Genomic DNA, 72089 nt, shown 5'->3' on the forward strand with positions numbered 1-72089 from the left:
AGTAAATATGAATAACATTAAACATTCAAAATAAGAACCATTAAAACATATGCAATATTTAGGAGAAATGAAACATTTTTGAAAGTATAATTATAGGGAATGCTTTCTTCCTTTTATAGCTTGCCTTTCTTCTACTTGTTTTGCCTTGAGTTAAACAAAAATGCTTTTGATCATGTTTCTTTTGTCGTGTTTTGGAAGCCTTTGGAGAGAGAGGAATGGTGTGCTTGTGAAATTATTTATAGGGAAACTAGTATGTGAATTGAAATAGTACTGCACCAGTTCCCATTTTATTTTTCTGGCTAGTGTTCCTGAATTCAGTAATATGCAATTATAGTAACTGCCAAAATGAACCCTAACTCAATAGAAAAAAAGGAAAACAGGCCTGATGCTTTTGCTTCTGAAAAGTAATTATATTGCTACATAAAGAAAATAGAAATCATCATGTAAAGAATACTAAGGGTTAGCTAAAGAGACCTACAGTAAAATTCTATGGCAGAACATAAAAGCTATTTGGACTGGCATGTATAAAGCGGGTCAACAGAAATCTATTCATTGTAATGTGTCTGAGAATACCTCTGAATTGCTTTTCTCTCACTGCTGTGTGTAGACTTTCTTAGAAGGCTAATTTGAGTCAGACATAGAATGATAGAACAAACATTTTGAAAAGTGATTTTAGTTTAAGAATCCTGTTTTGACTTCATTACCTTATAACCTAAGTCTAGGATTATGGCTACCAACTACAGAAAATTACTTCTTTTCCATTGTGTTAGCAGCCTGTATCATTTTGCAGTTTCCAAAACATTTCTGGATCTTTCTAGCATGGAGGCAAAAAAAAAAAAAAAAAAAAAAAACATCCCAAGCTCCCTAGGAAGAATGTCAGCATTCATAGGGAAGGACCTGCTCTATAAGTTCAAAGGTGAAGACCAGAATATTTCATGCTGTCCCACCACAAAGTGTCAGACATTCTTGCCATTGTCTCTTTCTGTCTTTCAAGTTTTGTAAACTATTTTAAACACCACACTAGCAGCAACATCTTTTTGGGAATTAGAACCAGATTCTAATCAAAATCATGTCCAGAATTTGAGTCCATGAAAGGATAGCGTAGAGTTGGATCAAGAAACCATAGAGGGACTGGGACTGTGGCTCAGTGGTAGCACACTTGCCTGGCACGTGTGAGGCAACTGGGTTTGATTCTCAGCACCACATAAAAATAAATAAATAAAATAAAGGTCTATCCACAAGTAAAAAATAATAATAATTAAAAAGAAACCATAGAGTAAATTTGATTTTATTAGTATTCAAGTTGGACAATGATTGAGACATTCAGAATTTCTTTGAAAGCATACAAAATTATCGACTTGGGTGCCCTCCATAAATCTGAAGTGTCTGGTCTAAAGGGACCTGTCCTCAAATGTATTATGATGGCTATCCAAAATATTATTCCAACAGATTAGCACTGGCTTTTATTAAATATCACTAAAGTTTTCTATTCTGTTTAAATTTTCTTGTTTTTGAAAATATCAACTCATTTGAATTAATTTTACATAATAGATTTGCAGAAAATGAACCTTGCTTCAGCACTAAATGCCAGTGTGAAACATTTTTCTAAAAAAATACACATTTTCATGAGTTATGTTAATCATATCCCTTTTGTAATGTTCCCATTATAAAATGCTAATTTAAAATTTTATTTTCCTTTTGTCCAAGAGTTATTTAGAATATTGTGAGGGTATTTAATGATGCAATATAATTTTGATTAATATTTTGTGTTTAAAATATCCAGTAAAAGCATATATTTAAAATTATTTGAAATTTCTTTTTAAGACCTAATTTGTGAAATTTATTATTGTTTGGATAACTGCTTAAACAATGGAAATGATATGCTTTGTGGGTATACAGTTCTATATATATATTATTATATCAGAATATTTTTCCTATATCTAGTCATATAAAATTCAAGGAAAGTTATGTCTCATAGGATCTTAGGATGATAAATTGCATGAAGTTGCAAGTCAAAAATGTACTTAGGTTGGCTACTCTGTAAACTGCAGTTTTGCTGAATACAGAATTCTTGTATTAGAAAATAATTTCCGATCGGAGAGGGAAGATGGCGGCGAGGGGAGTGCATTACCCCCGTGCGCTGCTTCACTGTGTGGGAGTATGACAAGTCAGGACGGCTAAAGGATATCTTGTTAGGAATTTCCAGCAATAGTGGGGTGCGCCGGAACCTGGAGGAAGGATTTCCATCGCATGAGGATCAGCTACGGGGACTCAAACGCGAGAGGTTTGTCGCACGGAGGGTAACTGCTTATTAAGCAAATCGCCCCGCGGCTAGAGTCTGCAAGGCGCGCTGGGATAGAGACGCAGGGTTACAGCGCTGCAGTTTCTGCCAGACGCGCAAGCACCGTACTCAGGGCTGAATTCTGGGTTCGAGACGGGGGAAGGAAGCGGTCCATCTCGGTTCTCCACACCGGTCAGACCACAGAGGAGGCCAGCAGCCACCATGTTGGTAAACTGACGTCACCATACCTGTTTTTGACTGACCGCAGCTCATTCAGCCATAGAACAGGTAATTTCAGGCTGCAATTCGCCTGCGGCTTGCAGACAGATTGCTAGGGTTCAGCGCCTGGGGGCTTCTTAAAATCTGATCTTATCGGAGTGAACACGGAGCGCGGGGCGGCCGAGTTCCGGCTCCCGGAACCGTCCCGGAACCGCCCTGGCTCAGGGCTGCGGAGCCCGCGGAGGCTGCTTCTTGGACCCTGCTACTATCAGAGCATACACCAAGCACCAAGCGGCCGAATTCCGGCTCCCGGAACTGAGCCCGCGGGGGCTGCTTCTTGGAGCTTACACTTATAGGAGCTTACACCGAGCACGGAGCGGCCGAGTTCCGGCTCCCGGAACTTCCCTGGACCGGGGCTAGGAGCCCGCGGAAACTGTGTCTCGGTCCGGGTCCTGCTGAGGGCAGGTCAGGACTCACCCATTGCTTGGGTTGCCAGGCAAGGGGAACGAAATGCTGCCATTCGCATAGGATACCAACATGGCAGAGATCTGATGTCAGCAGAAAGCGGTGGAGGAGAGATCTTCATCAATACCAGCGGTGACATAAGCAGTTGGTCTCCTGGTAAGGGGGGTGAGGCTCAGTCACCCGAGTCTCCTCAATTTGTCCTCGAGCCAGAGGGAAGGAGCCGGGCCGCCGCCAGCCCCCGGAGCAGGCCCAGCGGCTCGCCAGCGTGGTGACCGCGTGACCCCAATTGGAGAGGGGGCGGAGCGGAGCCGCCACCCACACCCGCCAGGTGGGCAGACCCACGACCCAGTAGTACATGGGCGTGGTAGGAGGGGCAGGGCAGAGCCGCCCTTCGCGCTTGCAAGGTAAACAGACCTGTGACAGCCTGGCGGGTCAGGCCCAGTGGCCTGCCAGTGTGGTACACACGTCACCCCAACTCGAGTAGGGGCAGAGCAGATCCTTATCCCACGCCCGGATCAGGCCCTGCCGGTGTGGTGGTCACGTGACCCCAATTGGAGTGGGGGTGGAGCGGAACCGCCACCCGTGCCCCCAGGGTGAGCAGACCAGTGATCAACCTGCAGATCAGGCCCAGGGGTCCGCAGGCGTGGTAGGAGGGGCAGGGCAGATCCGCCGCCCGCGCCTTCAAGGTAGGCAGACCTACAACAGACCGGCGGATCAGGCCCAGGAGCCTGCCGGCGTGGTACAAACACCACCCTAATTGGAGTAGTGACAGAGCAGAGTCGCCTCCCTTGCCAGGAACAGACCCAGCATCCTGCAGGCGGGGTAGTCACGACACCCCAATTGGAGTAGGGGCAAAGCAGAGCCTCCACCCGTGCCCGAAAGGTGGGCAGATCTGCGACAGACCAGCGGGACAGGCCCAGTGGCCTGCTGGTACGACAGACACGTCACCCCAATTGGAGTAGGGGCAGAACAGAGCCGCCACCAGCTCCCAGAACAGGCCCAGTGACCTGCCGGCGTGGTAGCCACGACACCCCAATTGGAATAAGGAGAGAGCAGAGCCGCCGCCCGCACCTGCAGGAAAGATACGCAAGCAGTATGAAAAGACAAGGAAAGAAAGGACCACAAGCAATGCAGGTCAACGCAACTTTAGAAGAGGTAACAGCTGCAGCAGATGGAATGTCAGATAAAGAATTCAGGATATACATGCTTCAGATGATCTGGAGTATCAAGGAAGACATTAAACAGCAAAATCAGACAATGAAAGATCACTTCGACAACGAATTACGCAAACAAATCCAGGAAGCAAAGGATCAACTATACAGGGAGATAGAGGTTATAAAAAACAAGCAATCAGAAATCCTAGAAATGCAGGAAGCAATAAACCAACTTAAAAACTCAATGGAGAATACTACCAACAGAGTAGAACACTTAGAAGATAGAACATCAGACAATGAAGACAAAGTATTTCAACTGGAAAAGAACATAGACAGCTCAGCAAGACTGTTAAGAAACCATGAGCAGAACATCCAAGAAATATGGGATAACATTAAGAGACCAAACTTAAGAGTCATTGGGATACAGGAAGGTACAGAGCTCCAAACCAAAGGAATGAGCTGTCTATTCAATGAAATAATACAAGAAAACTTCCCAGACTTGAAGAATGAGACAGAATCCCAAATCCTAGAAGCCTACAGGACGCCGAATGTGCAAAATCATAAGAGATCCACACCTAGACACATTATAATGAAGATGCCCAACATACAGAATAAGGAGAGAATTTTAAAAGCTACAAGAGAAAGGAAGCAGATTACATTTAGGGGCAAGCCAATCAGGATAACAGCTGATCTTTCAACACAGACTCTGAAAGCTAGAAGATCCTGGAATAACATATTTCAAACACTGAAAGATAATGGGTTCCAACCAAGAATTGTGTATCCAGCGAAATTAAGCTTCAGGATGGAGAATGAAATTAAAACCTTCCACGATAAACAAAAGTTTAAAGAATTCGCAGCTAGAAAACCATCTCTTCAAAACATCCTAGCCAAAGTATTACAGGAAGAGGAAATGGAAAATAACAATGAAAACCAACAGTGGGAGGTAGGACAGTAAAGGGGGGGGGAAACAATCAAAGAGGAAAACAAACAATGTTTAGTAACAGAAATAAACAAATATGGCTGGAAGAACAACCCATATCTCAATAATAACCCTAAATGTTAATGGCTTAAACTCACCAATTAAGAGACACAGGCTAGTAGAATGGATCACAAAACAAGACCCAACAATATGCTGCCTACAGGAGACGCATTTGATAGGAAAAGACATACATAGGCTGAAGGTGAAAGGTTGGGAAAAATCATATCACTCATATGGACTTCGGAAACAAGCAGGCGTGTCCATACTCATATCAAATAAAATAGATTTCAAGCCAAAGTTAATCAAAAGAGATAAAGAGGGACACTACATACTGCTTAAGGGAACCATACACCAACAAGACATAACAATCATAAATATTTATGCCCCAAACAATGGTGCAGCTATGTTCGTCAAACAAACTCTTCTCAAGTTCAAGAGTCTAATAGACCACCATACAATAATCATGGGAGACTTCAACACACCTCTCTCGCCACTGGACAGATCTTCCAAACAAAAGTTGAATAAGGAAACTATAGAACTCAATAACACTATTAATAACCTAGACCTAATTGACATATATAGAGTATACCACCCAACATCAAGCAGTTACACTTTTTTCTCAGCAGCACATGGATCCTTCTCAAAAATAGATCATATATTATGTCACAGGGCAACTCTTAGACAATATAAAGGAGTAGAGATATTACCATGCATCTTATCTGATCATAATGGAATGAAACTGAAAATCAACGATAAAAGAAGGAAGGAAAAAGCATACATCAATTGGAGAATGAACAATAGGTTACTGAATGATCAATGGGTTATAGAAGACATCAAGGAGGAAATTAAAAAATTCTTAGAGATAAATGAAAACACAGACACAACATATCGGAATCTATGGGACACATTGAAAGCAGTTCTAAGAGGAAAATTCATTGCTTGGAGTTCATTCCTTAAAAAAAGAAAAAACCAACAAATAAATGATCTCATACTTCATCTCAAAATCCTTGAAAAAGAAGAGCAAAACAACAGCAAAAGAAGTAGAAGGCAAGAAATAATTAAAATCAGAGCTGAAATTAATGAAATCGAAACAAAAGAAACAATTGAAAAAATTGACAAAACTAAAAGTTGGTTCTTTGAAAAAATAAACAAAATCGACAGACCCTTAGCGATGCTAGTGAAGAGAAGAAGAGAGAGAACTCAAATTACTAGCATACGGGATGAAAAAGGCAATATCACAACAGACACTTCAGAAATACAGAAGATAATCAAAAACTATTTTGAATCCTTATACTCCAATAAATTAGAAGATAGTGAAGGCATAGATAAATTTCTTAAGTCATATGATCTGCCCAGATTGAGTCAGGAGGATATAGAAAACCTAAACAGACCAATATCAATTGAGGAGATAGAAGAAACCATAAAAAGACTACCAACTAAGAAAAGCCCAGGTCCCGATGGGTATACAGCAGAATTTTACAAAACCTTTAAAGAAGAACTAATACCAATACTTTTCAAGCTACTTCAGGAAATAGAAAAGGAGGGAGAACTTCCAAATTCATTCTATGAGGCCAACATCACCCTGATACCTAAACCAGACAAAGACACTTCAAAGAAAGAAAACTACAGACCAATATCTCTAATGAACCTAGATGCAAAAATCCTCAATAAAATTCTGGCGAATCGGATACAAAAACATATCAAAAAAATTGTACACCATGATCAAGTAGGATTCATCCCTGGGATGCAAGGCTGGTTCAATATACGGAAATCAATAAATGTTATTCACCACATCAATAGACTTAAAAATAAGAACCATATGATCATCTCGATAGATGCGGAAAAAGCATTTGACAAAGTACAGCATCCCTTTATGTTCAAAACTCTAGAAAAACTAGGGATAACAGGAACATACCTCAATATTGTAAAAGCAATCTATGCTAAGCCTCAGGCTAGCATTATTCTGAATGGAGAAAAACTGAAGGCATTCCCTCTAAAATCTGGAACAAGACAGGGATGCCCTCTCTCTCCACTTCTCTTCAACATAGTTCTCGAAACACTGGCCAGAGCAATTAGACAGACGAAAGAAATTAAAGGCATAAAAATAGGAAAAGAAGAAATTAAATTATCACTATTTGCAGATGATATGATTCTATATCTAGCAGACCCAAAAGGCTCTACAAAGAAACTATTAGAGCTAATAAATGAATTCAGCAAAGTGGCAGGATTTAAAATCAACACGCATAAATCAAAGGCATTCCTGTATATCAGCGACAAATCCTCTGAAATGGAAATGAGGACAACCACTCCATTCAAAATATCTTCAAAAAAAATAAAATACTTGGGAATCAACCTAACAAAAGAGGTGAAAGACTTATACAATGAAAACTACAGAACCCTAAAGAGAGAAATAGAAGAAGATCTTAGAAGATGGAAAAATATACCCTGTTCATGGATAGGCAGAACTAACATCATCAAAATGGCGATATTACCAAAAGTTCTCTATAGGTTTAATGCAATGCCAATCAAAATCCCAATGGCATTTCTTGTAGAAATAGAGAAAGCAATCATGAAATTCATATGGAAAAATAAAAGACCCAGAATAGCAAAAACAATGCTAAGCAAGAAGTGTGAATCAGGCGGTATAGCGATACCAGACTTCAAACTATACTACAGAGCAATAGTAACAAAAACAGCATGGTACTGGTACCAAAACAGGCGTGTGGACCAATGGTACAGAATAGAGGACACAGAAACCAATCCACAAAACTACAACTATCTTATATTTGATAAAGGGGCTAAAAGCATGCAATGGAGGAAGGATAGCATCTTCAACAAATGGTGCTGGGAAAACTGGAAATCCATATGCAACAAAATGAAACTGAATCCCTTTCTCTCGCCATGCACAAAAGTGAATTCAAAATGGATCAAGGAACTTGATATCAAATCAGAGACGCGCCGTCTGATAGAAGAAAAAGTTGGCTACGATCTACATACTGTGGGGTCGGGCTCCAAATTCCTCAATAGGACACCCATAGCACAAAAGTTAATAACTAGAATCAACAAATGGGACTTACTCAAACTAAGAAGTTTTTTCTCAGCAAAAGAAACAATAAGAGAGGTAAATAGGGAGCCTACATCCTGGGAACAAATCTTTACTCCTCACACTTCAGATAGAGCCCTAATATCCAGAGTATACAAAGAACTCAAAAAATTAGACAATAAGAGAACAAACAACCCAATCAACAAATGGGCCAAGGACCTGAACAGACACTTCACAGAGGAGGACATACAGTCAATCAACAAGTACATGAAAAAATGCTCAACATCTCTAGCTGTCAGAAAAATGCAAATCAAAACCACCCTAAGATACCATCTCACTCCAGTAAGATTGGCAGCCATTATGAAGTCAAACAACAACAAGTGCTGGCGAGGATGTGGGGAAAAGGGTACACTTGTACATTGCTGGTGGGACTGCAGATTGGTGCAGCCAATTTGGAAAGCAGTATGGAGATTTCTTGGAAAGCTGGGAATGGAGCCACCATTTGACCCAGCTATTCCCCTTCTTGGTCTATTCCCTAAAGACCTAAAAAGAGCATGCTACAGGGACACTGCTACATCGATGTTCATAGCAGCACAGTTCACAATAGCAAGACTGTGGAACCAACCTAGATGCCCTTCAATAGACGAATGGATAAAAAAAATGTGGCATTTATACACAATGGAGTATTACTCTGCATTAAAAAATGACAAAATCATAGAATTTACAGGGAAATGGATGGCATTAGAGCAGATTATGCTAAGTGAAGCTAGCCAATCCCTAAAAAACAAATGCCAAAAGTCTTCTTTGATATAAGGAAAGTAACTAAGAACAGAGTAGGGATGAAGAACAGGAGAAGAAGATTAACATTTAACAGGGATGAGAGGTGGGAGGGAAAGGGAGAGAGAAGGTAAATTGCACGGTAATGGAAGGAGACCCTCAGGGTTATACAGTCGAGGGGGTAGAGAGAGAGGAGGGGAGGGGAGGGGAGAGGTGGGGAGGGGGGAGGGTGGATGATGGGAAAGGCAGCGGAGCACAACAGACACTAGTATGGCAATTTGTAAATCAATGGATGTGTAACTGATGTGAATCTGCAATCTGTGTATGGGGTGAAGGTGGGAGTTCATAACCCACTAGAATCAAAGTGTGGAATATGATATGTCAAGAAATTTGTAATGTTTTGAACAACCCACAATAAAAAATTAAAAAAAAAAAAAAAAAAAGAAAATAATTTCCATCAGCATTTGAAAAATATGTTCCATAATATTCTAGAATCTGGCATTGGCTATGAGAAGTCTTCACACAAATAGAACTCTTACTTCATGGAATGGAATGTTTTTCTGTCTTCTCCAGTCCTTCACTGCAATGTAATTCAGAGCTTTCTTTCTGTGGATCCTATAAACTGTAATTTCAATTCTGACAATTGTGACTTTGTTATTATAATTAGGATATTCTTTAAATTCTGAATTGATTGCTCCCCTCTATCCACATTTTTTCTTAGGCCCTCCATTTGCTAGACACTTTGTGCTGCAGTACGCTAATCTAGAAGCGCCTCTAAACCAGATCTTCTACCTATGTAATTGGTCCATTGCCCCCTTCTAATATCCATGATCATTCTAATATCTATCCCATCTACTTAGAGGCTTACTTTTAGTTTAGGCTTATAGTTTTTGAGATCCTTACCTTTAAAGATTACATATTCTTTTGTATGTGTAAAATATCATTGAATGTTTCTTATCCCTGTGTTGCACTTCCATTAAAAACAACAACAAAAAAAATAGTTCTATATTTTAATCTCTTAGAGATGTGTGGTTCCCAGCCAGTTTTCAAGACTCATTTTCTATTGTTTGAGCTTCTATTTCATTTCTTCTCTTTTTGGTTGTGATGTCAAAATATGGTTAAAGGAAAAGTTTAGATTTGTAAGGGTCATACATCATAAGAAGCACAATGGTCACATGGTCACACTGCATAAGAAGCAGACAACAGAAGCCATAAGTGTGATTTAACAATATTTGACAACTTTCAGCTCAAAAAGAGTAGATAAAGAAAACAAGAATCAGTACAACTTAAATAAGTGTTTGACAATTTTTTTAAATTTAAAATTCCAAATTTGCTCAAATATCACCTTTTCAGCATGGTATTCAGTGACTTCTTGATTTTTTTTTTTTTAGTTGTAGATGAGCATAGTACCTTTATTTGTTTGTTTGTTTGTTTATTTTACGTGGTGCTGAGGATCGAACACAGTGCTGCACACCACTGAGCTACAACCACAGCCCTCAAGTACATTCTTTTAACAAGCACTCAGGTCAAGTTTGAAACAGAATATCATCAACACCCAGATTTCTCTCTTGTGTACCATTCCTGATATCATTCCCCAGAGGTGACAACTCTTCTGACTTCTAATATCCAAATTGCACTTTGTGTAAATAGAATCAACTTTCATGTACTCTTAGGTCTTGTGTCTGCCTTCTTTGGATGAATGCTGCGTTTGTAGGATTTGTCCAAGTTGATCTGTGCAGTATTTTATTTTCTGTGTAGCCCTATGGTTTTGGTTACTACTGTTGAGGACATTGACTTTTTTGTAATTTAATTTATTTTTTTTTATTAGCTACACATGACATTACAATGATCTTGGCAATTCATACATTTGAATCATTGGGGTATAATTTCTCATTTTTCTGATTGTACAGATTGCAGAATCACACTGGTCATAGAGTCACATATATACATACAGCAATCATAATGTCTATTCTATTCTGCTGCCCTTCCTATCCCCCCTACTCCTCCCCTCCCCTCCCATCCTTTCTCTCTATCCAATCTAATGTGACACATTTTTTTTCTTTTTCTCATCACAACATCATATATGTATTCTGTATAACGATGAGGTTCTCCTTCCATCTTCCATGCAACTCCCCTTCTCCCTATTTTTTCCCTCCCACCTCTCTTCTCTATTTAGTGGTAGTCTTCTTCTCATGCTCTCCCTCCCTATCCCATTTTGAGTCACCCCCCTTATATCAGAGAAGACATTCGGCATTTGTTTTTTAGGGATTGGCTAACTTCACTTAGCATAATCTGCTCTAATGCCATCAATTTCCCTGCAAATGCCATGATCTTGTTATTTTTTAGTGCTGAGTAATATTCCACTATGTATAAATGCCACATTTTTTAATCCATTTTTTAATCCATTCATCTATTATCACCTTTTCAGCATGGTATTCAGTGACTTCTTGATTTTTAATTGCTAATTCTCATCTATGTCCTGAGGAAGAGTCTGATAGACAGTACAGACTGAAAAAAAATGAAAAAAATAAATCAGACTTTTAAAAATAGTGGAAAGGAAGGGTTTACATTCCTACAAAGGGAGAAAGCATACTTAAATAGTGATATCCCAATTATAATTGCTTAACTTCTGGTATGAATGGTTATTGTGATTATTGCAAATTGAAATATACTATATAGGACTACATTAGTCTTCCATATTTATCATATAAACTAAAAAATATTTATCTGAAGGAAATTGATTACATGTATGCCCTCAACCTCCTTAATCACACACAAAAAAAGACTTTCCCTTAACATGAAGCAAAGCTAAAAGAAATTATAAAAATGTTGAAAAACTAACATTGTTTGTCAGTAACAGCATATTTTCAATGATGTCCTCAAATGTTTCAAGAAACTATTGGGAGAGTTAAGTACCATTTTAAATGCACTATAATTTTCTTCTTGAAAATTTTTAAGTAGAACCTATAATTTTGAACTCATGGCTGTTCTGATTTAATATTTATTTTCTCATATATATATATATATATATATATATATATATATATAACAAAACTAAGTATAATGTTGACATTTGTGGGGTGTGTGTGTGTGTATGTGTGTGTGTGTGCAGCAGTTACAGGAGCACCAGATATATTTCTCTTCTAAAAACCCCACCCTACAGGCCCTGCATGGATATTTTGAGTACTAGAAAATATCCTTATATTGGCCTATGAAGCTTTAAATAATCCATATCCTTGTTACACTCTAACTTCTCCTCCTTCCTGGCTATTGTTTACCAATCATCCTTGTCTCCTGACTGTTCTTACAACATGTGAAGGCATTAACATTAGTTATGTTTTTGTCTGCAGGTTCTTCCCTCAGATATCTTCATGTCTTACCTTCTTAATTTTCTTAATTGGATTAACAATCTCATTCAGATATTCTTAAAAGTAGTCACACTATTAAAAAATCACAAATCATCCTCATTATGAAACTTGTTATGGATTATATAAAATAAAAGCATAGATAAGGAAATTAAAAATTAATTTATTTTAGTGGGCTTGCTCAGCAAGTTCTTTCTTACTGTACATTTGCTATGTTATTTTCTATGGTTTTATAAATACCAAGAAGATAGCTGTGATTCTAAAGAATCCCAAGTTAAATCACCAATTTTTTACTGTTATTGCTGTTTTCGAAGCACTGGGCATTGAACTCAAGGACTAAAATATGCTAGGCAAGTTCTCTAGCACTAATTTGCATCTCCACCCCCAAACGACCAATTTTCAATTGAAGCAGTATTCATAATTTGTGAAAATGCAAACTATGAAAGTCTTTGCAGAGTAAAATCAATCAGTAAAATAATTATATTCAAACAGTAATTATGAAATTAGAATATGGTAATTTTAAAAATCTAAGTACAAAATATCAAGTTGAAATAACATTAAATGTACATAAATACCTGATTAGTGATATTATTGACACTTCTTTATGTGTGTTGACATTTTTAGCTATTGTTTCTTTAATTATTAAATGAAAATATACAAGAAAGTCTTTGATCTTCATCTCAAAGAAAAGGTGTGCTTCACATAACTCAATGTCATAGCAATAAGATATGTGCTTTTTACTATAGAACATCTCATGATCAGAATTCCTATATTATCATGCATGCCTTGGAACCATTGGAAATCTAGTTAGGCACAATTTTTTAAAGATAAGAGTAATAAGACATAGGTAATATTCACTTTTCTTTCACAAGGTTTCACGGTAAACAATGATAAAATGTAGTCAGCTGAGTGACCTCTAAGTTAGACTTTGCTAATCATCTAGTGCAGACTAAATCTTCAGAATGCCACAAATGGTGTGGATTTTTTAAAGGATTCTCAGCTGAAATATGGTGGTTATATCTGCATTCAGCTCTGCAGTGTGACTAAAATATTTGTCATATAGGAGAGTAATGAAATTGACCTTTCTGAAGCTCTTGGTAAGTTTTATGTAAAAAAAAAAAAAAAGATGCAGTGCAAGTCTTAAATTGTAGATAAAAGCTTGAAAAGGTACAGGCTAATTCAAAACAATTATAATTTTTATTCATAATATGAGCTATACAATAAAATGGGTACTATTGTTTCAATCAATATGGATAGATGGTGAAACTAAAAGTCAAATAACAGTCTGTATATCTGATAAAGTAGCTCAGTCACAATTGAGTTCTTTTGATAATAGCTAGTTTCTTAACACAAGCAATTTCATGCAAGGGCATAAGAGAAAAAAATCAGAAAATTATTGAAGAGAAGCAGCAGGAATCTTCTCTAAGCTATTCTTGATTGTTCCATAATCCTGAATACTTTTTCTTTCTGACAAGGAAGACTAATATTTTTCAATCTTATATTAATATTCAGTAAACTAAACTAAAACTAATAAACAAAATAATTTTATATTTTATATTTTCGGCTACATTAATTCATTTTACTGTTGGACTATGGAAAATAAAATAATGTTTTACTGCTGTTATTTCTATTTATACCATGCTTCTAAAACCTGAAATTAAAAATAAAACAACTTTACCATACTGAACATAAGTTTGGGGTTAGAATATTGGAATATATAAACTATTGTACCTGGGGAAATTATCTCTTTCCACAATGTCAGCTTTCTGGAAATTTACACCAAAATCATTTTTTAATTTTGAGAAGTATGTTAAGATTAAGAAAAATTATACTTTAAAAATATGGTTTATACTTTTAATTATGCTCTAAAAATATTTTTAAATTTTGCTTTGTACGTGTACCTACACCCATAGACACATATATGTATGCATACCTATGCATACACACATATATACATGTTGTAGTCTTATCTAGAACACAAATGTCTTATAAAGTTACATTAATAAAATCAGTAGATTTTCATAATTTCAGTAGAAAAATTAATTGAAAAATAAAATGTACAATTTTTCACTTTCTATATATTTTATACTTATTCATACTGTGGTAGTAAATAAAAACCCTTCATGTAATGTGCACACTAGTAAATTTCATAGATTGAAAAATATTTTGTCAGTTTTTAAATATTTTCATTTAATCATCTGATTTCCTTCCCATTCTTTTTAGCATAATTATGTAGCAAAATTATATTTCTTAAGGTCCACCTCAAGATGTATTTCCTTGAAACCTTCCTTGATCATCTGAGAAAACAGGAATCTCTTCCACTGATGAGCAACTACAGGTCTCCTATTCACTCTATTAGTTTATTTTACTTTACTGATGTGGCACTTGCTTGCATATTTGTCAAGATTTTGCATCCATTTATTCATTCATTCAATAATTGCCTACTACATTCTGTTTACTGTTGTAGGCACTGGGCATACAATATGGAATAAAATGAAAGCTCAAGGGCTTTTCTTCTTACTTTAGGCAAAAAATTTTAGTATAGTATCAGTCTGTAAAGATTGTGAAAGAAATGCAAGTAATGAATAAATGGATAAGAGTGCTATTTTCTATAGGGTATCCTGAATAGTTCTTTTTGTTCAGGTACCTTATCTCATCAGCTTTATGAAATTGCTATATTCTTATACATAGTGTCTATATCTCATTTATCTACATAACCTCTGGAGTTCTTAGCTAATAGGGAAGGTTATCTATCTATCTATATATATATATATATATATATATGTGTGTGTGTGTATATATATATATATATATATATATATATATATATTCATACTTATTTACAATGTTTTCCTTCCACTCAGAAGAAATATATCACTTCTGACTTCTTTATTCTTCAACCCCACAATGGCATATATGATTATTTAGTTTAGGATAATGATCCTGTTCTACTTTAGCTTTGTCTTTTATCTCCTCTTCATGTAAGCCATGTTCTAAAAAAGGCACTCTATTACTTTCAGCCCCATTGTAAAGACCCAATCTCTGTGGGAGAATATATGGGATTTCTTTTGTGTTTGTCAGCTTTGAGTCACTGTGACAAAATACCAGAGATAATCAGCTTGTGGGAAAAGAGTTTTGTTTTGGCTCACAGTTGCCTAGTTTTTAGTGCATGACTGCTTGGCCCTGTTGCATTTGAACTTTTGGCAAAAAATTGTATCATCACGAAATCATGTGGCTAGAGAGTTTTGTCTGCCTCACAGCACCCCTGAAACAAAGAGAGTAATGAATAGGAATCCAAAATTCCCTCCCAGGATGCATCCCCAATGACCTAACTTCTTTCCATGGGATACCACCTCCTAAAAGGTTTCATCGCCTCCCAATAGCACCAAAGGAATGTGAGCTTTTGGCAGGAAGTTAAGAGAAACTTTGGCTGTGAGCCCCTTTAAAAATAAAATAAGCAAGTTATATACTTCCAACATAAAATGGCACAGGGTAAACATTACTACCCTAAAAAGGAGAAAGAGGAAAATAGAAAGGAGGTTTTAGACCAAAGCAAGACAAAAACACATCAAGACAAGCATTAAATTCAACAGCTCCAAGTCTTGGAACAAAGACACCTAGTGGAGGAATGTAAGGTCCAAGGGGGTTGGATAGCCCAGCACCTATTATGGCCTTACTGGCTGCAGTTCATATGGTGACTCTTGGACTGACTCTACCTGCTGCCTCCCTCAGCAGATGCTCCATGTTACAAACATCTGTAACTTTCTGGAGTCCCCATTGCAACTTTGGCTTCATTCTCACAACTTTATTTATCACCCAAGGGGCTGCTTGCAAGGACTCTGACCCTGACAAATACTTCCCCCCAGGCTTTTCTTTGAAAGCTCAGTGAAAACCTACATGACCCCACATCTCTCACATTCTGCCTGATTGCAAAACCATCATCACATGGACAGCTACCTCTGGTTGGAGCAGTACACAGGTCCAGTGGAATCATAGCCACAATGGATTCTGAGGCCTAGATGGCTGGACAGGAATAACCAAATCCCTTCAAAATAATTCCCTAGGTAATCCTATATAGGCAGTACAGGAAGTGGGTAGGTGTGTTCAAGCAAAAGTCTTTGAACTTTTTGATGATTGGAGTCTTGCTGATTCCTGAGATACCCTCAAGGCATCTTTCCTACAATCCTGGTGCAAAGTACTTGGCTTCTTTTTAATGGCAGGAATTTCTTAACAAGCAGACCCTCCTGGGTGGGAACATTAAATACACTCCTTTTCTGTCAAACTGTTTTGCCTAACTTTCTACTCTATTCTGGTGAAAAGCATATTTACATGCCCATACTGACTATTTGCATCCATGCCAATGCCTGAATGCTGGGCTGCCTTGAAATTTTGTCCAACAGATTAATTATTCCATCACCTTTAAACTCAAACTCATACAAAATCTCTGGACATAGGAAAATTTTCATTTCTTTTTTTTTCTTTTTTGCCCAGAAGGCAACACAAATGTTCATTAGTGTAATTTCCTGTACAGTCCTCCATTTTATCTGAAATTCCATGCGCACAACGTTTACTGTTTGCATTCCTATCAATGTTCTGGTCTACTGAGCTTCTGCATAGAGTTCTAATTCTCCACACTTTTCCAATTTCTTCCCATAAACATTCCAAAGGCTTCTGAACCATGTTGTCAGAAAGTCTCAGCAATAATCCCATTTCTTGATACCAATTTTCTAGTTAGTCAGTTGTCACTATAACAAAATACCTGAGGAAAATATACTTAAAGGAGAAAAGATTTATTTTGTCTCAGGATTTAAGAAGTCTCAGTCCATGACCACTTGGCCCTGTTGTCTCTAGGCTTGTGGCAAGGCAATTCATCATGTCAGAAGCACATGGAGAGGAGCACATGGTGCCCGAGAAGCTGAGAAAGAGAGAGAGGGAGTCCCAATATGCCCCTGAAGGGCACATCCCAATAGCCAAATTCACTTCTATTTCTCAACTCATTTAGAACTCAATAGGAAAGAATTGTCCAAACACCATATTTAGAAGTTAAGCAGAAAGGAAAATTATTTGTGTAGAATATGATTTCTTTTCATGAACACCTACAGAAGTATATGTTCAAAAATCTTATGCTTATGTTACTAAGAGGGTAGAAAATGAATGCAAATGTAAAGTTTAGAGTTAGGGTATTAGAAATTGATTAGATTAAATTAGATTGGGTCATTAGGGTTGGGCCCTATTATCACATCTTGGTGACTTAATAAGGGGAGGGAGAGAAATCAGACACAGATATATGCACACTTGTCCCTCCATAATTTGAGCCCCAAGAAGAGCTCTTGCCCGAACCTGATATATGCTCCTTGAATTTCCAGGCTCCAGAAACTGTGAGCTAAATAGACCACTTTTTCTTAGAAACTACACACCCTTAAGTAATTTATTATAGTACCAAAAAGCTAACTAATCCACACAGGTATAGAAAAAAAATAGTTTAGAAATGAAGAAAAAAATCAATGAAGAAAACTAAGAATACCTTTTCTCAAGGAATCTTTTTAAACAGTACCTTATCTGACAAAAGGAGAATCAGACATTGGTTTCAAAAACCCTGAAAACTTGAGTAAAGTGAAGAAATTACAAGAATGTACCTTTGGTCTTGGCAACATGGAATTCACTTGTAAGTACAGAAAGGCTAGTGTCTGGGAATGAAGGGGAGACAAAAAAGCAATGACATTTCTAGAATCAGGAAAGTCTGGGATCAGAGGACTTGTCCTTTGCTAGGGTAGATGGTCCACCCATGGTGGCACACAGATGAGAAAGGAAGAGGCCCCTCTATAGAAAATCTCCTCTTCTTCATGAAATATGAACTGAGAATATGAGTTGCAAGGTGGGGGTAGAGAAGGGTTTAAGTAGAATTTGAAATCTGGGCACATAGGAAAATGTATTATCCTTTGCTGAAAATGGAAGACCATGTTTTAAAGAGCTAATTTAAAAAGTAGAATTACTGGTTGTGGTTGAAGGCTTTCTTAAATTTGCTGTGAATTTACAGTAACACTCTTTACAGCTCTGAGATTTTTGCCAAGAATTCTAATTTGCAATGAAGTTGACTCAGAGGTCTATCTTTATGGACTTGTACCTTCTGTTTTTTATTCTCCTATTCCCTCTCATTGTTTCATGTATCTACCTCTTTTTCGTTTTCTCCTTAATCAGTCATTACTCAAAGAAACAGCATTAATTATTAAATTAGCTATTATGTGTGAAAATATTCAGCAATGTTCCTCACAAACAATAGTTTAATTATAGGTAAATGTTAGATTTCCTTCATAGGCATAATTTTCTTTGAGAAAATAAAGCTATTGACACATTGAAAAGTGAATTTTTAAGCATGAATGTGTTCTGCTTCTTAAATATTAGAGATAATTGCTAATGATTCACAGAGGAAATTACTTAGACTGTCACCTGCTATATTTCCAATAAAAACAAAGTATTTAATTAAACCTATGCACTGTTTTAGTAAATACTTTCTGTCAAACTCTACAGAGTACAGAGTCAGGAGCCTTTGCTAAATTAATACAGGTTTATTGGATACAGTGTATGGATCCTTAAAGCCTTTTAGCTGAGTCTTAAATTGAGAGATGAAATACCTAACAAAATGAAGGAGACAAGAATGTTCACATTGCTGTGTCATATCTTCTGAAAACCTTGGTAAATGAAAATTATCTGCATGTTAACATACTTGTATAACCTATTCTCAACTTTCACTAAATGAAAACATTTGAGGACTTTACATAAAAGTGGCAAAGTTACTGCTAAACCTCCAATAAGCATTATTACGTTCGTTCTTTTAAAAGACTGCCCCCTAACTTTCACCTAAGCACACAGCTACCAACAAGGTATTTTTCCCCCAGCTCTTGTAGTTCTGCTAGGAATGTGATTAAGTTTAGATCAATAAGAAATGAGAAGGAGTGAAATATGAAACTTCTTGATCACAAAATAAAAAGTAAAATTGTGTGCAAGTTGGTAGAAACTACAGCTTCTCAACAGGTGCATTTCCTACACTTCTAAGCACACAGCTAGATCATTCTTCCCAGGCCCAGTGTTGGCATGGTACTGTCTCTAGAGTATATGAAGTGAGAAGAATTAACCATGCTACTTCCATGGCATCCACCATGATTGTCCCTCTCCAGAAGTCTAGAGGAAGAAAAACAACAGCAAGCCTGGGAATTTTTTTTTTTTTTTTTTTTTTTTTGGTACCAGGGCCTGAACTCAGGGACACTCAACCACCAAGCCCCATCATCTTCAGCCCTATTTTGTATTTTATTTAGAGACAGGGTCTCACTGAGTTCTTAGCACCATGCCATTGCTGAGGCTGGCTTTGAACTCGCAATCCTCTTGCCTTACCCTTCAAAGCCGCTGAGATGACAGGAGTGCACCACCATACCCGGTAAGCCTGGGATTCTATTGTGGTTTGGATATGTGGTATTCCCAGAAGACTCATGTAGATTCAGATGTGAAATGATTAGATTATGAAAGTTGTAATCTGATCAGTGGATTAATCCACTGATAGGTATTAACTGGGTGGTAACTGTAGCTAGGTAGTGTGTGGCTATAGGAAGTAGGTCATTTATCTACTATAATATCTTCTGTGGTGTTATATTTTGGGGGTTATATTTTGTTCTTAATGAGCAGAGTTCTCTCTGCTTCCTTGTTGTCATGCCCTGAGCTGCTTTCTTCCATTATACCCTTTGACCTTGATGTTCTGCCCCACTTCTGGGCCAGAGATATGTCTACATACTGAGACCACTGAAACCAACCATAAGCCAAATAAACTTTTCCTCCTCTTAATTGTTCTTGGTGGTGCTTTTGGTCACAGCAATGAAAGAACTTTACTGAAATAGATCTACATACAAACAACAACTGACTGAAATAGATCTACATACAAACAACAATGGCCTCTTTCCCATGTCCCCAAACTAAAATCTATGCAACCAGCCTCCAAAATCCAGAGGATGAGAGAGCAGCTGAATCCCTGGAACAGCATCATCTATATCCAAAACACCATGTATTGATGTGGGCTGCCCTCTTACATTTAGACTCTTATTTGAGGGGGAAAAAAAAAATATATATATATATATATATATATATATATATATATATATATATATACACAAACATATGTGTGTGTGTGTGTGTGTATATATATATATATATATACATATATATATATATATATACATATATATATATATATATACATATATATATATATATATATATATATATATATATATATATAAAATATATGGCATGTGAAACACAACATGCTGTGAGCAGTATCTTCAGAGTATTTAGTCAGTTCCCTAAATCAGTAGTTCTCATAATTTAGCTTGCATTATCTGAAGCGCTTGCTAAAACACATATTATTATCAAGCATAGATTCCAACACCCAAATTGGAACAACAGTTGCAAGAGAACTTTGTGGCAGAATATACAGATTTCTTAAGTGATACTATTTTGTCATATAATCATTGAAAGAGATGAATGCATAAAAATTTTTTTTGAAATAATTTAAAACTGAAACGCTCAAACATGGTTGCAGTGCTAAACATGATGTGTTTAAAGAAATACGGCCTGTGCACTGTTATGGAAATGTACTCTTCCCACCAAAATAGCACACTTACTTTAACTTCAACTATTGAAGAATAAAACTCTGAGCCTTTCAATCTGGACAAACTTTGTCAGGTGTGTCTAATAATAGAATCCAATGATAAGACTAGAACCATGGCTTCTTTGTAATTGAATATAATTTTTTTTTCATTTCATTCTGTGCTCACCTTTATTTAATACAGTTAGGAGTTTAAGTAAGTCTGAGGGGAAAGTGGATATGCATATTCATACTATCGAAAACCAAATCAAGTCCAAGACCTCCTGATCATGGTGGTAGATATTAATATAAGTAGTATAGACAGAGTTGGATTAGGGGCAAAACAAAGGGTTTTGTTTGTTTGGGTGGTTGGTTTTTTGTTTGTTTTATCTTGGTAACAGTGAGCAAGTCGATTTGTATTGTTTGGCTTTTTCCCTTCATTTACGAAATGATAAGAATCCTTGCCATGTTGATTGCATTAAGCTTGTGTTAAGCATGCGGAAAGGTCTTATAAAGCACTATTCGAGTGCATTTATTGGAATGGCTGTATCCATGATTTAAATGTAGGTTAAGCCAAATGAGCAAATTCCTCTTTCTACTGAAAACATTCTTCTCATTAATTTATTTTTAAATATTATCTGCTGATCTAGAAAAGGAGGCAAGCTAATGAGGAAAAATTACTTAATGTGTCTTTGTATGTTTGTATATTTACTTTCTTTTTTTTTCACTTTTCTTTGCCCATAAAGTGAGGAAAATAGTGTTTGCAAATATGACAAATCAAAGTATCCAAATGAAAACATTCCAAAGGGAATGATTTTATTTTATATACAAATTAAAACCAGCTGTGCTAGACTTTATGGAAAACATTACACAGCAACTGATTTGTCCACAAATGAATCATTCCAATGACTGTAATTCATAATGTTGCAGGTGGCATTTATTTTGACAAAGTAGGTTTATTAAGGTGGTGGAATTTAAAAAAAAAAAAAACTTCCTATGTAAAATAGTTTTAAATTGCTCCAAAAGGCGGTGCTTTGTGCTTAAAAGAAAAGCTTCATTTTTTATTTAATTGAGTTTCTTAGAATCTCTATCCCTTAATACAGAGATACCACATGGATAACACACAGTCATGCACAGTAATTTAGATAAGAATTCTACATTGCAGAGATGGAAATCAATAAACAGGAGTCCTATTGGCAACAAGATACCTTTACCCAATATAGAAAGGCAGATAGATAATACATTGATACTGTTCACTGGGCTCCCATGATGAGCAACACACTGTCTAAATTGTTAATCATTCAGTACTGATTAATGTAGGAAAGCCCTTACCCCACAGAACTCATAATCTAATAATGGGGAAAACATGTTAATCAAAATATATTATAGATGTATATTTAATTTAATTTATTCACTTGTGTGTTTCCCAGGTTACTCTCATCCATTTACAGTCCAAGTGTGGTTGTTTCCTGTCTTCCCCTAATCCTTGCAGGGATCTTTCTGGTGAGCATTGACATGGGCAACAGAAAATATTTTAGAAACAAAACTGATTTTATACCCAAATGTCTCATCCCCAAAGGGGATCTTGTTTTATATACCAATCTGGGGATTTCTGGCAACCTGATCAATTGACCAAGCCATTAACCACATAAGTCAGTGACAATATAGATGGGGTTCTATGTTGGTGGCCTGGATGAACCTCTGCCCATTGTGCTGCTCAGTCCTCAGCATGTTTGAGAAGGGATAGGTCCCTCTCAAGTGGGATGGCAGCTGCATTTCATTCCAGCTCAGTAGAAGTTGAGGGGGAGATGTCTTCAGTAAACCAGACACATATTTTGTCCAGGTGATTTTATGTCTGGGTCTCCATTATCCAGTGGAAGCAGTGTCACCTCAGGCAATAAGTAAGGGCATTCTCCTTGTGTAGGACATTCACTCGCCAGGCACTGGTTACAAATTGAGTGTAGTGTGACAGACTAATCTCACATACGATAAATCACATGAGGCAGGTTTATTACATACAAATGAGCATCAAAGGACAACAGAAGCCTAGATTTCTTGTGATCCAGTCCCTTTACACTGGAAAGCAGCTCAAGGGGGAATGGAGTGGAATCTCAAGTGCCTCACGTGCACCACAGCTGTGGACCTTGGAAAGCAGTCCACACTGGGACTCATATCCTGTTTTAGGTGGGGACAGGAACAGAGCCTGGGATACTCTGGTCATTGCCTCTCTTTCTCAGAATGTTGCAGTTATCAGTTATTTTTCAGGATCACAAACAAAAAAAAAAAAAAAGGTGGAGGACTAGGTCAATATAAGGGCACCTGGAAACCAAGCCTTTACTCCTAGGAACTTTCCATGGAATTGTGAAACTCCAGCAGGGTCAGACTTTAACATGGAAGATTCCCGAGGAGCCCTCACTCTGCAATTTGAGAATATTGCTTGGATCCTCTTATGGTTTGAATATGAGATGTGCTCTGAAAAATTCATGTAGCAATGCAGGAATGTTCAGAGGTGACATGATTAAATTATAAGAGCTATAACCTAAAAAGCAGATTAATCCATTTTATGGATTAGTAATTTCAATAGAAAAGGTGAATGGTCACTGTTGGCAGGTGGGGCATGATGGGTTAAGTAGGTCACAGGGGCATGTCCCTGGGGGATTTTATTCTTGTCTCTGGCCCTTCATGCTCATCTGCTTCCTGGATGCCATGAGCTGACAGCTTTCCTCTGTCACACCCTTCTGGAATAATGTTCTGTCCCATCTCAGGCACTAAGCAATGGAGTACATTGACTGACCATGGACTGAACCTCTGAAACCATGAATCCAAATGAACTTTTTCTCCTCTAAATTTTCTTGTCATGTATTTTGGTTACAGTGATGAAAAACTGACACATGAGGACTCATTACATGGATGTCTAGTTTTTAAAATTATTTCATGACTATGGTCTTAGACTTGGTATCTATCAACATCCTACAAGAATCCTACTCATCTCTTAAGGCATATGTAACTTTCAGCTGACTCTAGACATGTGTAAGCCCAAAAGTCTAATGGGCATCTCCAACCAGTGGCAGTGTCCTTTTGTAACTGGTGAACTGTGAGGATCCTGAGGTCTGTAGTTCAAATGGCAAGTGTGCATAGGTGGGACACTGAGAGGGGCAACCTGGGTTCCAGTCACAAGGGGGAGGCACTAAGGCACCTTATGGATTTGGGACCCAATTTAAAGGTAACAACCTTTTTGGTGACCTTGGAGTCAGAAGCTATCCATATCCCTGGATGAAAGATGCAAGAGTCCCAGTATACAACCAGCCATTCTTTTTCATTTATTAGGGAGGTATGATCAAAAGATGGCTATCATCTCCTTTGGAAAGTCCCTTTCCAGATTACATACACAGATATTATTTAGGAATTTGTTACATTTTTTCTCTGTTAATGGCCTACTCACTGGTGTTACCACGTGTGGCAGACAGGCAGACAGGCATCCAGTCACCTCTGGGTGGTGGACTTGTCTAGGTCCTCCAGAAGTATGTGGCCACCATGTTGGAAGATCAATTCTCCTTCCATGAGTCAGGTTTATTCCTAGTCATGGCTCGTCCACCAATTGCAGGTAGTCAGAGAGTTTTTGGAGCTTTAAGGGAGGATATTGTAAGTATACTGAAGCATCAATTTCACATGAAAGAAAACTAATTCTGATCATCTGAGTACAGGAGGATGCTGAAAACTGCATTTGCAATGAGAATTGCTGCACACCAAGTTCCCCCATCTGGACAAAAAGTGACAGGTAGGTATCACTACTTCCAAATCCTACCAGAGTGTCAATCTACCTGTTATCAATGGTGAGTCTCCAGGTACCTTCTACTTAAGCCACAAGGGATGATCCATTAAAAAAAAAAAAGTAGTGTCACAGAAAACTTCAGCTTCCTTTACCTCAGAATTGAGAGCAGTCATTTCTCTTTCTCCTGTAGGCTGCCATTATTGTTTTTGAGATATAATAGTACTAAGCCCAGACAGTGGGTAGGTTCATGGTCTTTCATGTGCCCCATCAAGGTGCCCATGACCACAGAGATATTCTTGTCAGGGATCAGGGGAAAACAAGCAAGAGTACTCAATAACAATATTCTACATTCCGTAATGGGCTCATGACAGTAGAGGCTTGAAAAATCTCTAAAGCTTAGTCATGCCTGCGTAATGGCCTCAGTTCCCCGACCAGACAGCATTGTCTGTTTCCCTTTCACTTTGGTACTATCTGCATTTTCATGTCCCAAAGTTTGGCAATTAATATTCAGGTATATCGAGGAGAAATTGAGCTGATTTGGTTTAGTTATTTGATTTAATAAATCACTGGAGTGAGATGTTTATAGAGGTGTGAGAAGGTAATAGAAGGTTTAGAGTTTCTTTGTGAGATGATGGAAATGTTCTGAAATTCACAGATGTGAATAGGCTGCACCTATCCATGCATATACTAAAACACCAACGTGTACACTTTCAAGGAGTAAATCGTATATTATGTGAATTATATTTCAATAAAAACCTTTATAAACAAAGATTGAATATTTGGTGAAAATTGAAGATAGAAAAGAAACTATTTATAAAGTTTTACAAAAGGACAAAATTAGTAGGGCCAGAAATAGAGGGGATATGTGATCAGGATAATTTTTTGTGTGCTTTTTTTGGTTATTTTAAAAAATCATATATAACATGAGGAGGAAACAGCAGACATTCATGGAAGAATATTGTTTAGTTACAATAACATGTGGGTCCAGAAAAAGGCCTATTAATAAATACATCATTAGTGAAATTAACTACTTGGTCGTTAAATGTATATCCATTTTAACCCATAGTAATTTGGACTAAGAAAGTCCTACTAATTTCCTTAAGCAACTTTTTTTGAAAAAAAAAAAAAACCTGAAATGAGCTCTCATTCTATTACGTAATGTGGGATTTAGTTAATTTTATCTGGGTGCTTCATTATAAATTTCCATCAATGTCTTCAACCTCCAGTTGCAAAGCTGAGTAGATAATTGTAGTATTGCATTTGTTATTGTTAGTATAGTTACTTCAGTTTGGTGTAGCACAGGATTAGAATTTGAATCATGGTTCCAGTTGTTCTTCTGTAATGACCTTGTTCAAAAACCTCATGTTTCACAACAATACTTATCTATCAGTACATTAACATGTATCTTGATTATTTATAGAAATGTTAAATGAAAATGGTGTATGGAGAGCAGCCCCCCTTTTCCCATATGTCCAATACACTCTGTAGTTTTATTCACTTTAGACACATTTTTGTAAGTAACACCATGTAAACAATTTTCTCAGTGTGTTTGTGCTCAGTCATTTCAGTCAAAATCAACACTTACTTGATAAAAATGCAATAGTCTAATTAAGGTAACCTCTATTTTAAATCAAATTTTTGCTTTGGAGTTACTAATAGAAGATAAAAAAGGAATTTGTTACTATACCCATGAGCTGTTTAGTACCTCAGAATATTACCTTTAGTTGAGAGAGATAACTTTAAGAAACTCATTTTTCATTTCCTGAGAGATGTAATTATTTAACTCATTAGCAGGTGTCAAACTGACTGCTAAATTTTGGTGAATCATACTAAGTAACTAAAATTTGAATATTTTTTCCAGTTCCTTCCTTCAGAATGCCAACCTTGTGAACTGAGAAATGATACAGGACAATAAGTTTGTAGCACTAATGGATCTTCTTTTTTAATGCAAAAAGAGTAAACTTAAAACATTTCTTATCAAAGAAATTCAATTCATCACAGCAGGTTTGAAAATGTGGTGCAATGTGAGTTTTACAAAAAGCTAATATTAAAGCTCTCATTAATCTCTCATCTATGATAATAGAAATTCCAAAAGTCCTTGAAATATGTTACTGCCTCTAAAAGTATTACTTATAAAACTATTCCTCATTTAAAAATGTACTTCGTGTACCTGAACTCAACCCAGCACGGTTATCTGGGGTTTCCTGGATCAGCTGGTTTGCTTTCCTCAAACAGATGCTTTAAATTAAAATTCACCTTGGCTTTGCATGAGGAAAATGTGGTTTTGAAAATGCTCACAGAAAAACTCTATTCAATAGAGCAAGTGTCTGTAAAATCTTTCAGCAGAATTCTAGAAGTATAAATTTAATAGGACTCTTTTTTAAATATTTTTGCTAATAATTTTCTTTTTTCAGTAACTTTCCAAGTTAGATATAGATTTTGTCATGCTGAATAGTATGGAATTTTGTAAGCTATCTTAAACATTTTTTACAGAAAGTAGGAAGTGTTCAAAATATTTCACATTCAATTGGTTATATATTTCACCTAATGTCATAGAAATTTTCCCAGTATTATTGAAACCTTTCATAAATATTGCCTTATTTAAATAATACATAGTTACCTTCTTCCATGATTCCATTTTTGTGCACTATTTTGATTTTTATTCAGCATATTGCCAATTTGCTGTTATTATAGACAACTATGAGATTAACATTATATGTAAATCTTAGAAAATACTTCAGGATAGAAGAGAGGTATTAAAAATAAAATTTCCATATGAAAGTTTTGTTTCCTACATTAGAAGGAAGCATTCTTATCACCAGAGACAGGGATCAATACTAAAAGAATTCTATACTAATCAACCTTGTTAAAATAACTCTTACTTTTTCTAAAATTTCTTCATATATTTAATCTCTGCCCACAATTGCTGTTTTTGTTCAACCTAGTATAAAAGAATTTAGATTTTACTACTACTTTGAGTTTTCTTTTCCATATTAATGATCCTATATTATGTAAAATGAATATTTAATAAATCTCAGGTTTTTCTCCTCTTAATCAATCTTATGTCAAATTAATTCTCAGGGCCAGATGATGATCCTAAGAGAGTAGAGATAAAACTTTTTGTTCTCTAAAATTCCTTAATCCATCATTTTCTGTCTTTGAATTAAACTGCAATGTTATTTTTAAAAACTTAGTTGAGAATTTAAAGATTAAGAGGATCTTACAAAGCAAGTTGAATATTTTAAAGCACGCTTTTTAAAATAGGGATCATAGTGCCTAGAAGAATTTTTAAAATGAGATTCAGGAGGCCTATTAACCTCTTGGACTTGCAGCATAATTGGGCTTCCATAAGTAAGAAAAGAATCCAAAGTTTTGATAAAACAAAACTGAATGGGATCCCAATGGAAGCTTAAAATTATGGCTCCAGAAATGCAGCAACTGAAACAATAAACATCCCAAAATAGAAAATTTCACCAATGTCTGCTTTGGTAGAGGGGCTGGGGTTGTGGCTCAGCAGTAGAACACTGGCCTAGCATGTGTGAGGCACTGGGTTCAGTCCTCAGCACCACATAAAAATAAATAAAATAAAGGTATTATATCCAACTACAACTAAAAAATAAATATTAAAAAAACTTGGTTGATTAACATAATTTATTTTTGGCAATTTCATACTTCCAGTAAGTTAACTGGGCTCAGATGGACATTTCATCCCTGGTTGACATCAGATGGCAACTGACTAAATTCATCTGAAATCTTTTCTGGGCTGAACATCTAAGATAGCTTATTCTTGAGATTAGAAGACAGAAAGATCAGGTGATGCTGTCAAACATAACACCTACACAAGATCATTCCATTTAGCTTGGATCTTTACAGCTTCATAACTGGGTTCTCAGAAAGAGCATCTGACATTAAGCTACAGAAGCTGCCAGTCTGACTCAGGATAAATCTGCAAGAAGCACAAGACCTTCCCCCGATGTAGTATCTGTTGGACAAGGCAATCACAGGACCCTCCCACAGTGAAAAATAAGGAGAAATAAACTTCACACTTCGATGGAGGTAAGGCAACATCTCTAGAAGTCTCTAGAAGAGACTTTGGGATGGGAGATGTTGTGACTAATCCTTTGAAAATAAAATTGCCCATAGTGTTTACAAATACTTAACTTTTATGTATATATGAATAAGTATATATGAGAAATTAAATTACATGTGTAATATTTTGTATAAAAAAGACCAGGCATTGTGCTGAGGCACACAAATCAATATTATTAATGTTATCATTATGACTACCATATCAAAGAAGTACTACAATATGACCATTACACAACTGAGAAAATTGGGACTCAGTTATGTTTTTAAAACTTATCTATATTGCAGGGTTAAACTGATCAAATGTTATATGCATAAACCAATATGCCACAATGAAACCCACCATTCTGTGTAACCAATTTGCAACAATTTATAAAAAAAGAATACAAGTTATTTTAAAACTTGCCCAAATTTACACATTTAGTATGTATAAGACAGCTAGAATATAAACTCTTTCAGTATATACTTTTTTATATGGCTATATTGTGTTTTAATCAAACTTTTAAGATGCATCTTTCAATAGATTATTTTATACAAAAATGGAATACTGGAATACCGAATAAAAGTTAGCTGGGTACAGTGGCGCACACTTGTAATCCCAGCAATTTAGAAGTTTGAAGTAAAAAGATAATAAGTTTGAGGCCAGCCTCAGCAACTTACTGAGACCCTGTCTCAAAATTAAAAAAAAAAAACAAAAAAAAACTGGGGATGTAAATCAGTGGTAAATTTCCTCTGAATTTAAGTCACAATCCAAATAATAATAATAATAATAATAATAATAATAATAATAATAAAAACAGAATTTAGTGTTTATACAAGCACCTAAAATAACAAAAATGTTTAAAAACCACATCGGGAACCATACATTCCCAAAATATGTTCTTTTTTTATTTTTTCATTTTCTTTTTTAGGATTCAAAAAAAAAAAAAGGACACTGAAGTACAACAAATGTTGGATTACAGGTATTTTGTTTAGTACATCACTATTGTTAAAATACTTGAAAGTAAATTAAAGCTATGGTTCCCAAACTAGAACACATATTATCATAGGGAGGAATTTCAGATAGCTCAGTGATTTCTAAGGTTTCAGGGCCTTCATACTAGCCCAGTATTTCAGTATTGAACTTGTAACTTGCTTCTATTAAATTTTTAAGGCAGATGTGAAGGAATTTTGCCGATGTACATAATGTACTTGTTTAGTTGACTCTAGGTTAATTAAAAGGGACATTATCTTGGCTAGACCTAACCTAATTAGGTGAGCCCTTTAAAAGAGGTTCCATAGATAAGCCACACAGTATCAAAGGTGATCTCTTTCCTGATAGTCCTGGAAAAGCAAGGTGACACAAGTTCAGGGAGATGAATCCTGCCAACAATGATGTGAACTAACCGGAGGACCTCAAGATTCTCAGACGAAACTACACTTTTATTGCAATTTTTTAGAGTCTGAGCAGAGAATCCATTTATGCTATGCTCATACCCTGACCTATGGAGAATGTGAGATATTGAATAAATGTCATTTTAAGTCACTAAGCTTATGATAATTTGTTACGCAGCAATAGAAAATAGATACATGTGGAATGTGAATATATTCAATGTCACCCCTTGATAAAAATGATTTAACTTACAAGAAAGTTATATATATTTACACAGACTTTGGAAAAGAAAAACTATCCTTGAGAGAGAGAGAGAGAGAGAGAGAGAGAGAGACAGAGAGACAGAGAGAGACACAGGGGGGACTCCTTTATTGATTAATTTTAGGTGTTGCAAATAAAAGGATGAAATAAAACTCCTTCACCCTCAAGGCAGTTCAACTTTGACTTATGTGTCCTTTAAAATATATTGTGGATACTCACTCACCTAGAAGATACCCTGAGCACTGTTTGGGGATGCTATGAATAATTTTAGTGGGATACACCTCATATGTTTAGATCCATCATTATGAATTAACTGGCAATTGCTAGATTTATGAGCTACAGCAATACTGAAATAAAAATTAGTCATGTAGGATTTCAAGCAGCGTGATGAACTTGGTGTTAAAAGTTTAGACTCCAATGTTGAACCCTCATGGCTGTCTTGGATGCCACAGAGAGTTGATGTTCCCAAAATCCATGCAGTGCAAAACATGGAATTTCTCAGGAAGCTGCATGTATCTACTTGGGGCCCACAGATGCCAAGGCTGGAATGTTTATCTTCTCCTAACCTCATGAGGAGGGAGTCAGTGTGCAGCCCCTCCCAGAGGACCTGAGTTTATTTACAAGTGCAAATAATATGTGTTATAAAGGTTGGAGATAAGGAAATCCACTTGGAGAGATCAGAAGCTATCTCCAGCTCTCTCAGCAGCTGGTGGCAATGACTTCTTGCTTTGATAATTTTCTGATCATAAGAAAAGCTGTGGTCGATAGGACTTGGGATTCATGTGAGTCTTTTTGACAGTTTACCTTTTATGCTATGAAGGTTTTACCTGGTAAAGTAAGAGTAGATTTCTCAAAGGTAGTTTTTGTAAATGAAAGTTTAAATCAAATTAGTCCAGGACCTTCAAAAGATAGCAATCCAGGGATTACTGAATTCCAATATGGCTGGTTTAATAAGCTATATGAATTCTGGTAAATTTTCCTAATAAACATTGAATGATAAATACTATGTAAGAAATATAATTTTGAAGATGCCAATAAATTGATGGTTCAATTTAATAATCAAACACAAGCACATTAAACAAATTGTATTGTTCCATTTTTATTATTAAAATTTTAAATAGAAAAATATAGCATAGTGTGAGTGTATGGGGGATGGTTTTATTAGTGGATACATGAGGTCATGTAATAACTATAAAAGATGCTGCAGCATTGTACATCAATATGTTCAAAATACAATAATTTGACTTGTTAACTTTGCTTTGAAAAATATATTACAAGGATATAATCTTGGATTTTTTTCTCTTCAAAAATAAAACAATGCATTAAATATCTCTAAGCATCAATCAAGGAAACTCTCTTTCCTAGAAATGCTTGCTTCTAATTCCTACCCAAAGATCAACAGTGTCATCCCAATACCTTAATAGGGGCAGTTACATAACTCCCAGTCTATCTCTTTCCAAGCAATGTTCCTGGCTCATCTAATTCCTTCTCATCTTCTATTAGTGTGCTTTTATAGAAATGAGATCAGATAGTGTGTCTATTTAGCCCTAATGAATAGTGCATTCTTTGGAACATTATATTACCTAAATGAATGAAAGTAAACCTATACCTGACTCCTCATACTAGGAAAGTTAGATGTATGGTTTACATTTTCTTCACATACATTTTATATTTGAATTTTAAAATAGTTCTTTTGTCTTTAAAAATAAGCACCTGAAATTTGTTGAAATAACTGAGAATTTCATTTTCCTTTTATTGTCTGTACAAAATGAAGCTGGGAACAAATTCTTATGGTGAATAGAAGCTTGAATATGTCATATGCTAAAGATGTGTGTTACTCTCCAAGTAATCAATAAATGGAGCCAAATTTTTGTTTGATTATTTGTTTTTTAATTAGCCTGGTTGAAGTACAGTCAACAACCTTCTGCCTCTCTGAAGTGGCTTAGTGAGTTCATTTGGGTTTTATCTTAGAGTAAAATTTTTTCTAAAATTACTTGGGGATTAATTAGGGTTTTTTTAATTAGAAATTTGCTGTTGATTTTGGGGAGAGTGTAGGAAGTTCTCAGCTGCCTGAGGCCATATCCAGAATCGTGATAGAATCATATTTGCCCAAAGGTGTACAATTTTGATGTTTATGTTGTCTTGATGGTTTTTGAATTTATGAGCAATGAGACAAAGGAGGATGAGGATAAGGGTGACCTACCAAATCTTCTGTTTTCATTATTTTTATATCCAATCTAAATGCTTATTTGAATAATGTTCCTTGGCATTTTCAAATGAATGTAAAACCATAACACTTGACAAGAATACATCAATATTCCTACTTAATATTGAGGTAGGAAATAATCTGTAAACACACACACACACATACACACACAGAGAGAGGATGATTTGAAAGAATTGAGGGCTGACTGAAATTCTATCTCAGACTGAATATCACTTTTATGATGCATTTTAAGCAGAAATGAATGAATGGACAGTTAATATGTCAATGAAAGATGTATCCAACACACAAAGATATAGCAAAAGAAAATACACATTATGTGTGAAGTGGCTACTTCCTACTGAACATGTGTCCAAAATGTTTTAAATTTATTTAAAATAAAATTTACTTTTGCAGTTTACAGTTATGTATGTTGACAAATGTGAATCTGTCTTTTAAATTGCTTTTTAGCCATTGTAATTCATGTGTAGCATTATCTCACTACAGTTTAATTTATATTTCTCTAATGAATCATGATGTTGAACACCTTTTGAATGTTCTGCTATTCATATATCTTCATTGGTATATTTGTGTACAAATATTTGCCCCCTTTTTACTTGATTGTTTATTTTCTTAATGTTGAGTTTTGAGGATTAAGTATTCCTGATATAAGCCCTTTCTCAAGTAGATGATTTAAAAATTTTCTGTCACTGTGTTGTTTTTATAAAAATTACCTTAACACATTTCACAGAGCCAAAGTTCTCATTTTGATGTGATCTAATTTATCATTATTTTTCTTTTATGGGTAGTGATTTTATTGACATATCTAAGATATATTTGCCTAACCCAGAATGATAAAGATTTTTCTTCTATGTTTTCTACAAAAAGTCTTATAAACTCGAATTATATTTTAGATATATGACTCAATGTTAGTTAATTTTTAACTATTTAAAGTTTATCTTTTTGCTTGTGTGTATCTTCTACACTGAGCCACAGCCACAGCTCCTAACATCATCCCATTGTATAGCACTATGATTTCAAAAGATACTTCCACTCATTTACCTCACCCTTTTGTAAAAAATCAGTTTATATTTCTGTAAGTTATTCTTGAATTCTCTTCTGCCTCATTGATGATCCCACTACCCATTCTCCCTGTCTTGATTATCTCAGTAGATTTTAAATAGTAGATCTTAAATAAGGTATTATGTGTTTGTTCTCCAACTTTTTACAAATTATCTTGGTTTTTCTAGTTTTTTGCCTTATCGTAAAAAAAAAAAATTAGAATCAGCTTGTTTTGATCTCCAGAAATGTCTACTATTTCAAAATTTAGTTTGCTTAGACTCTATTAATTGATTTTAAAGAGAATTGATATTAATATAGAGGTTTTTAATGGATGACTATAGCATATTGTTCCATTAAAGAAACAGTTCTTGGATTTCTTTTATCAATGTTCTATAGTTTTAAGTGTATAAGTCTTGCATATATTTGACTTGACATGTACCTATTTATTTCATTTTGGATACCATAATAAATGATATCTTTTTAATGTCTATAAAATGTTTAGTATAGCAATATGATGGTATTTTTTATCTTGCAAACTTACTATTTATTACTTCTAGAAGTTTTCTGTAGGTTATTCTATATTTTTTTATGTAAATAATCATTTAATCTGAAAATATACACTTGTTTCTTTCCTAATATCCTGTAGGGCTTGTATTTCTTTTCTTGAACAATTTCATTGGCTAGAAACTATAGTATAATATTTTATAGGAATGCTGAGAAAGGACACCATTACTTTGTTTCTGATAATCTGGAAATACATTCAGTCATTTATCATTAATTAAATGACTTGAGAGTATTTTCTCTTTTTCTAGATTCTTTATCAGGTGAAGAAAGTTCTATTCTACCTATCCTTCCTATAAGTATCCGTTATGAATGTATATTGGGTTTTATGAAATACATTCTCTGCATTTATTGAGATAATAAGTTTATTTATTTCTTTGTTTTTGATTGGTGATTTATATTATTAGTTTTTTCAATGTTGAAGCAGATTTGCATTCTTAGAAAAAACCTTCAGTCTTAGGACAATTCAAGGCTTTTATGAAAAAAAAATATTACTTCAAAAAAGAGATGTGAACCAAGGACTTTGTCCTATTTAAACAATTGAACTTACTCAAAAGTGTAACCAAAGACAGAAAAAAAAATAAATGATTGGAAAGCACCGATAGAAAGTAGTACCATTTCTAATCACTCAAATTATATTTCATTGAGTTTTATCTTCACTCCATATGTTTTCAGAGTCTTTGTGTAATATTATACTAACTACATGGATGTACACATGCATGTGCACACACACATCAACCTAAAATGTGTACTGTTTTAAATATGATCGACATTTATTTCATTTTTGCTCAAAATCAAAACTTCTATTTCTTACTAGCAGTCATCTCTGCCCTGATTGTTGAGATAATCATTCAGTCTTCAACACTGAACTCTGCCACACTCCATACTTGGGCTTCCAAGCTGATTATGACTTTCAACAACATGCGGTCAAATGGGAAACAGTATGGCAGATCAAGTTCAGAAAACCTTAATGGGATAGGCCTGGAAGTGTGGGAACATTTTGCCCTTTCTATACCAATAGATGGCACTACATCACATGACTTGACCTTACTGAAAATATAAGAAGGCTATGTTGTTTAATTGTATGTTTAGAAATAAAAGCAAATACAGTTGAACTGCTTCCTTGCCTATGTCATATTCACTAATGATTTTATGGGTGATGCTGAAGATTAATATTCTCATAAGCAAATTTAAATATAGATAATTTGAGTTTCTTGGATTTTCTTTGTTTTTAAAAGCAACATCCTGTACACTGGCACATTAATAGAGAGAAAATTAAAATAAAGTAATACCTTCCTTTTTTTCATATGAAATTCTATATAATATTTCAAGCAATAATCACTTATATTTGTGAGTTACATACCTAGATGGCTATAAACTGAATTTTCTACATGAAAATGTCTAAATTTATCTTCAAAATAGCAGTTTTTAAAACTCAGAATTATAGTTGCTTTTCCTACTTTTAAACATTTGTTCTGTCATTTATGAGTCTATAACGCACACATATTTACTTGATATAGTGTTGTAAATGCCATATAATACAAATGTATCAATTCACATAAAATATTCTTATGTTTGTATGGTCATTTTCACACAATGTTTTAAGTTTTATAAATAAATATTTTAAGTAGCTTAATTTATCATAAAATAATTTATTATAGTTTTATTAATAGCCTCCAGGTTGATGATAATATACTCACATATATTCAAATACACTTTTACAAATTTATTCCCATTAGTAGATTTCAGATAAGATTAGGTAACACAGAAAATGATTAACAATTTTTTAAGTACTTTCAGTCCTTTCTCCCTATTGTCATATTAAGAAAGAAGTTTAGAAAGTGCCAACAGTTAATTATGAATGCAAATATGGCTTAGTGATGAAAATTCAGTAAAATTGACTTTAGAAAATTCCACCTAAAAATAAAAATCTAAATATCAATTCATCATGAATTATCATGATTTGAATTGCTAATATCACTAGAATATAAATTAAATTATAGAAACATATTTAGTTTCTTTTTAAAAAGAAAATTAAGAAAAATAGGATATACAAAAAAGTATTAGATATCTAAATATGTGTATGCAGAAATTTTACCTTAAAATATTAGAATAGCATTATGTTTAAATCATACACTCTCCAGGGATGGATTCTTCTGTAATTCAAAATATCTCAGCAATGATACCAAAAACAACACTGCTACAATAATAATGTCATAGTAACAAGTACTTTGCTTGTGGTACATAAAATTATTTATACTTAGATTTGGATTTTATTATATTGTGCTTTATTTACTCTTTGGATTAGAACATTAATAATACTAGGCTAAGTCAAGTTTAGTTTAATTTTATTTTTTACAAAGTGCTTTGATACATGTTTATATAATTTCTAGCAAGCAGAAATCACAGTAATTCAGGTATCTATCACCCGATTTAATTATGTAATTCATAATTGCAGAAAATAGAATTTAACAAAATTTCTAGGAACTCAACAGCATAATATTGTCTGCTTTCATGGAAAAGGTCGAAGGCATGGCAATGGGAAGCAGTCATTTTTTGTCAACCTAAGATAACCATAATGGTGACATCAAAAAGAAAATTAAAGTAATGCAAAACTAATGCTTCTCAGTGCTATTATTAGCTCTGTGAATGATAATTAGAATGATACTACTTCTGAATTTCCAAGTAACTTTTGTCTTAAGATAGTTATTTTTGTAGATTCTGTTTTAGATTCTCTGAGTACAGAAATTTTACACATACATGAAAGGCACTTAGTAAAGTTTTAACTGAATTGAATGTAATCTAAAGATTGGTCATGATTTGATAATAAGGTAACCAGTTATCTGATCAATTATTCATTTTTAAATAAATCTAACTCTTTGCAGTGTTTATCTTATTTGGATGTTTCATGAAACATCAGGATTCCTTCTTTTCTTCACAAACATTTAAGATTCTTAGAAAAATGACATGTCTAAATATTCTGCTCTTCCTGGTGACTCAGACTTGAGTGTGAGACCTGAACCTGTCTTGGCCAAGTGAGCCTCAAAAAACAAGTTAATCTCTCTTGACTTAATTTCTTTATTTTGTTATAAAAATGAAATGCTAACCACTATATTTTAAAAATGGTTACTGTAAAGAATGATGATATTTTGTGTATAAAAACCTTGGTAAATTTCAAAGCATATGTCAATAAAACACATTTGTTAGGCCGGGTGTGGTGGCACACACTTGTAATCCCAGTGAGTCCAGAGGCTGAAGCAAGAGGATTGAAAGTTCAAGGCCAGCCTCAGTAATTTAGCAAGGGTCTAAGTGACTTAGGAAGACCCTCTCTCAAAATAAAATGTCAAGTACCAAAAAAAAAAAAAAAAAAACCAAAACAAACAAACAAAATACATGCACAGTTGTTACTTGGGTGTAATTACTTTGCTGTCTATATGAAAGACAAATTTCCCTATTCCATGGCCTGCTTTGTACCTGCCTTTGTTTTATGAAAATAGAGACATTTTTAAAATACAATTTTTACTTAGTATTGTACAACAAAAATTGAACTCTGCTAAATTAAGTAATCTATATTGAGAGAAATATGTAATTTATATTCTAAAAAATCCAAATATTGATATCTAATTGCCTTTGCATTGTTCTGAGTATTTCCCAAATCTACTAAGTCAAAACCATTAAATAACAGAATAAATCTCATAAACATTTTCTCTTACCTACTTGCTAAGGATTAAAGTAAAGATAAACATATCACAATTAATAAAAATAAAATTGTGTATGGTAGGCATATGCATCTCATAGTGAGAAAACTAAAGAACTGAGAAGTACCCTCCAGTGATATAGAGGGGAAATTTTCATACAGAATATATTACTACACAAGGACAAATTTACAATCCCTAGGCTAGTGTTGCACAAATTCTCAGCCTCTATGAATCAATTCAATTGTCCTGGGCAAAATGTCTGTGGTAGAATAAAGACAGCAACAATGTATTGTTATTCCTATCATTGAAAGGTGGATTCTAATACCTCATTCATTGGATCTGAACTGGTTTTAAATGCCTGATGAATTTAATATAGTGGAAGTGACATTCTGGAACTGGAAAGATGAGATATAAGACACCTGTGGTATTTGTTATTAGAACTCCTTGGAACACTTGTCCTTGGAGTCCTGGGCAGCCATGTAGGAAGTTGATGACCTGCCTGACAAGACCATATGGAGAGGCTTTGAGACCACCTGGAGAGTACAAGGATACAATTGAAATTTAACCTTCCAGCCATTGCCTTAAGATGTCAGGAATGCAATTTCCCTTTTCTCTCCCTTTCCATCCCACCTCATGTATCTGTTTAATGTTAATCTTTTCTTCCTGCTCTTCCTCCCTGCTCTGTTCTTAGTTGCTCTCATTATATCAAAGAAGACATTTGGTATTTTTTTTTTAGGGATTGGCTAGCTTCACTAAGCATAATCTGCTCTAGTGCCATCCATTTCCCTGCAAATTCCATGATTTTGTCATTTTTTAGTGCTGCGTAATACTCCATGGTGTATAAATGCCACATTTTTTTTATCCATTCATCTATTGAAGGGCATCTGGGTTGGTTCCACAGTCTAGCAATTGTGAATTGTGCTGCTATGAACATCGATGTAGCAGTATCCCTGTATCAAATAAAATAATAATAATTTAGAAAAAAAAAAAAGATGTCAGGAATGACCAACTTGGAAACTAGACTAGCAAGAGCTGTCAGTTGAATAACATTGAGTGACCCATGTCAATAACAGGTAAAACAGAATGGCTCAGCTCGTCCTTGCCTGAATTTCTGACCCACAAAAAATAGGACATATGACATTTGTCACTTTATGCCACAAAGTTTCAGAGCAGCTTTTAAAGCAGAACACTAGACAGAGTATAAAATTTATAAGACCTCAGAAACGAATTCTCTACCAGTTTCCTAATAAAATGATATATGTCAATAATAATAATATTCCCATCAATAATGGTTACATAAAGGTAAAATGGTGATATTCTTTGCAGGCTTTCCAAAAATAACACTATCAAACTTAGGGATAAGATGCCTTAAAAAATGTGTCATTACACTTGTTAGTTCATATTGAAAATTTGGGTTTTTAATAATTTTAATAATCCTAAATTAACATTATTATAGATGAGGAAGAATTGGCAAATATTACCTAGAATTCTGAGTATGCAAATCATTCCTGAACTAAGAAATTGGATGAGATTTTTCATTAAAGTTTACTAGATCAAAAAATAAGACATGTGCTAAGTGATTTCAGTCTACCTTGAAAAAGAGTATTTCTGTTCTGTTGGATCATTTCATGTAACTTTTATTCTTAATTATTCCACATTACTTTCTTTATATAATGAGTGCAATTAACAGCTATGAAAAAATAGGCCATTTATAAACAAATCCATTGGGATCAATTACTGGAAACTCTCATCTTTTTCTCAAATTTACAGCTAATGATATTTTTTTCCTGACAATAAGGTTTAGACTGTGTTCTTGTAAGTTCTCTATTCTTAAAAAAAAAAAACATACAAATAATATTTTAAACAAACTGTCTCTTCAAAAATTTACAGACAAGAATATCTCTGAAAAGAACAGGTGTTAAGACATTCAAAATGGAAACACTGGAACATAAGTTAACAAAAACATATTCCTAGGAATCAGGACCTTGTGGTGAGCATAATAGGAACATTGGTGAGTATCATTCTGTTTTAGTCAGTTTTTTCGCTGCTGTGACTAAAAGACCCAACAAAAACAATTAAAGGAGGAAAAGCTTATTTGGCTCATGGTTTCAGAGGTGTCAGTTCATAGACAGTGGGAGTCATTGCTCTGGGTCTGAGGTGAGGCAGAACACCTTGGTGGAAGGGTGTAGGGGTATAGAGGAAGAAAGCAGCTCAGGACAAGGTAATAAAGGAAGCTGAGAAAAAGCTTCATTCAACAGGAAAAAAATATGAATCTCAAAGGCATGCCCCAGGGACCTGCCTCCTCCAGCCACACCCTGTTTGCCTGTGCTTACCATCCAGTTAATCCATAAGTGGATTAATCTATTGATGAGGTTACAACTTTCATAATCTGATCATTTCACCTCTGAATGTTCTTGCCTTGTCTCACAATGAGATTTGGGGGATACCACATATCCAAACCATAACACATTCCTTTTTAACTTAGGGTTTTTAAAAGAAATGGAATTTCTTTTTGCGATAAGAGAAGATACAAGTTTTAAACTTATCAAGATCTATTTCTAAAAGTAAAAAAATATATATGTTTTTCTGAACCATAGAATTATTATCTTAAAATAATTGAAATTACGTAAAATACATACACATAATCCACTTGGAAGGAAGTGATAAAGATAATTGCAAATACCTACATTGACACTGAGTAGGTCATAGTTTCCCACAGTATCATCTGATAAACAGGCTAAAGAAAACATGACATCAAATAAATCCACTCTATTCCCTGCCATGTGTGAGGCAAATGGAAATAACAGATGCATTTTCAAGCAAAAACAAACTTTATATTGCCAATTTGACAGGGAAAATAATCATTCTGGGTGTCATGATATAATTATTACATAAAAGCAATAATAGAACTATGTTGCAAATTAAAAAAACCAAGATTACCACTATGCATATGTGTGTGTGTGTGTGTGTGTGTGTGTGTGTAAGAACCATGTTTCTTCCCCTAAAAGATCAGCCAAGTGTATGTATCCTTATCAGTGTAATTCAAAATTTAAAGAAATATCTTCTTTTGTCTGTTCTGATACCTGAATGATTTTTAAAGGAAATTTGAAGTACCCCACTCTTTATACAATAACAAAATTTTCTTGTACTTTCCAAAGTTGAGCAAACTTATTCACACAACAAAGCAAAATATATTATTGGATTTTTCTTTACCATAACCAGTTCTACTAGAATTGAAAATACACTTGAAATGTCACAGCCCAGAGGCACTTTTATAAAATGGGTTGTCATCTGTGTGGATCATCCTGGGACACTGGAAAGCCTCTGGCTGAGGAGACTGCTGAAGTTCCTCCAATATATACAGTCACCAATCATTAAGCAAAAAAATCACAGACATGCAGGGATAAACCAGGCAGTATTCAACGAAGAGTTAACTCATGCTTCTCAGCAAAGATCTGCATTTTTCACTTGTACTATTAAAATTATACAAACGAGTTCTCAAGTAGTTTTCAAACCAGAGCTTGTCTAAATGCATGGCTTATAGTGGTCTGACACCAATATTTCTCCTTTTCCAAACAATGCTTCTCAAAAGTAAGGAGACCAACTCTTATATACCCAGAAGACCAGTGGGACAGATTTTTTTTTTATTCACATAATAATGTTGGGGCATCTTATGTATTTAAAATATTTTGAAAAGCAGAAATGCACAAATGAAGAATTTGTTTTTGTGTTTGTTTTTATGCAGTGATATTTACAAGCAATTCATTTCCCAAGTTGGAAAATTATTCCTAAACAAAGATTAAGCTTCTGGAGCTCCCTAAATATACCAAAACATGAATATTTGTGCTTTGCTTTCTGTCAAAGTTAGAAAATAGATTCTTATAAACCTTATAACATACAAGGTTCACGTGGTGGTGTGGTACTGTCTAAGCAGATGTCAGCAAAACAGATTTGATTTGAATTTATAGCATTTAATTTGGCCAGTGGAGTCTCTCAAAGATCAGGGCTTAAGTGAATATAAAGTTTGAAAATTGTTTGAAAACATTTCTGTTAACTTAACTGGTGTCACAAGAAATCTTGTCTCTTTTTAACAGATATTGAAGCTGAGCTTGAAAAGTAGAGCAGTGTGGATTTACTGGCCTTCATAAGCAGGGTCTGCAAAAGAAATGGTCTTTCTTAACCGGAGGTGATATGTTGGTAGGTAACCTTCAATTGCTTTAGAATTTGGCTTATCTGAGACTACTAGAAATAAAATGTGATTTTAAAAAAATCCACATTTTTTCCTCTCCAATATGAGAGAATCTAGACAACAAACAGTCAAGTGTAGGAATACTAGGCTCACAATCATCAGAAAAATGATCTTTTTCCAGTTTTCTTCTTGTGCAATTCCAGAGTATGGTTTTTATTCTTAATTCCTTCTTTTCTGCTATTATTCCAGACACAATATTCAGTTTGCAAATGCAGAAGGGAAAAGAGAGGAAGGAAGAAGAAATGTTTGTCTTCACTCTACTAAAAAGACTTCCCAGAAGTCACAAACAATTTTTGCACTTAATATCTCATCAATCAATACTAAGACACATGACCACAACTAACTACAAGGAAACAGTAAATGCCATACCTAGATAGGTATATATATGCAGAAAAAAACTGAGGCTCTATTAATCTGAGGAAAATTATTTTATGGAGATCCAGTAATCAGTACCACAATCAGTGTAAAATCAGTTGGCTCAGACAAGCAGGGCACTATAAACCATAGAAATTTTATGTAACAACTTATAAGTGTTGCAACGATGTATACTTTTCCATTTATCATTTTAAACCTTGATTTATCACATACCATCCAATAGTAAACACACATTGAATATACTGTGAGGGGAAAAAAAAACGGCTGTTTATCTGTTGCCAGGGAATTATTTTCTTTTGGTCAAAACATACCAAAAAGACACTCAGTGACAGAAAGTTGATTGTATTCATGAAATCTTTTCTATTTTCTCAACACTGGAAGAGAAGAATACATATTAGCTCACAAGTCCTCTTTTAATGAAGTCATTTGTTCCTATTCAGGTAGAAACTATCATTTCATTTGGCACATTCATTTTTTATGGAGGTAAATATGTATATACCAGAGAAGGATAGCATAAAAAATATAGAATTTCTTTATTGTTTAGACTAAAAATCTTAATTATTAAGAGAGTAAATCTACTCAATTAATATGTTAAATAATACAATAATATATCATAAACAGATGAGTATTTCTTTCAGGAACATATTACATAGTATATTAACATATTTTTTTTCAATAACAAAGATGAAGAGTATTATTATCTAAGTAGATTCTTATTATGTATTTCTTGTCAAACACAACTAAACTCAGCTAAGAATACAAGGAATTATTTCCCAACTCATAAAGTATATGTGTGAAATTTAAGGGAAAAGAACTCTTTGAGGTAAATAGTTTATTCAAAGATAAACAAGATAAAGATATTTCTTATTCAAATAGTACTGACATTTTAGATAATGCATTATTACTAAATAAAATAAGTAAGAATAAATAATGTATATAGAAAGATCCAAACTTTTAAGTTTTATAGATAATAGTATAGCCACTATAAAAATCCAATAACTTAATTTGGATTATTATTAGAAAACAATAATGGATTTTCAAAACTGATTAGAATGTGTAACTAAAATATATATGATGGTCAAGTATAGCATTAAATTAAAAAATTAACAGAGTTAATCCCAAACAAGGAGCTGAAATGTTGTTACTGCTCTCTGTCATCATGGAACCAGGCCCATTGATGGAATGTTCCCTGCTCCTGAGGTCAATAGCCTTTGCATCATTCTATCTCTGAACCTTACAACACTGTGTGCACCAAGAGGTATGCCAATCCGGAGCAGAGCTTCTGAAATCCCCTATCCTCTGGGTCAACTAAAGCTGCTCTATCTCCCCCACACTCCAGTTGCTCTTGCACTCTCCCTCTGTGGCCAGACTGCAGTAATTTTCACCCCCTCAGAGATTAAGTCTCAGAGCAGATATATTTTGAGCACAAGAAATGAGGCAGCACCTACCCTGTGGAGATCTCAGGCCTCTGGCACACCAGGGCAATCACCTCACACACACGCTTTTCAGTGCTGCAGGTGAGGAGAACCCTGCCCCTAGGAGCACTCACACTGGATAATCAGAGCATTTATACTGCCTACTGTTACAATTGATGAGGTACCCTAGGTCCAGGGATCCAGAGCTCTGTTCATCCAAGTAACCTTTCTTTGGGGGCAGCGGGGGTGTTCAGCAGATGTGGTTCTTCTCTGGAGCATTAGAGCCTTGACTGAGCTGAGCCACCCTGCAGTTCAGATTGAGAAGTCCCCACACCTTATCTGTCTGGAATTGGACTAGATCACCACAGTTCAAGCTGCTAAAACAGAATGTCTGGGAAGAGAGACATCACAGTGCTGCATCTTGACCCCAAAGTCCAAGCCATATGGCATTTTATCATTTCTGGATCTTTGCTGCTATGGCAACTGTCCTCACAGAACCTCATTTCTGCCATGTCTCACCACCCCAAGATCCAGAATCACCGATGACTGGTAGGTCCATGCCCTCTTAATTTTAGGGCCCAAAAGATTGCTATGTCCCGCTCTCCAGGGCCAGAACCTCTTCCACAGAGCCATGTTAGTACTCTATTCTGATACCAGAGCCAGAATTGGGATGAGCCTCAAAAACGACAGTCCCAACTCCGTGGGAGAATTACATCCTCTCATGCTCTGAATATTTAAGAGCAGTTTAATAACATCTTCCTTAAAAAGTTAGGTAGTAAATATTTTCTATTTTATTGGTGGTATGGTCTCTGTTGAAACTATCTGCTATAGACCATAGTCAGAGGCAATACCTAAGTATAGCTGTTTTCTAACAAAATTTGATTTATAGACATTGAAATTTTAATTGCATACAGTTTCTCTGTATCATGAAATATTTTTCTTTCAATATTTTTCACTTTTTAAAGATTAAAAAAAACATTCGTAGTTCATGATCTTATAAAATAAGGCAGTGATCCTGATTTGGTCCACAGAAACTAATTTTTGAGCCCTACTGAAGATAACATCACTTGAATTTAGCCCAGATGTTAAAAACAGAGTGATTTCTGAATGCATTCTTAAGTAGATTTCTTAGTGAATCCCCACTAGTACTTCCAATTTTTTAAGAAGTGTCCACTAAGAGACTTCTGCTTTTTGGCTATTTGTGGAACATAGAATAATGCCACATACTCACTTACAATCAGTGAGCATTCATGGACAACAAACTGCCACACATTTGTTAAATTTCAAACATTTTGTTTTATTCCTGCATATTTTAAATGCTACATATAAACCATACATTCATAATTCCACAAAAATAAAATAATCTTTAGGTTCCCTGGAAGTTAAAAGTTATAAAATATCCCTGCTCTTGTAATATCTCCTTTAAATGTATATCCATCCCATGAGAAGCTTGAGGATTATTTTTGTTATCATTGTCATGTTGTTGTATTTTGCTTCTTTCTTATCACTTAGTGCATTTCAAACAGTAAATTCTACAGAGTCTAATTCATGAGAAGGAAAACTTGAGACATGATAACTTTTGAAAAATTACCTAAGCTGTCTTCTAGTATCTTCCATCAATGACTACAGACATACTTGGAAAAACACACTTAATGTTCATTCTTTTTCTATTAATCATTCTTAAAGAAATACTGTCAAAGCAGAATCACTGGAAGAGCAAAGTATATGATGGCTTCAGTTCCTTTTGCCACTGTATGACTTTATGAGACCTACTTCATCTACACTCTTGCTTCTGATAGAGGAGGTTTTAAACTATTCCTTTGCCCTAGTGCTTGCAGTAAAAGACAGCAAATACACATAGACAAACCTTTTATCTTCTTTATTTGCAAGAAGTAATATTTATTGAGTAGTAGCTCAAAGGGTTGACTATTTTGAATCTGTTTTTACTTGACATATTATAATAACTATATATATTTATGGATTCCGTATGATATTTTGATATATATGTTGCACAAAACTAAAAGCAAGGTATTTATGATATCCATCATTTCATATATTCATCATTTCTTTGGGGTGAGAAGATTCAAAATCATCTTTTTAAGACAAATATCTCCATTTGCCATCTGACTCTCCCCAGTTTCTGGTATATACTATTGTACATTCTGCTTCAATGAGATTAACATTTTTCGATCCCACTTGTAAGTGAAAATGTGCAATATTGGTTGTTGTTATTGTTTCGTTTTGTTTTTGTGCCTGGCTGGCTTATGTCACATAACATAATGTTCTTTGTGTTAAACATGCTACTGCAAATGACAGATTTTATTTTTTTAAGGTTGAATATTATTCTATTGTGTATATACACCATGTTTTTTTTTTTTGTCCATTAGTCTGTTGATGAATACTTACGTTTGAGTCCATATCTTGGTGAGTGTGAGCAATGCTATAATAAAGAGAAGAATGTAGAGGAGTCCTTGACATATTGATTTTCTTTCTTTTTGACTTATACAAATTAAAAGTATTGATGAATCACATAATATATCTATTTTTAATCATTTGAGGAACCTCTATACTGTGCATAAGATTTCCCATTTTCTCCACATTCATTTGAGCATTCATTAATTTTTGTCTTTTTTATACTAGCCATTCAAGTTGAGGCAGAGTGATATCCCATTGTAGTTTTGGTTTGCAATCCCCTGATGCTGAGGAGTGTGGAAACTTTTTCTCATAAACCTTTTGGTTATTTGTGACTGCTCTACAAAAATGCCTTTTAGGTTTTTGTCATTTTAAACACAGATTGTTACTTGTTTTTGTTTGATTTTTGCTATTTAAACAACTGAAGACATATGTTCTCACTACAAAATCCTTTGTACTAAATCAGAAATATTCTATAAATGCAATTTTTGTTCCAACCTAAAATGAGGCCAAATTTGGCCCAACTATGTCATCAAAGTCCAAATGCTACTCTTGTAACTACCAGAGTTGGTTGAGTTTCCACTATTTCCGCAATGGCAAATTTTGTTTTGAATCATATCAGTTCCTGGAATATAAGGCCTGAAGTTGTTTAAAAACATTAAGTGGCTATATGATGAAGAATTACATCTTCCATTCCCATCTGCATTCCAAACCAAGTATTTGCAAAAACAGAAAACAAGCAGTTATTGCATTTCAGGTTTTCCTTCATATTATGCTCTTTGAAGCCTGGAAAGTTAACCATGTACCCCATATCTTGTTCAATTTTATAGAATTTGCTTCAAATTGTTGTATCAATTTTTAATTACGCTGCATTTGGATTGGATCTAAGGAACATAACTTGATAATTTAGTATGGGTTTTTTGATTCTGTAAATGTGTTCCAGTATCACTTTACATATAAATTGAGGAGCTATCTTATCAATAGGAAATATAAAGTATTTATTTATTTTCTCATATTCTGTTCTGAGACCTTAGTGTCAGATTGATAGAACTCTTAGATTCTTCTCTTAGATTCTTTGTCTCAGCTTGGCAAATATTTTTAACCTAAGTAAAATCCATCTCAGGCTTTTAGGCAGAGTCCACCACAGACAATGCTCAGTCATATTTTTTTCTGAATACAATAAAATTCTATCAGCAATCCAAGTTTCTATCGCTACCAATAGATGATACAAGCAACAGAATAATCAAGGAAGCACAGACTTCATGCTACTGAAAACTTCTTCTGTCTTCTTTATTCACTGGAGCATCCTATATGCCTAACATTCTATGTACTTGTTGAATGATAAAGCACCAAGCCATGATTTTTCATTCATTTTTTGCTGCCCTCATCATAATTATGAATGTGCCATCTCTTTAAATTATGAGTTTTATTGAGTTGTTCCTTTCTTTTTCAGTCTTTTTTCTGATATTGTCTATGATATTATATTAGAGATATTTAATAATATTAGAATGGGACAGGGCCTAATGGCTATGCGGTGATTATCATTCAAAAAAAGAATACTTAGAGGTTGCCTTATTTAAACATGAGGCCCCAAAGTCTAAACAGCTGAGACTGTAGATCTTCTTTTGTTGTCCTCAAAAGATACTCGCCAACATAAAAATTTCCAAAAATTTAGAGTGTTAGACTCTTGAAGCTCCATGGAACAACCTAACCATTATATGTTTGAATTTCCATCAATATTTAGTACCATGCTGTTTTCCATATTTAAAATTTTTACATGTGATCTGTCATATAGATCTCAAATTATAGGCAAGTATGAAATAATAATTATTATGATCATCTCTTTTCTGCACAGTGACTAGAGGATGAAGGAGGCAGAAAGAAAACATGAGGAAAAATTAGGGGAAATACTGTAGCAGGCCAGGTGAAGGACATTTGTGTTGTGGATTGTTTACATTCCACTGTATAGAATAAACTAATTATATTTAGGTTGCAATGGTAAAAGAATCAAGAAGGGGATTAAAGAAAAGAAGAATCAATGATGCTTCCAAAATTACAGATTTTATCTACTGAACAAATTGTGGTAACATTTACAGACATGGAGATACTAGTGAGATAGATTGTAAAAATAGATGTTGCAACTTCTCTCCTTATAATGAGGCATCTAAATATCAGTCCTTGAGTTTGAATCTGTCATATAACTTGTTCCAGACAATGGAACACTGGCTAATGTGACAAAATAGAGACTTGACAAGCAGTTATAAATTTGATCTCTTCTCTCACTAAACATTGAACCTCTTCTGCCACCTTGGGAACAAGTCTGGAATACACTGCTGAATGATGAGAAATCACATGGAGAGAGTGTCCAGTTAATACCCATCTTAGTCGAAATCTTCATGAACCATCTATAGATGCTGATGTTCCCCGATGGCAGACACCTGAGCCAATCAGATGAGATCTACCTAGGTGGTTCAAGACGAATTGCAAACCTGCAGAACTGTTAGCTAAGTGAATAGTTGTTTTAAACCACAATGTTTGTGGATTGTATTATTTACCGATTATTATACAAAGAAATGTAACATATTTAGTAACTTAAAACAATATACATTATTATTTCACAGTTTTCATGGGTCAGATATTTGGACATTACTTAGTGTGGTCCTTTGCTACAGGGCTCTGAAAGTTACAATCAAGCAATAGTCAGGCTGTATTTTCAGCTGAAGGTTTGGCTAGAAAAAAGTCTCCTTTAAAGCACCCAGGGTTCACCCACTACCTCTGAGGTTCACCCAGAGGTTCTAGAAGTGTCCACAATATCTTGCCATGTATGATTTCCCTATAAACTCATGAGGGAGAAGTTCTAGAGTGGGTGAATATACCAGCAAACAAGAATCTTATGAAGAGTAAGGTAATAAAGGAAATGACATTACATCACTCTTATTGTATTTTGTTGGTTAGAATCAGGTCCCACATTCATGAGGAAGAAAATATGCAGCATATGAATTCAGAAAATTCTTTGCCCATGGGGTGATATTTTACACTGGAGAAGTTAATTGATACATCCTGGTAAAAAATAGTTCCATATATGAAGATATGATATTATGACTCAGAGAACAGATTCTGAATCTAGACTGCTTGAGTTTATACCAAAAATTTGCCACATAGCTATGTGATATTGAATAATTGATCTAATTTCATCATTAACTCCATAAACAACTGCAATTTTAAGAAATTTGTAAATGTTTTATTTGTGGGTATCTTTATTAAAAAGAGCAACAAATGGGTAACAATCAAACTGATATCTTTTGTCCATATCATAAAAAATAAAACTGAAATAAGTTGTTTATCTGTCATAACTTTAACAAAATACAATTTAATTTACCAGTGTGGAAAATTAAAGAAAATATCTATCAGCACCGTAAAAAGGGAAAGTATAACAAGGGAAAGTGGTGCTACTGCCTCAAGCAATTTTGAGTGACATAAATATTGAAACCACAGAAATATTATCCATAACTTGGGTTCCTTACTATAAGTGTTTATACTATACTGCCATAGTCTGCTAGGATTCTCTTCATGGTTTTTCTACAAAACAGAAAATAGGAAACATAAAATTTAAATAGGTTTCTACTTAAAATAGCTCTTTATTTGTAACATCAAAAATGGCAGGATATAATTGCTAATAGAATAAACATTCTGATGTTAACAAAGTAATATTTAAAATTTTATTCTTCTGTTTATACCAGAAAGTATTATCCATAAATACTTTTATGCTGCACATATTATTTACCCATCTGACTTATAACATATATTATTTACTTAATTTATATGCTATATTATCAATTTAGGCTGAGCATTAAGTTGTGAATGTTAAAAGAACATAAAAAATGAAGCATTATTATTTCTACATTTTTATTTTCAATATTTCAGTAATTTAAGACTGTATTAGAACAGGCTTGACATTTCATAATTTTAGGGGAATAATTCACTCATTATATATGAGCAGAAAGTTGTAGAAACACAACTACATCACTTTACAATATGTATGCCAAGTCTGTGGCATTATAGGGTTTGGTAATTTGATATCTGCTACTTTTTTTTTCCTGTTGCTTTTAATACACTGAGTTCTTTTATATTTCTTGAATTTTTCTGAAGCTATATATATATATATATATATATTTTTTTTTTTTTTCTTTATAGTAATGTGTTACTTGCTTATCCAAAAACGTCACCTAGTATTCATTGCCCTATACTCTCAATGATTCAGGAGGGGTGACAGGAACAAGAAAGACAGTAGAATAAATCAGACATAACATTCCTGTGCTCATATATGGATACATACCACATCATATGCAAACATAAGAATGGGATCCTAGTTTGAATAAATTATACTCCAAGTTTAATATGTAACATGTTCAATATGTTATACTCGACTGTCATGTGTATCTAAAAAGAATAAATAAATAAATAAATAAATATATGTTAATGAAAATGTTCGCTAAGTTGAACTCTTTTTTAAAAAAAAATGATGAAAAAGACTGTTGTTACTAAGCAAATATACCTTCATTTAGGTCACTGCAAACTTCTGAGTTAGAAAAAGTATCTTGTAGGATCATTAAAATGCTAAGATGTAAGAAAGAAAAGCGCAGAGTATTAAGCATAATGATCTGCACCTGGTTTCAATCACGGCTCTCTTCCTAAGCATCAACCATTTTGGAATACAAATTTCAGTGCTTGCACAGCTGGAATATAATGCCACTTTCCAGATAGTGGAAAGTCATTAAGAGCACACAAATAGACCACAATATGATTTTGTAAGACTGAGCTATGACATTTACTGAGGGATAGGTTTGTGTGAAAATTTTTGGTTTATTTAGCACTACTTTTCTCAAACAGCTTAAAAGTAAATATAGAGAAGATCATTTTATTGCCTGTCTGGGTCTAATTTACAAGGAGTCTATAAATACAAGAGTGATTACCATCTAATGTGGAAGCTGCTGCTGTTGTCCGAAAATATGCCTCCCAACATGGCTCCAAAGGGTGGAAATTCTGCTAGCAAGGGGACAGACTTGATTTTCCACTTATCTTTTAATGACTTCCTGCAGGCCAAAACTAGGAGCCAGAATCCTATGAACATCTGTTTGTTGGTATGGGTCTTATTTAGAACCCCAGCACTAAGTAATTATTCATTATTTGTTGGCATTAGGATTGTTCGGTGCATAATGTTTTGCAACAGTTAAGCTATAATAAATAAAGGAATAAACAAAACTCTTCTCCTAAATACTCATTTATACAGAGCATCAACAAAACAAACGGTAGAGCTTCTAACAATTTATTGCTAGATAGTCACTGCTTAAAATTCACATTTATCATTAACAAATGCAAGGAAAGAAAACTTAGTGTTTTCATTTTAAATCAAATCTGATATTTTAATGAACAAGAGCACTTCGTATTTAAATTTATGCTGATATGTAACTCATTCTGTGGAGTATTTTATCCTCCTAATACTTATTTTTGAGATGACGTGATTTCACTAATGAATAATGATTTTTCGACTCAGAAAAACATAGGTTTCAAACCTAGCTTAGACACTAGAAATCTTAGGAAAAATCACTTTTCTGAATCTATTTATTCCTGTATTATGTGGAGATAATCTTATTTATCTCGTAAGGTTTTGATGGAGAATAAGTTAATAGACATGAAGTAATGTACACTGAGGTCTTAATAATTCATTATTTTCTCCCTAAATTCTCCCATTGCTTACTTTAAAGTATTCGGTTTTAAGCACAAATCATTGCTAATCAAATAATGGCCAGCATTGAAAGACAACTCAATTTCCGTCAATTTTATGAGTTTTGTGAACCAACTATGTAAAAGAAATATGAGGCACTTTAAATGTAAGAATTAGTTAATATTTATGATAGTGTAAAAAAAAAATGTTCCCTAAAGATAGCAGGTCCTAATCCTCAGAACCTCTGAGTAGTAGATTATCTAACAAAAATATGTGATTGAGGATACTGAGAAGAATATTCTCGATAGGCAGATGGGTCTATATCTATAATGTCTATAATCACACATCCAGTAAGGAGAGGGAGAGCTTATGCAGACAGAAGAGTAGATACACATGGGCAAGAGGTCTGTTTGTCCAAGAAGCCATTAGTGTAATAGGCTGCAGGCCAAGCTTGAAGAGATAAGAAAAAGCTTCCCTTTTACAGCCCACAGAGGGAGTACGCTTCTGCTGACATCTGGTGATGAATTTGAACTTAAAGCATCTAGAAATTTAAAAGAATATATTTCTCTTGGTTTACTCCATCAGGTTTGTGGCAATTAATTACAAAAGACTTCATAAACTACTACAGTATAGCCAGGTGTGCTGTTGCACTGCACATCTGTAATTCCAGCAACTGGTGCCTAAGGCAGGAGGATCACAAGTGTGAGGCCAGTTTCAGAAACACTTAGCAATATCCTCAGCAATTTAGCAAAATTGTGTCTCAGAATAAAAAAAAAATAAAAATAACTGGGGATGTAGCTGGGTGGTAAAGCATTCCTGGGTTCAATACCCACCACCCTAAAAAAAAGATAAGTAGAAAACTAATAGTGTTCTTAAGATTTGATCAATGGGATTAACTAGAAAAATGGTCTATGATATTCAAAGGATAATCCTAGAAGACCCAAGACATCTAGTATGAATGAGCCTCCATTGGGTCATAAATCACCATAAACGGGATACTTTGATGATCACTGAAATTTATAGAATTCAGAGAAAGATCATACTTGAAAGAGGAAGTTCATACTTGAAATCAAAAGATGGTTAAAAAGTCATAACAGCACTAATGTTGATGTTTTTTAATATGTGAAGATCTGCCACAGAGACAGTGGAACTGTGTGGGGAGAAATTTAATTTTGAGACCAAGAGAAAAGAACATAATATAAACATCTCCAGGGAACTATAGTGAACTATTTGCACAGATAAATATATTAACAAGTAGAAATATATTAAGCTGAAGAAATATATTGATAAATGTTCTTTAGTATCTGAACCTTATAATCTCTATATAGAGATATCTGTTAATTCTCTTCCTGTAGTAAATCTGTCCTAAAAGAGAAAAGTCCCTTGGCTGGTTCTAGGCATGCTCTGGGATACAAAGAGCAGTCAGAGTGCAGGCTGGGGCAGGACACAGAACGAGTTTAGTTGTAATGGATAATGAAAGTCCTGAAGAAAGCAAAGCGGAGAGGTCTAAGAACTATCATACCAAGGGAAGATCTTGTAAATGTCCCATCACTCTCAAGTAGAAAGAAATTGAAGACTTAGCAGAACCACATTATTTTTGATGTATATGTTAATAGTTTTGTTGATGATATTGCTGTGTACTAAATATGAATAGATTATAATATTCTTATATTAGCTTTTTATAAAATTATACTTATTTTATTGCTTTGTGTAAGGTTTATTTTATGGAAAGTGAGCACTTACATTATTTTCCCTGAGTAAAGGTACATATTAAGGTAGTTTAAAGTATTAAAATAAATTTTAAAGGAATAGTAGTATAACAGTATTTTAAAGGAATATGTATATATGCACATATATATATATATACACATATACATACATATGCAAGACAAAATTAACTGTCTAGAGAAAGAGAGCACACACTAACATTTTGAATCCCAGCATTTGCAGATTAGAGACATTACTCTTTAGTGATAATATCTCAACCAGTTTTATTTATTTCTAATCATTTTTATATTTTTTTAGTATTAAATAATACCTTTATTTATTTTTATGTGGTGCTGAGGATTGAACCCAGTGGCTCACATGTGCTAGGCAAAAGCTCTGCCACTGAGCCATAATCCCAGCCCTCTTTCTAATTTTGGAAGGAGACAACTCATATATGGGGAGGAATATCCACAGAGATCTAGATACATTGAAAGCACAGCCTTTGGGAGAAAGTAGAGATATCAACGCTTGAATATTGGTGAGGCCTCTGGGAATAACAGAAAATAGGGATTTGCAGAAATATTAAAATGGTCTTATAAGGCAAGCCAAAGAGTATAAAAGCGATGGATGTATGATGAATTAAAGGAGAAAAAAATGGAAGCAGAGTAACTACAGAAGACAAATGATCCTAATACTAAGAAACAATTTTGATGAGAGAATATGCACGTATGAAATTAAAATAATAGCAATCACACACATGCACACACACAAACACACACACACAGGCACACACACATATTGAGTGCATGGGGCTCATTTGAGGATTCTGTGCATTTTTATACAAAATGAGGTATCACATTCATGTCCTCATTTTTCCATCAGTACAATTCCTGATCTGATTATTAAGATAATGTTTAGGTTTCTTAATTTGAGTATATCAAGTGTTTATAATAGTAATGATTTAAACCTCAGTAATATACAAGGAAATGGACATCTGAATGACAATCTATACAAAGAAAAAACTGAAACTTTCCTTTTTCTTGATAAGGTTAGAGAATTGTCTAGAATAAAGGCAATCAGTCAGTACTTAGGAAATATTGTGCTGCAGATGGTATTCAGTAGAAACATCAAACATTAACCCAATCAGCGACGGAATGAAAAGTCTGTCTCTTCTAAAACCAGGAAGACTGATAAACGTATGTAATTAGATTTAAGTCATATTTTCATGACTGTAAATACATTGCCATTGAATAGACCTTTGTATAAAAGAATAACACGAAGAGATATGATCACTGGTATTCAATAGCAATTACAAAAAAAGTATTAAAAAATAGAAGTGATTCATAAAATGTATAGCATGAAATTCATCATTCTGATTTAAAAGTATTTTAACAATTCATATACACATCACATAGAGTACCTGTATAAAAATCATTATAATTAAGTGATACTCTTCCAAATTACAATATTTGCAGGAAAAAAAAAACGATGTGCTTTGAAAGTTAAAAATATTGCCTAAAGGAAACTACATGTAAGCCTTGTAGAATAACTGTTCAGACAAAAGAATTTAAAATTTACTTTTATTTGTCACAGAAGTACAATATAGGAAGAAGTAGCTGGATTTATTGGTTTGACTAATAATAATTTGCTTTACCCTTACACAAGAATATTTTAAACAACTCATCCAATAAAGTTTGGAGTTGATATTTTAGTTTAAGATATCATCTGTATAATTATATGTCTTATGGCAGCATTAAAAATAATGTTAAAATCAAAATGACAGTTTTCACATTAGAATGTTTGTACCTTCTTTAATATAACAGCAGCTTTCAAATATTAATATTATTATTTAAAATATTAAAGTTTCCATGAAATAGATCAAGGGAAATTCAGAATCAGAAGCTATTTTCAGTTGTCACTGCCCTAGAGACTATTAAAATGACTTTCCAGTGACAGATAAAATTGCATTCGTTGTTTTAATAAAATATTTTTAATATCAACAATATAAGTTAATGTCAAATATTGCAGATGAAGTTTTCACACTTGAATTGGCATTCATGAAAGGGAAATGTCAACATCTCTAGAGTTTTTGTGGTTTAGCTTTATTTGCTTCTGCTGTACCCTCCAATGACATCCTCACATGCATTTTTTTTTAATGTGTTTGGATGGGTCTAAGCAAAATGTTTTGCTAAAACTAGTTACACCAAAAAATTGATGTTTCCTTATGCAAAACAAATTGAGGGTAGACTTTTGGTTCTACTGATTAATTATGGCATGAAAGAGGCTCCTTCCTCCCTGACCTTCTTTCTCACATTCTAAGGCATCAGCAGATCTCTCCTCATGCTTACAAGGGAAAAGCTGATACTTAAAGCTTGCACAACAATGTCCCAAAGCAGGAGAGGTGTAATAAGGAAGTCCTCGTATTTATTGTATTGTAAATCATTTCTTTATTGTTAGATCTGGGCTGAATATAAGTCTGGGAATGAGATTATTTGGGATTTTCAAACTGTGGAAGGCAGAGTTCCCTCAATAGGAAAAACATTGCAGTGAATTGACTATGGAGAAAATAATGAAGAAAATACCATATTTACTATGTGTCTTACTAAATGCTTCCATGATCTGAGGAAGTGACTTGATAAATATCAGATTAAATTAGACTCAACAGATTTCCTAAATTAGGCTCAACAGGTTTCCTAAGTTGGGGCTTTACAATCTCAACAGAGACTTCTCTTGCAAGTATGTCCACCTTTTCCAAATTAACTTTATTATCACCCCAAATTCTCCCTTACCAAATAGGATTAGTGGTTCACTTGAGAAGACTATCAAAAATCCTGAAATAAATTCATCTTTTGCTTGAACAAAGTAAAAGAGATGTATTATTACTATTATACTGTGATGCAATATACTTTAATTCAGGTAATATAATAATATTTTTAAAATTTCAAAGTAAAGTTTACTCATTTCCAAGGGACAAATTTCCTCAAGAAAAAATGAGAAGAGGTAATAATGAAAGAATACCAAGACACAAAGGATTTGAAGAACAAGAAAGAAAGAGCAGCTACTTGCTATTCTTTCATGATTTCTAATAGTTTTATATTCTCTCTCTTCCCTATTCTCTTTCTCAAACACAGGCACATTCACATTCACTCCATATCCACATATTCTTTCCTCTCCCTCTGCTCCTTTCTATAACTTCTCTTTGCAGGCTGTTTTCAGGATTCTCATCCTTTCCTACATGGCACATGAAGACTACCCAGAACCTGCTTCAGTTAAAAAAAAAAAAAGTGGTCATAATTTAATTATATCTGATGGATTATTGTTCTTTGTTGTTTATGTTCTATTTTTGTAGGGAGGGTGAGATACTCTAGTAATAATAGCGGTCAAAATATGAAATTGGGATATATGGATGCAAATACAGAAAATAAATTCTGAGATCAAAAATTTATATGATGCACTGTTCTTATAATATCAACTTGAACACTGTTTTTAAGTCTTTTTTCCATATTGAATGAAAAATGTAGAAAGAATGTCAGGAAACATGATTTAAAAACTGATAAGGATTGATAGGGGGAAATCTAAACTAAAGTAAGTCATTTATAAAGCAAGCAAAAAAATTAATAAATACCAATGTTGTAAGAGATTTTTTAATCTCTTGGACTTAGTCTTCTCCAGAGAACAGAGCAAACCATAGTCAGCTCTGTATTTCTTTAGCAAAATAAGTAGCTACAGGAATTTTATTTTTTAGTTTTACTGGTATAATATACAGATATTAATCAATATTTTTAGATGTTGACACTCTACTGTCTGTAAAAGTCTATAGGTTTTACTTATCTGTGTAATTATCACCATGTGGAAACTTCCAAAAGAAAAATGGTACAATGCATACAATGCCTTTCTACCAAGTGCACACAGTGAAGTTCTAATTATAAAGTCATCAAGGACATTGGTTCTCTACTTAGACACCAATTACTCACAGATTACTTTATAGGCTACCCAGTAATTGTATACACACACACATATACACGCAAACACACACACACACAATTCCAACTGTCATTTTGTCATATAAATTATAAAAAATTAAACACCTTTCGTTTTTGTTGGCATTTATACAGAGAAAAAATATCTTCCAAGCAATGTCTCCCTGAGATTGTTTTGTAACAATCCTTTGCATATTTTGCAAAATTAAAGCTATTCTTGCTAGAATGTAGGTAACAGACGAGACTCTCCTCCATGCCTACCTTCTGCTTTAACTTTTTGCCATTTAGGATTTTATACACAAAACATGCCAACTAATCAATATACACTCTGAGTAACATTTTCTGGTTGATAAGAAAGATATTATTGAAAATAAAGCGAATTTCTCCCTCATTTTATTAATAAAGCTATTTGCCAAATAGCTTTATTAGCTGTTTGCCAAATTAAATTAATGATGTTTAGACAACACATCTATAAATGTCAAAAATTTTATATATGAAACATGCAATAATGCTTTCAGCTTAAATCTGCTGTTGTATTTTATGTCATATCAAATGAATCACATTAATATATTTTGATGGATCTATATAGTTCTAATAGTTCTATATTTTCTTCTATCTAGATATATACTACCCTAATTACTCAGCATTTAAAGACTTCAAATAATTTCTTTAATTAAATGCTTGACACTAATTAAGATTCCTGGACGTCTTTTAATGAGTTTTCAAAGACAAATATAATGAAGAACAAATGAATTAAATATTTTCTCCAGGATTATAATTGAGTCACAATGTGCTGATAATTCTTCAAAACCTATGTGTCCCTTCAAATTTTTGGAAAACGCACCAATTGCTTTACCATGATACTAACTCTAAATTGAGATTTTGGAACCATGATACTTGAAGAGATAAGAAAAAGATTCCCCTCTACAGCCCACAGAGGGAGTACACTTCTGCTGACATCTGATGATGAATTTGGACTTAGAACACCCAGAAATTCAAAAGAATATATTTCTCTTGGTTTACTCCATCAGGACATTTTGATATTTTTTCATACATACATGACATTCTCTGAGGTCCACTTTGAGAGAGCGTATGTAATCGGTGAATCCTCAATGCCAAGATCTATTCTTCCTTGGACTCTCAAAACTTAGTCTATTATAGCAAGCGTGCTCATAAATATTTATGAAAAGAATATGTAAATAAATGTCATGACATTTCTTGTCAGTCAATTTTCCCCAGCAAAGAAGAACCTGTCTCCCATCGAATTCCTCCCCTAATGAGAATGGAGGCCTGAGTAGACTAAGCACTGGCATACGTTGTTAGCAATATCATATTTCATAATTATAGACAAGCCCACTGATCATAACAGTGAAATGGAAAAATTCTAGTCACGCCCTCCCTATCCCCCTCTCCTCACAATGTCTTATATATACTTTTTCTACTTAACATTTTCAGAAAATTAGAGAGAAATACACGAGTATTAAAAGGTTTGAAATGTTTATATTGCTGTGAGGACTAATTACATTTTGCATATGATCTAAGTTGATATTACTATAAACTACATGTGACTTTTGACTTTTTCTAAACATTTTTGTTTGCTTTATCTGTAGACTTCTGAAAATACTAATAGAAAGGTTACTTATGCCTTCTTTTTTTTTTTTAGTGTGAATCTTTTATTTTGACAAAAACAAACTTTACAGAGTTTACATTCTCAAACTCCCAAACTTTCACTTACTCAAAAAATGAGAGACAAGGCATCCTAGATACTTATGCCTTCTTGCTAATGTTACTCAAAATAAGAATTTAAGTACCAAAGATGATTAATATGAGATAATGAACTTCCAGCTGTCAAATTATTTTTAAACGTATTCATTATTTTTCTGAAGTACAACTTTAACTAGGCATAATGCGTTTTTATTTGCTAAACCCTCATGATTTCTCAGTTGCTTCCCATCTCACACAAAATAAAAACTAAATAAAACCTAGTTTTAGGTATGGCAATATGTATTCTGTCCTGGACTAGCTCTCTGATTTTATTGTCTGCAATAACAACCTAATATTTCTCTAAAGTTTACACAGAGAACTTCTTGCTATCCCTGGACCACAGTGACCACACTTCTGCCCCAGACCCCTGCCATTTCCCCCTCCACTATCTTCAGGTGTCTGTCCACATGTACTACCACATAAGAGAAAGCCTGAGCTGATGATGTGAAACAGCAACAATCCCCATCTTACCTTTCCCTCTCATCTGTTGTGGTGATACTTATCACCGCCTGATATGATCTAGTTTTGGTTGTTGTTATTTTCTTTCCCCTTCCAAAATTACATTTAAACTCTATGAGGTCAAAGATTTTTTTTTTTTTCTTACTACAGTATTCTATGCATCATGCCTCCATCTGCAACAATCAGTACTAGAGGTCCAATATATGTTTACCATTTTAAAAGCTGGAATAAATAATTGCTTATCCAGAAGGTAAGACAGCTGTCATTTATGAAGTTGTCCTCTGGGTGTGCTATCATCCAGAGCATTGTGTGTACAAATTGAAGGGATTTTATTAAGAGAATTAGAGTGATTTAAATGATCATTTCACTCCAAATTATATTTAACTTTCAATTAGAAAGTCACTACTTAGATGAGAGAGAGATCTATTTTAATGTTCTCTTTTGCTTTATTAAGAAATTATTTAAGCAAATAAACAAGCCATCAAACTTAATGAACTTACTCTACTAGATAGAATGTTGAAAGTAATTAAGATATTTTATGAACTAGTTTTATAACTACCCTTGAACAATTATTTGTACTCTATTTTCATAAAGTTGTTTGTAAAATTTGATTGCCTTTCATCTTATTAAAAAGATCATGAGACTTTTTTTCAAAATCAGAATGTTATAGCATGATATGATATTAAAAATCAGAGACACAATTCTACCCCAGAACTTGGAGAAAATTTAACAAAGTTGAGTCATATATAATGACTGTCTTTAGAAAAATATGCTAATTGTTGGGTCCTAAGATATAGTTATATATATAGTTATATTTATATTAATAAATTCTGATGTGATGTTGTTGATTAAGGTGACTATAGAAAACAATAATGTACTGTATAATTCAGAAATCTAGAAGAAAATATTTTAAATGTTTTCACCATAAAGAAATGATACATGTTTGAGTACAAACGTCTACTTAGCCTGATTTTAACATTATACAGCATATACATTGCTCCATGTTACTCATGATGTTATCACAAGTTACTCCTTACTTTTGTACAATTTTTATATGTCATTTTTAAAAAGCAGAAGAAAAGTAGACAGTACTCTGAGATTGGGATTGGGGTTCCATAGTAAGAGATCTGAATGGAGTTCTCATTAAGATCACGTTTGCTAAGGACTAGTATCTCCAAGTTAGTGTAGTATCTGAGTGACTTTGCCTAGTGGCTTCTAACTTCAACTGGACACTATGTCAGTCTGTATGTGGGAACAAACCCTTGTGTTTATATATAACACCAAAAAGACCTCCACTTTCTTGTGCTCTGAATATTGGTACCCACCTAAATGTCATCTGTCAAAATGTAATCTTCAATATGACAGCATTAAGAGGTGGGACCTTCAGGAACCTTCCTTGTGTATAGGATTACTGACCTCATAAAAGAGTCTTACGGAAGTTGTTGGCCTTTTCTGTACTTCTGCATAAGGACAACAAATAGTAAAACATGTATGAGGTTTTGACCAGACACTGAATCTACTGACATGTTGATACCTTGATCTTAGGCTTCCAAGCCTCTAGAAATGAGAAAAAAAAAATTCTGTTGCTTATAGAATAGACTAATGAACTAACAATAAGAATAGAATAAGCAGTAGGATTGGACTAAGACATTCTTCAACGTGAATTTTCTTCTCATAAATGTGGACAGCCACCTGTCTGGAGGAAAAAAAATAAAACTTGCCTATCCATCAGGGGGGTTCCAAGATATTGAAGTAAAAGAAGTCTAAATACCACTTAATTTCCTCCAAAGAGGCTACATGTTGCAAAAGTACATGTAACCTAATGTTTAGCACTGTTAATCTAGGAATATAGAAATCAGTAGTACCTTTTCATCCACACATGTATTTTATCTGTACCTTAGGAAAACTTGACTACTTCCTTTACAAAACTGGAAGTTCATTTCAGTGAATACTATGTGGAGAGACGGTGTGGGCTACAGTGAACAGCTGAAGCCTCATCTACAAGAAATAATGCAACTCTTAGATTGTCCAGTTATATCATCATGAAATATAATGCAGAAGTATAACCATAAATTAATTTTGTATAAGTAGCTACTATGTTTTGATATTTTGATTCAAATATTTCTAGGATTAAAATTTGGTTCAAAATCATGTATAAGAATGAAGATTAAAGTTTAGATCTGGCCTATTTAAAATTGACTAAAATACAATTTGAAATTATTCCTGTAGATTTTATATAATAAAAACTATTATAATTTTTAAAATCCTGCATACATTATAAAGGGGAAAAACCCCAAATTGCCTATTTTATTAAGTCACTTTTCAAGTATGGTTAATATTAAATTTAAACAAAATTGTCTCTGAAAACCTTAAATTGTACAAGATTGCAGAAAATCCCTACAACTACTGAACAGCATCATGTTCAGTATTAAAATAATACAAAATATGCTTTAAAGATATCTATGGCACTCTTTTTCAGTGGAAAAGACATCTAAATTATTTTAATTTCAAGGTGAGCACAGTATCTTAAAATCTTAAATATCTCTGAAGGTATAATGGAACAACTTCAAATTATAGGCAATAGAGTTATTCCCCAGTTATGTTTCATGGTAGAATTTAATTTTAGAGAATCTGTGCAGGAAAATAAGGAAACAAAAGACAGCTTTTAATATCACAGACTGAGGCTTCACTAATAACTAAATCTCACTAGAGATATTAAGCTGGCTTCCCTTGTGTGGGGCTATTACCGTGTTAAGCCATCCCAGTCCTCTTTATCAGCGATGTGCTCCCGGCACTGACTCAACTGCCATGCCTCTGTGACCTTCTTTTTGGAGTTATGTTTGAAGGACCCTATGGAGAGATTGTGACTGAACTGTTTTGTTGCTATCAAGTAGAGGTTATTCCTGCTGACTGGGTAAGTGCTTGCTTGTTTGATTTTCGCCTTTTGTTTTGTACCAGGCATGTGCTTAAGTACAGTTGAAGGTTGATTTGTCTAACATGTCAATTCCTCATTCCATTACTTGTGGAAAAGAGTCACAGTCAATGTCATTTGAAGACTATGAGGGTAAAATCATGATAGTTTCATCATCTGTCGAGGAATCTAAACATATTTAGTCATCAAGTGTTGAAGAAATATATTATTTTGGAAATATTTTCAATTAAACAGTGTGGATAAAGAATCTCTTGTAGCAATTGTTACTTCTGTGGGTATTTTTAGAAGGTATTACCAATGCAAATGTATATCATCTAAGTGTATTTTTCTACATTTAAATGTATTTTAAATGCTTCTTTGTAAAGTTAACCTTTTTTATTTTACCTTATCAGTTTTAATAAAGACATTAATTGAAAATATGGTCATTTGACTTTTTATTTTTGTACTGGGCATTGAGCCTAGAGGCATTTTACCACTGAGCTACATGCCCACCCCATTTTTTTAAAAAGTTCTTTTTTATATTGAGACAGGATTTCTCTAAATTGCTGAGGCTGGCTTCTAACTTGCAAAACTCATGCCTCAAACCTCCCGAGTTGGTGAGATTACAGCTGTGTGCCATGATGCCTGACTGATCACTTAACACTTGTGGAATGCTTGCCAGAGCTATGGTCTGTAGTTATTTATAATAATAAACTAAATATTTTAAAAAGGATACAGGATTATTATTTTGTAATAATAAAAGTAAATAAGAGTAAAATGTAACATTTGGATTTTAATGAATGAACATAAAATAAATGTCTGTTGTTTGATATATAGTAATCCCGCAATATCAACTTTCTCTTACTGATATTAAAATAATTCTAATCCTTTATGTGATAAATTTCTTCACTGCCTAAAAATGGTTATCCCTTTTAAAAATTTATTTATTAATTCTAATTTGATATACATGACAGCAGAAAAAATGGTTTTCTTTATTAAATATCTTTGCTCTACTAAATTGTTCTCTTTGCCCATTCTCAGCTCTTATGTTTGGTTTCTTAACATAATTTTTATGCAATTATGTGGGTATTTATTTACACAAGTTTCTAATCTACTTTGAACTTGGTAAAAATCATATTGAAATTTATTTCTTTCACAAATATTTGAGTTTCAACTATATAGGAATTAAAATTCCAAGCACTAGGAAGGCAGCAATTATGAGAACTGAACCCCTCCTTCAGGAACATTCTGTGTACAATTTATCAAGTATTTGTTATAAGTAAGAAACTATGGTAGCACTTTTGGTGCATTATCTCCTTTGATCCTCAGTGTTCATATTAAATCCCTTATTCATAGAATAGGAATTGAGGCTTCCAGAATCTCAGCTTGAATCTAGCTCACTCAGCCTATACCTGGCAAGGCTGAGTTGAATCCATTACTACCTGACTTCCAAGTCTCCACTTAAAATTTCTTCATTCTTCTTGTGGTTTCTCCAGACTCAATGACTCCTATATTTTGCAGTCTGCTTTTATTCATGACTTTTAGTTCAGTATAATTTATCAAGTTTTTAGAAATTTTGCATGCATGACAGTTTTTTAAAGCTACTTTGGTGCAACTATATAAAAACTGTAAAAGTAAGTTGTATCATATCAAGAATACTTGAAAAGATTGTAACAAATTATTACATTATAAATTTTGTAGCAAATAATTACTTTATCAATGTTTTCCACACTCAAAGCAAGAAGCAATATAGTATTAAATTGATTGCCCTGACCATCAAGGTAATCGTAAGACTTTATCCAATATAATTTACTCTTTCTTTAACAATTCTTATCTTTCAAAAATATAATTTAATGAACATTTATGTATGAATGACAGGGCAAAATGGGCTATGTAGAAAGATATGTGTACTTCAACTCCAAACTATGCTTATTAACAAATTAAACCCAAACCTACCTTATTAAAAGAGTAACAGTGTTCAAACATATTCCAAAGTTGCTCACACTTTAGTTACCTCCTATCTTGAAACACTTTTCAGACCCCAATGATAAAAGGTAAAGCAATAGAACAACAATAATTGGATAAACTATGTTAGTTGTCCTCACTCCTGGATGAGAAGGGGAACTTAGGTGGTGTGGAAACTCACTGAGCTTGGGAAAACCAGGTATTGGGACAACTCTAGATCTCTAAATACTCTACCTAAGTACACCATGAATTATTTCCATATTACTGAACCAATTTCAGAGAGGCACTAAAGAAGTTCTTCCAGATTAATACTGTGGAGAATCCCAACCATCAAATCAGCATAGGCTCTGCTACCCTGAGAATCCTGAACATATCTAGGGGGTCTAGTCATTCTCTCAGAAGAATTTTGAGCCCATGAGAGAACAAAGTGAGACAGATCTTTTGAAGTACACAGTAGTGACTACAGAGTTGTCTCTATTGAATGGCACAAGCCTTCTACCTGCCATTTGCAATCCAGATAGATCATGAGACTGCAAAATATTTGATGTTGTGTAGCTTGAGTTCTCATAACTTTCAACTTTGAGCTCAAGAAATTTTTTTTTTCAAAAAGACAAACTTTGGCATAAAATTGTAGCTCTCAAGAGCTTTTCGTTATGGACCTATAAAAAGTTTGTTTTGAAATTTTAAAAACTTATCTGTGATTTTTTGTTTGCCCATGTTATATATTCGCTTCTCCTGAGGTAATAGTTGATACTACCTTTATAAATTAGGGATAATGTGTGAACAAAGCATTCAGAAATGAGCATTTCTGTTTATATTTTATTTCACTGCATCAGAGTCGGTAGCTGTAAATAACAAAAGGCAGCATAATTCACAAAAAAATTAGTAAAAATTAAAATATTGACAGATTATTTAAACAAAAATTTGACCCAATAATTATATGAATGAGTGTGAAATAAATTTATTTCTCATGTCTTTCACAGATTGGAAGGAAAAAATTATAATGCAGCCTGCAACACTAAAATCTTAATTCAGATCTATTTCTATAATTTAAATTCAAGATTTTTATTAGATTCCAAAAAATATCCAACTACTATAAGATGCTGTGATAGTTATTATATCTCAAGAGATGGCAATATTTAAAGACAAAAAAGCATATCTCAAATCTAGCATAACAAATGGTCATTTTAAAAATTAATCAAAGGTTTTTTTTGTTTTGTTTTGTTGTAGAAAAAGGAGCAATACCCTGTTACAGGAGATACAATTTTGTAAAACTGGTAGCTTCTGTAGAGAATTTCCTTGAATGAAAAAGTGTGCTTTTCTTAGTATGTATGGGTAGCCAACTTTATGCCTATTTTACAAAGATAATTAGTAAACTTATTAGATAAGCCATCATTTTTTGTGATGCCAGGGATGAAACCCAGAGCCTCACACATAGTAGGTGCATGTTTTCTACCGCTGAGATATACTCCAGTCCCTAAACAGATAGAACATATGAAGACAATCTTTGATTTACTATGATTTAAGATTTCCCTGGATGTATGTGTCTTTGAAGTTCTGATGGAAACCTTGATCATTTTCATGAGATAAAATACCCTAAATTTGGAAATAAGTTAAATTTAATAAGCCTGTACTAGAAGAGCATAATCTGGCAAATTTTGAGTTATAGAAGTCCAATGAGAAAACTCACATTTTACGATAAGGAGAGGGAAAACATAAACTAGTTATTAATTCTTGCTTTTGCTCTGTGCTATAAAATATTTTATCATGACTAGTGTTTTGTAATGCCAGAGAATACAAGATAGCTTGTCTTACTATCTCAAATGTGAAGAGTCTTGCTGTGATTAGATATTGACACTATGGGTCATCTCAAATGTGTAGCAGATCACTTCATAGGGAAAATCAAACACCGTCGTGTCCGGGGAGCTTACCATTAACCAAGCTCTTTTTTTCTACCTCTTTTAGAAAAAGGGAATTACTGTGAGGGTTTTATAACTCTGCCTGAACATATCAAATAATACAAATAAACAGATCTCATCAATAAAAGGCTAAGGAAACCCATATTTTAAAAGTCTCTGTAATATAGAATAATTGTTAAAATTGAAGAAAATGTCAAATAGACAAAGTCAACCATGGACTTCATAATCTTTATCATTTTCATTTCTTTTCATTAGTCACAAATAATAACGCACTAGGACATTTCATCAAAGGCAAAAAAACCAACCTTGAACCAATAATTGTTAATACTACTTTTGTCCCAGGGAATATTATTCTCTATTATAATGACATGACTAAAATTATCAGATGTGATTTTCAATTATAATTATGTCTTAAGGTTAAGAGAGGACATACTGCATATTTCTGAAATTATTACACAATTGTAGTGTTCTGTATGTTAAAATTTTTGCCATTGACTCTTATTTCCTACACTACTAAATGATAGGCACCCTGAGGAAAATAACAGTCCTTTATATAATTTCCTTATCTAAAAGTCCTCAACATCCTTACTGTCACGTTATGCAGGCTTCCTGGATGTTAAGATTCCCTAAGATTGTATAAAAACTGTTTATCATATAAATGTAATTGTAAAACTAGATATTCTCTGCTCAAAATATCAAAAATTAATAGAGTAAAAAATTAAAATAAGTGAAAATAAATAGAAACAACTTTAAAATAAAATTCTAGTAATTTGTTAGTACTTAATTATCTACATATTTATTAGAAAATGACATTGACAGATAATTTTTAAGGTAATTCTAATTGGTGTCTTAACTGAATACAAGACTTGTATTGATTAATGATAATGACTTTTATAGTATTTAAATTATTTTAAAACAGTAATTTTCCTTTCTTTTTTTTTTAAATAATAATGGCTCTTTGGCAACACAAAACTACACTATGATTAAGATAGCATCATGAATATAAGAACATGAGAAGAGAAAGAGTAATGGTTAAAGGACTCCATAGCTGTAATTAAGGTATGATCTGGTTGTTACTTTTCTATGTCATTCTAAGGAGACTGAAGCACATTAGAAAGAAAAAGAAATATTTTTTACTACGCGCTTCTCCAGATTGGCTCTCCTCCAATTGTTGCCACTGTAACAGAAATCATTATAGATATTGATTAGAATAAGACCGATAGGCCAGATGTCAGGGAAGTCAAGACAGAAAGTTGACTAGAAATACTTCTGAGAGTAGGTCACCAAGAGGAAGTAATTTCTATCAAATAGCACCCACGAAATAGTTTGTATTTACAATATATTTTAGTTTTTAGTATTTAAAAAGATGAAATCTTTTTAAAGTTTTAAATAAATTACATATATATTACTTAATGCCTTTCTTTTAAATATAATTCCCTGAGTAAAAATTTAAAAAATAAAAATAAAAGACTCCATGAAATCAGGGACGTTTTTGCCCTGTGCAGCAGAGTGTATCCAGCACCAACATAGTTTGTCAAACAAGAGAGCCCATTGCTCCCCAATGACTATTTTTAATATAAGGGAATATTAAAGTATGGAAAATTTAAGATTTATAAAGCCTCTGAAAAATGTTATCATATCAATGTTCCTGTAGAAATAGAGAGAATTTTTGCTCTAAATATGATACTTTAAAGTATGATAAAATAATATAACCCATATCAATCATCCCTGATGGTATATGCCTTATTATTAATGATGCTTATCTAAATGATTGTGTATTTCTTTTAGTAAATTGTTCTAAATTATATTCTGGATAAAACCCAAGCTTCAAAGGACAATGGTTAGTTAAGTAACTTTGAAAGACCGAAATATCTCAATTTGTATTTTGCCTTATTTTAGATAAACACACATAGACAGACATTTAAAAAACTAATGTAGGATAAAATAACTTTTCTGATGTATATAAAATCAGTGAATGAATCTGAAGCAGTTCATTTCACTCTGCTACCAATTGAAGATAAACAAACTGGCATAAACAGTAATTAAATTTAAGGCAATGTTCCACAATGATATTCAGCATCTGAAGAATAGGCAGCTGCTTGTAAAATGTGACAATCTCTTCCTCTTAAGATAGCAGCAGAAAATCTCTTGAAGAGCAGAAAATCACATGCATGAAATAAGTTTCAAAAATTCTATGGGTGAATAACAAACTTTAATTCAAACAAGCAGAAAAATTGTGATAATAGTTTCTGTATAAATATTATAGAATGTTAGCACAGATTGAATATCCCTAATCTAAAATGTTGGAACCAGACTTGCTGAGATTTTGGAAATTTTTTTTAGTTTTAAAATATTTGCATATAAATAATGAAATATCTTGGGGATGGTACTCAAATCTGAACATGAAATTCACTTATGTTTCAAATACATCTCATAAGATAGCCTGAAGGTAATTTTATACAACATTTTAGTGTGCCTGCATTTTGACTACAACTCATCACATGAGGTCAGGTGTGGAATTTCCACTTATGGTTTTATGTTGACACTTAGAAAAGTTTGGATTTTGGAACATTTCAGATTTCAGATTTTCAGATTAGGGATGTGCAATGTGTATTGCCATTAATTTCTTCTTAAACCTTTTCAGAGATAGCAGTATCTTTCCAATGTTTAGAAACTGTAAGTTCTGTATTTTATCATATCTGGCACAAAATGCAATCTTAGACTACACAATATTCAACATAAAATCTAAAGCCCTAAAGTAGCTCAATAGGTAATGCTAACAAGTATTTAAACTTATTTTCAGATTAAATCTGCTGCAACCATTTCAAAATAAAGTACCATATCTGAAATCTTAGCACACCTTTCATTTGAACTCGAACTACTTCAGACTGTCACTTTTCTCTGATTAAAGCCTTGGCAACCACCACTGAGAGCTCACTTTTAATATGTCAATTCACCTAACCCAAGAATTCTATTTTTTACAATGTTCACTCAGAGTTTGACAAAGAATTTTTTATTTCAATTCAGGGTAAGAAGATGTCAAGAGAACCTGCTAGAATGATCACCTTTTCTCATATTCTTTACTTCTATTGAAAAGTTTGTAAATATGAAAAATAAAAAATAGCTACATATAATGATAAAGAAGAGTTTATTAAGCTGCATTTGACTAGTTCATCTAGTCATTGGCGGCAAGGTAAAGTGAAGATGACATCACTCAAATAAGATAGCGTAGACTGATGCAGTGAGTAGGAGAGGGTCTGCCAGAACCATGACTTGGTAAAGTGAGAGGGGCAGTAGCCCCCAGGTCTTGGCCACTTTGCTGGATGATGATTTACAGCAAAGGAAGGATGATAAGATGGATTTAGCATTTGTCCCCTCTTCTCCCTGCAGGTGTGAGTGGGTTGGCTACAATGATTGATGGAAAGAAAAGAATGTGGAAATTGGTGATTGAGGCTCAGGATGAATCCCCTGTTTGTTGGTCATTTCTGGGCAGAGATCTCTGGAAGTGGGTACTCAGAGATCCTAAATTACTTGATGGTTATAGGACAGAGTTACTCAGAAGGTCTCTGAGGGACTTGAGTATGCACCAGCATGTATAATACGTTCCATCTTTATATAGGATCACATGGATCATGTGGTGCTCAAAGCAAAACCATTAAATATGCTCCTTCATAGATAGGAATATTCATGATTTCAAGTACTGGTATGGGATAGTACAAAATCAGGGAAAGACAATGTTGTATTAGCTATCTTGGGTAACTGATGATGCTGGGGTTGTAGGAAGAAGAATAAGGGCAGGACATTTTGCCATCAGCAAAGGAACAGTGCAACCTGGACAGATCGGCTCTCAGTCTACTCATGTTTCCTTCCTTTGAGCTAATACAATAAGTCATAGAAGGCCAAGCTGACAAATGGAATTTTTTCCTTATCTGGCTTATTTCTAACATTCTAGTTTCCTACCTTCCAGAGTTATTTTCCCAAGCTACCTATGAGCTCCTGAAGTAACAAGGAGGAGAATGAGGGTACCATTACCTTTCACAAGGTAAGAATGGGTTCATAGTTATAGGACCCCAAATGATACTCTATTGTCTATACACAATGTTGATGATTTATGGAGGGTGGGGCATTGGCGTTTCCCTAAAGTCTCCAGGAGAGTCATCTTTCTAGGTAGGGACATCAAAATCTTTATATCCAGATCTCTCTAAGCTGAAACAGGCATGGGTGTGGCCAAGATCTTCACTTGCACACTGTACAACAGATACCTTATGAACTTGCTGAACTTTAATTAGAGTAGGTATAGCGACAAAATGTAGATCTTTAATTTACATGACACCTAGAGATATGTGAGTTCCTGGACACCATGGTTTCTGGTCCTACACAAGGTCATAGATACCCAGTGGCTTTAGGATGTTTGGAGGAATTAAAGGGGATGCTAGATAAAGAGGGTCATGCTTATGGGTAAAGCCATTTAGCTCATCCAATATGCCAATGATCATGTTTCCTTCAGATTAATGCATTGCAGGGATTCATCTCCAAATGCAATGTTTTATCCCTTGGTGCTTACTGGGCTACCTGCCAACAAAAGTGAATATTTTAACCATCTCTATGGGTCAAGTCCATAAGTGAGATCTACTGTGCATCTCTAACCCTTGTAATGTAATACAAGAAATACAATATAATATCCCTGGTGGGAGAGAAGTATGTCACACTTCTCATTCAAGATCTAGTGCCAGCAGGAGTGTTGTGGGCAAACATCTCTACATTTAACAGTCTGATTTGGCCAGTGAAGAACACCAATGACATTAAATGACTAATTGTCAACAGTTAAACATTATGGTAGACCCACTGCTACCAGTGGCCCCACATATCATCATAGTGACAAAATAAACCTTCTAGAACATTAGTATGCAGTCATTGATCTAGTTAATGTATTGTTCTTTGTCGAGACCCCTCGCCGGCAAGGGAAAACACGACACAGGATTCTTCTTTCAGCAGTTTATTCAGGCCTTGATTTAAGTATCATCTTCTAGCGACCCCCCGCCGAGCGCCCAAGCATAGCCTAATAAAGCCTCCCGCATACCAATCTTAAGCCGCCACGTGGATCTTTCTCATAGGGTGGTCAGGGATTGCGCGCCAATTCTCCATAAAAGGAGTTGTTTATCACAGGCCATAGTGGAAGCCGGCGCCATCTTCTAATGGCGGCCACGGTCTATTGGAACGGCTCACCACAGTTCTTGATTACTTTAAGAAACAAAAATCAAGATCAATTTGCATTCAT

At 34.1% G+C, this 72089-nt stretch overlaps 1 long non-coding RNA gene across 2 annotated transcripts; it reads left to right on the forward strand.

Annotated features, from left to right (window-relative positions):
• The first annotated feature begins 28608 nt into the window (after positions 1-28608).
• On the forward strand, positions 28609-46425 carry LOC131424693 (uncharacterized). Of its 2 annotated transcripts, none has more exons than XR_009228113.1 (4): positions 28609-28743; positions 39821-39941; positions 42025-42127; positions 42369-46425. It is a non-coding gene; the product is annotated as an uncharacterized LOC131424693 (long non-coding RNA). The 2 variants fall into 2 exon arrangements; XR_009228112.1 differs by lacking the exon at positions 28609-28743 and adding an exon at positions 29690-29735.
• Positions 46426-72089: the final 25664 nt, after the last annotated feature.

Source organism: Marmota monax, unplaced genomic scaffold (genome assembly GCF_021218885.2).
Source record: "Marmota monax isolate L192 unplaced genomic scaffold, Marmota_monax_Labrador192_F-V1.1 WCK01_AAM20220418_F8-fsc00326, whole genome shotgun sequence".
NCBI classification, from domain to species: domain Eukaryota; kingdom Metazoa; phylum Chordata; class Mammalia; order Rodentia; family Sciuridae; genus Marmota; species Marmota monax.